Source organism: Mixophyes fleayi, chromosome 1 (genome assembly GCF_038048845.1).
Source record: "Mixophyes fleayi isolate aMixFle1 chromosome 1, aMixFle1.hap1, whole genome shotgun sequence".
NCBI classification, from domain to species: Eukaryota; Metazoa; Chordata; class Amphibia; order Anura; family Limnodynastidae; genus Mixophyes; species Mixophyes fleayi.
The window spans coordinates 228,364,813-228,436,901 of NC_134402.1; the positions used below are offsets into that span (position 1 = coordinate 228,364,813).

General features: G+C 41.6%; 2 protein-coding genes and 1 long non-coding RNA gene across 3 annotated transcripts in view; 2 read left to right on the forward strand and 1 right to left on the reverse strand.

Moving 5' to 3' along the window:
* Positions 1 to 11,325, forward strand: part of S1PR4 (sphingosine-1-phosphate receptor 4) — a 21,152-nt gene extending 9,827 nt beyond the window's left edge. The window contains exons 3-4 of the mRNA XM_075206518.1: positions 7,425 to 7,641; positions 8,846 to 11,325. Of these exons, the coding sequence (XP_075062619.1) occupies positions 7,448 to 7,641; positions 8,846 to 9,767 (1,116 nt within the window). The 5' untranslated portion in view covers positions 7,425 to 7,447 and the 3' untranslated portion in view covers positions 9,768 to 11,325. The remainder of the gene's footprint in view (positions 1 to 7,424; positions 7,642 to 8,845) is intronic.
* Positions 11,326 to 16,378: 5,053 nt separating this feature from the next.
* LOC142107322 (uncharacterized) lies at positions 16,379 to 32,689 on the reverse strand. Its single transcript, XR_012679939.1, has 4 exons — positions 32,333 to 32,689; positions 32,162 to 32,249; positions 18,711 to 18,816; positions 16,379 to 16,693 (listed from the first exon to the last, which is right to left on the reverse strand). It is a non-coding gene; the product is annotated as an uncharacterized LOC142107322 (long non-coding RNA).
* Positions 32,690 to 40,657: 7,968 nt separating this feature from the next.
* On the forward strand, positions 40,658 to 55,334 carry NCLN (nicalin). The gene is made up of 15 exons (XM_075206526.1): positions 40,658 to 40,961; positions 41,808 to 41,998; positions 44,257 to 44,401; positions 44,513 to 44,607; positions 46,115 to 46,195; positions 46,408 to 46,511; positions 48,968 to 49,056; positions 49,320 to 49,459; positions 49,592 to 49,770; positions 52,006 to 52,093; positions 52,187 to 52,225; positions 52,539 to 52,702; positions 53,094 to 53,147; positions 53,343 to 53,421; positions 54,772 to 55,334. Exons 1-15 carry the CDS (start codon positions 40,787 to 40,789, stop codon positions 54,829 to 54,831), a joined length of 1,683 nt encoding a protein of 560 aa, XP_075062627.1. The 5' UTR covers positions 40,658 to 40,786; the 3' UTR covers positions 54,832 to 55,334.
* Positions 55,335 to 72,089: the final 16,755 nt, after the last annotated feature.

Sequence of the window (72,089 nt, forward strand, 5' to 3'; positions counted from 1 at the left end):
AGTGAAAGCGCCCCCGCCCCCGACCGATCAATACTGCTGCTGAGCACTTTCAAGGGCCCCCTGGATGCCATAGGCCCCTGGGCTGTAGCCCAGTTAGCCCTATTGTTAATCCGGCCCTGGCCGCGGGCCAGCCATAGAAAAAAGAAAGAAGACAGAAACTTACCAATCCACGCGGCGCCCGGGACCCAGCAGCTTCCTCTCTCCCGCAGCTGTCACTGAATATCGATGTCAGTGACAAGCTGCTGCGGGAGAGAGGAGGCTGCTGGGTCCCGGCGCCGTGCAGATTGGTAAGTTTCTGTTTTCTTTCTATAAATGTAATTTTTTCATCAATAGGTTCTGCAGAATGTGGAACTTCCTTCTCAGATCCTTATTTCTCCAATTTCACTACTTAAATCAAGTTTGCCCGTTTCCCCAACAATATTTTTACTGCACATTATATATATCATTTGGGATTTTTTTTTCCCATCCAGGCTCATGACATTTTTTAAAATCATTAACGATATCTCTATTATTACACAATACATAAAATGTCTCCTCCTGATCTGATAACTAATAAAACTTAGTTTTAGATGATGTCTCACTGCAATCAGGACTATTTTACTGCAGATATTCCTCTGCGCTAATTACATTATTATGAATGCATTAATAGGCACCCTTCATTTAATATGCCCACTTACACCATTACTATTCACTCCACTATGTTATTACACATAGCAGAGTATTCTCTGCCTGGCGCGGGGCAGAGTGAGAGGGATCGTGGCAGAGGAGGGGGACAGCGTGACAGAGAGCAGAGGGACAGCGTGACAGAGGAGGGGGACAGCGTGACAGAGAGCAGAGGGACAGCGTGACAGAGAGCAGAAGGACAGCGTGACAGAGGGCAGAGGAGGGGGGCAGAGGGCAGAGGAGGAGGACAGCATGACAGAGGGCAGAGGAGGGGGACAGAGGGCAGAGGAGGGGGACAGCGTGACAGAGGGCAGAGGGACAGCGTGACAGAGAGCAGAGGGACAGTGTGACAGAGGGCAGAGGAGGAGGACAGCATGACAGAGGGCAGAGGAGGGGGGCAGAGAGCAGAGGAGGATGACAGCATGACAGAGAGCAGAGGAGGGGGACAGCGTGACAGAGGGCAGAGGAGAGGGACAGAGGGCAGAGGAGGGTGACAGAGGGCAGAGGAGGGGGACAGCGTGACAGGGGGCAGAGGAGGGGGACAGAGGGCAGAGGAGGGTGACAGAGGGCAGAGGAGGGGGACAGCGTGACAGAGGGCAGAGGAGGGGGACAGCGTGACAGAGGGCAGAGGAGGGGGACAGAGGGCAGAGGAGGGGGACAGCGTGACAGAGGGCAGAGGGGGCAACGTGAGAGGGCAGTGTGCCTGGTTGCAGAGGGGGCAGTGTGCCTGGTTGCAGAGGGGGCAGAGTGTCTGGATGCAGAGGGGCATTTTTGCATACAACTAAATAAGTATTTCTGTCGTGACCTAAATACTTATTACAATTTTTTGACCCAACTGCTTCTAAAACAGGACTGCTCAGTAATTATTTTGGATGGGTGCCTTGAAAAAATTTGGAGTCTCTAAGGGTGCAGCGAACTGCAAAAGTTTGGGAACCAATGGGCTAAAGCATTAACTCAAAGGGCTGCATGTAAATGACAGTTTAAAGAGATCTATTCTGCTGAACAGAAATGGTTTATTTGCATATTGGTAAATCATGTTGGGCCCTGTACAACCCAGTCTGACACTAGTTGTTGAACACCATGGGGTATATTTACTAAACTGCGGGTTTGAAAAAGTGGAGATGTTGCCTATAGCAACCAATCAGATTCTAGCTGTCATTTTGTAGAGTGCACTAAATAAATGACACCTACAATCTGATTGGTTGCTATAAGCAACATCTCCTCTTTTTCAAACCCGCAGTTTAGTAAATATAGCCCCATGTCTGTATGTGATCTTGACACCATGAATTAGATTGTAAAATGTGTTTCAAAATTTCTATATACAGTATTCAATAAAATAGTATGCACAAGTAAATTGCACTATGCACTGCATAAAATTGTAAATATTATTATCTTTTATTTATATATAAAACACTCTAGTGAGTAGTAATAATAATAATACATTATCAACCACTTCATTGCTGGGAAGTATTGATTTGCCATGCTCTGTAACACTTCACACACTCCACCCTTCCTGTGTCTCTCTCCACACCACCGTCTGTGAAAAAGGACAACGCCTAAACCACAAAACAGAAAACTTTTTTTTTGTGTACCTGTACAGCATTGAGTGCTTTGCTGCACAGCATAACATGTTAGTTGTATAACTGTAGGAACACTGTGACACCCTGTTGTTCATATAAAACTTTTTATCTTGGGTTGCTGTACATTATTTTAACTGTGAGCTCATCTTGAAGAGTGTAATATAATGTGTAGTGTAATTTTAGTGTAATTTTTTATTAGTTTATTTTTATTGCCACGCTAAGTTATATATCACCGTAATGTAACGTTATTTTATCGGCTGTGGCAGCTGAGCAGTAACTCTTATCACTCTGGAGTCCATACTCTGACTTCTGAGCATGCACAGAGGCCCAGGGCATACATTGAACTGGAAGCTAACATAACTCTAGTTCAACCGTTACAACAAAGTAAACACATAAGTGTGTGTGTGTGTGTGTGTGTGTGTGTGTGTGTGTGTGTATGTATATGTACATATATATATATATATATATATATATATATATATATATTATAAAATACAGAAGTTATATCTACCCAATCCCACCCCAGCAATCGCTTAGGTATTGTGCGATTAGAAGAATATACCAATTTTTTCTTGTCAGTAGGGCTTTCATTCTTTGATAAATCTACGCTATATACAGGGCAATTTTTTTTTTTTTTTCTATTTTTGTACATGATTACCTGTAGAGAAAGGATGGAGACAGGCCACTGTGTAGACACAACGACTTTTGTGTGTGGCACCGTACCCCATTTCTTCCATAGTGTGGAGCAGGGGGAAAATGTGTATTCTTCTGCTCCTATAATTGCTAGCACAGGACTGGCCTGTGACATCATACCCAAGTGCCATACTCCCTACGTCTCATTTAGTGTTTTAGGTGCTCCCTAAACATCGGCACCTACAAAGACCTCTCAAGTTCAGCTAGTGACGTCTGTCCTGATTGTGTGCCCTTGTACAGAGATTTGTGCATACCTACCAAGGACTATATACTGTAGTTACTATAGTTGTAATTTGTTTGCCAGAAAAAAGATTCAATTATGTCATTAAGAACTTTTCTACTGAATATACCAGTTATAGGCAACCTGATACACTTCAAGGGGTGTATATGCTGCCACTAACCTCCAAAAGGGCCAGACATTACCCGTAATCTCAGTAATAACTTCAAACACAACATTTATTCAAACAAAGAGACACCAATCTGTAATAATATATCAGCATGCAATTTAATGTAAGATATACAAGTGTTAGAAACCATAACAAACAAATATGACAATTCTGTGGGTCTTCTGTTTTCCATCAGCATTTTGGAAGATAGGTTAAAGGCTGGAAAAAGCACAACACAGAGAGGTTTCCATCAGTCAATCTGTTGCATTTGGTGTTTTTGATGTGCCCAATGACAGAGAATGTTTGTTTTCATATGCAAGTGGACACAGAAATGGACAAAACCTAGGCAATACACGGACAATTCCTTACCTTGCTTTAAATGAAGTAGAGCTCCCGCTGCTTTTACGGCTAAGAAAGGAGGGAGAACAGACTGCACGCCCCCCTCCTGTGTGCTGCATGACTTCCCTACATTGTGTGGGAAATTAGCTGTACCGGGGAAGAATAAGATTAGTTCATTCTTAGTTTCTGTTTGATGATCCCCTGAGATTCACCCACTGCTTCAGCTACTACTAAAAGCCTGAGCTGCCAGTGATGTTCATCAGGGCATGAAGCAGAGAATAAGAGCAAATGCCAATGAAGCATAAAGCAGATAAAAGGACTGATTAGACATAAGGTGTTAGAAGCTGTGAAGGACCGGCAGGTTGCATGTGGCCCTAGGGTCTGCCAGTTGCAGCCCTAGGGCCACTTCCGTTAATAGTGACTTGTGGCATCAGATAGTTTTGCAGTCTTATCATAGTACTGTACCAAGCAGAGATTTTGGACCACTGCACTATGTGTACAAATCTGTTATGGTTCATCAAGGTAGTCAGAGAATTACAGGACATCACAGGTTTCTATATTTGCAAAAATATCCCAAATAAAACAAACAGAGTCTTCTTCTTTAAAACAAAATACAACATCAAAATTGTTTTTCAATGTTCCTAATACAATCAAGAAAAATTTAAGAACACCAGTCACCAAGAATTAACATTTTCTGATAAGAACAAATATCAAAACATTCACTAAGATTCAGCTAGGAACAGTAAGAAACATAATTCTTGTTTTTGGAAGTGTCTCTGTGTAAATATTTTGTTTACAATGTCAAAGATCGCAGTCTGTCAAAAAATCGTGCATGTTAACAAAAGTAAATAATCCCTTAATTAAAGTTTTCCCTGACTCTTTAGTATAATATTAGTGTAAAATAAATGTATCCCATATTCAGAAGAGCTGCATTGTTACATGAAAGTAGCCTTGTTCACAATCTAGAAAATCTGAAAACCCTATTTGCTCTGTAATTATCTATAATATAAAAGCCTAGTGGAGTGTGTTAGTCTGTGTGTGTGTGTGTGTGTGTGTGTGTGTGTGTGTGTGTGTGTGTAAAAAAAACAACCAAGCTGCAGCGCCACCTGCTGGGCGGAGTTATACACTGACCTACTAAATTCTTAGGGGCATATTCAATTAGCTTTTGGATTCGCGGTAACGCGCGTTACCGCGAAAAGTGCGCGTTCTTGCGGGTATTACGGTACCGCATTAACGCGGATTTTCGTTCGCAACCCTATGGGCTGCGAACAAAAATCCACGTTATTGCGGTACCATGTATTACGTTTCGCGGCTGTTCCGGCGCGTTGCCGCGAATCCAAAAGCTAATTGAATATGCCCCTTAGTGTGTGTGGGGAAAAAAACTCAGAAAGTGCTGAAATTTGGTATACTAAGATGTTTTTAATTTTTTAATTTAATTTGTTAATTGTTAAAAGTGTTTATAAAGATTTTAAAAAAATATATATATATTTCTTGAAGGAGAAGTGACAGTTAGGAGTGGTTGGTGGTTGCCGGGGGTGACAGTTGGGAGTGGTTGGTGGTTGCCGGGGGTGACAATTTGGTGTGGTTGGTGGTTGCCGGGGGTGACAGTTGGGAGTGGTTGGTGGTTGCCGGGGGTGACAGAGCGAGAGGAGTGTGATACTCAGGACCGCTAAGAGATCCCTGTGTCTGGATAGACATCTGGATAGATGTGGCGATAAAGATGAAGGATGAGGTGATGGAGAAAAATGATGAGGTGGTGACATAGGAACAAAACCACGTTAAAAAAGGGCGCTTGCATCGGGAAGTAACGCTCTTCCCCTGAGGAGGCCTGGCCTAGCCCCAAATGCATGACAAGAACCTTTTTAACACCTTAAGTAGCTTGATTTGACTAGAATGCATGAGTTTCATGCACGGGTTAACTTGTAAGTATATAATTTCACTTGAGTTGTGAATTACATTCACATAAATATGTCAAATGTAAGCACCTTATCAGATGTGAAAATGTTGGAGCTAAAAGGGACTACAGAACTTTTACAGAACATGCCTAATAGAGAACAGCAGCTTGCACTCAGCACAGCAAATGTGTTTGTGTATGTGTGTGTGTGCTTCATTGGCTCTTTTAAATAAGGGAACTTGTATTTTAGTTTTAGTGGTAGTGTAGTTCAATGTAGTATAGATTCAACTTCTGCATGAAGTTTGGAGACACAGAGAAAGCTCTCATGCAGCTTACAAGTAAGTTTCAGGGGACCGCTCACCGTGTAATGGGAGAGGGTCACAAGGGAGGGAGCAGTGTACTAGCCTGGGGTGGAGTCACTTAATAAGCACAAGCTTAAATCTGGGAACCCCTGCAAAGGGTAAAAGAGCAAGTAAACAAACTACTGCATGTTAATATACTTCAGAGACTCCAAAAATAAATATCAGGCAGTGCAGTATCCTACATGTCACAATTAGAACACAATCCAACAAGAATAGGTGCTCTCGTACTAATCACAAAATAAATAATTTCAACAAAAACGAGTTACTACCAAGATGTCTATAACAATGTAGTATAACATAGTAGTACAAATGGCAATAAATTCTAGAAGAATACATTGATAATCTCTTTAATATATTGCCATTTGTACTCCATTCATATAAACATTTTGGTAATAACTAATTCTATGAAACAATTGTTTTTGTGACTAGAGTGCGAGCGCCTATTCTTCTTGGATTTTGTTCTAATTGTGCTTTGATTTGTGGTGTGCCCACCGTTCTGAGTAGGGGCAGCACTCACCATGGGAAACGCTCGAAATAAGTTATTACACATTGTTAGTTCACATCAGTGTACGTTTGAAGAAGAATAACTAAAATACTATCCTTTGTTACTGGCTTTTAAGGCAATAAGCAGCCTTTTAGATATTAGGTCACATGTGTCTTTTGCTATTTGTGTTGGGCTATTTTCTCCTGACTTCATGACATTTAACATTTAAATAAGGTTAGTGTAAGAGTAGGACTAAATTGTGATTTTAATCTACCTCTCTGCTTCTAAATATGAACATTTAATGTCATTGCCATTGGTTGGCTAAAACCTCATCTCATATAAGTGAAAATGTACATCTGAAAATGCTCCCAATTATTTATGATTCTGGGGAACATCTAACAACACATTATAATCGGCATACTGTCCATATTTGTGGAAGTAACATAATTAAGTTTTCCTTTGCAAATTTGGTCATGTTACCAGTATCTAACAGCCACATGAGGGGTTAAATTAAAAGTTAACATTAATTATTATTAAGTCAATGCCATGAGACTATCTTTACACCATCCCACTTCTTATATAATTGCTGTTTCCTATGATTCCTCTGTATGATTCAGTGATTTTCAAAAAGTGTTATTTCTGCTGTAATTAAAAAAAATCTTGTTTTTACATGATAGTGCAAAAGAAGGTGCATTTAATCACCTAATACGTACTCCGCAAGGAACACCTCCAATCTATCCAACTCACAGGCATTGCCATCCGTGCCTGCGTATCCATTTGTTTCCCCATAAAACCTGATGCAATTGCATAAAAGCAGGTGCATGTCACAAAACAGAATTTGTGCTGTGATTTTGCACTTTTCTTGTTCCTAATATGCATAGTTCATTAATCTGCTCACTGTTTAAATTGTAAATCATTCAAAAGCCCAAGTAGCTTTGTCAAAATCACAGGTTGATTTGTACTGTAAAAAGTTGCACCCATGGATATGCTTTGCACAGATTAAATCAATTATTTTATTTTCAGGACTGTGATCTGAGCTTGTCACCATGAACCTGTCAAGCAGCCTGTGCCTGGAGTTGTTGGCTAATAAAAATATTAACATTATTCTGCTACATTACAACCTAACTGGGCGTTTAAGTGGTCGATCCAGCAACAGCATCACTCCTCTCAAAGTTGTCTTCATCTTCATCAGTCTGTTTATCATTCTGGAGAACTTCTGTGTGCTGGTGGCACTTCTCAGGTGTGAAGCCATTTAAATAACATACTAATAAAGGAGGGAAGAACAATTTGCTGTAGCCAAATGTTTATAGACTATTGCAGGGTTTCCCAAACCCAGTCCTCAGGGCTCCCTAACAGTGCAGGTTTTCTGGATCACATGTGACATAATTAGGACCACCTGTGGATCTGTTACAATGTGTCAGTCAGTAATGAATACACCTGTGCTCCAGCAAGGAGATATGGAAAACCTGTACTGTTGGGGAGCCCTGAGGACTGGGTTTGGGAAACCCTGGACTATTGAATAAACTTATTTTTGCTAGCACAGAAATAGTTAGTTAACGGTGCACTAAAGCTGGTCACACAATAGCAATATATAGCCTTACATGTGGGCCAAAATTATATGATTAATACAAAATGAATCGGGTTTGGGGATGTATTTAAATGAGTTGAGAAGATGTTGTGCATGCAGTCATTTCCGTCTATAAAATAGGCCCCATGTGGTCTGGAAGTGATCCAGCCACACAACGGGAACGCTGAATTGTCGGAGCCTTAGCTAATTTGGAACAACTACTTATGCTTCAAAATTGATGTTCCCTCCTCCCCTTCTAGGTGGTAAATCTTGGTTTTGGATAACACTTTTATTGGGACAAAATGTTCACCTACCAGACGCAGTTTATACAGAAAATTGCATTTCTAGGAATATTTCTACTAAAAGCATTCAAATTTACAATAGTGAAACATTTAATAAATACAGCCCTTTATAATTAACCATATGGGTTTTGTAGGCATGACATGGGAAATGGCCGAGACAGAAACCCGCCTACAGGCAGCTTTACTGGTTCAAAAACCCAAGTTTGTTAAGCAATAACTTAAAGGTTTGTCATGCAAATGTAACATGAGCCATAACAGCACCTGAAATGTAGATGTTTACTTGCATACAGTTGCTAGGGTCACCCTTCATTTCCTATTCCTTTTTTACTTTATCATTGAGGATGTCTATAGCTGGTCACATGTTCTGCAAGAAAACACTGTTGAGCCCTATAAAGGGTAAAACAGCTGTCTGTATAAAGGTAACTGTTTTGTTTTAGTATTTGCAGTGCAATCTGATAGGTGAAAATGTAACCTGACGTTTACTAACATAGTTTATTTTAATACAATTGATACATCTTTGCCAGAGGTTATTGAAGCAATAATACTAACATATCATTAATCTGTTTGTGTTTTAGGTATGTGCGTGTGAGACGCTGGGTCCATTGCTGTTTAGCAAACATCGCATTTAGTGATCTACTGTCGGGCATTTCATACCTGCTTAACATTTGTCTATCGGGTCCTACCACGTTCCTCCTGAGCCCAGAACTATGGTTTCTAAGAGAAGGTCTTCTGTTTACCACTCTAGCTGCCTCCACTTTTAGCCTGCTGGTAACGGCAGTGGAGCGTTACACTACCATGGTGGCCCCAGTTACAGAGAGCGGCTCTATAAAAGTGATACGTGTGCAAGGTCTAATTATTTTATGCTGGGTATTGGCTGGGGCTGTTGGGTTCTTGCCTTTGCTTGGATGGAACTGTCTATGCCATATTGAAAGTTGCTCCAGCCTTCTTCCTCTCTACTCTAGGGATTACATCTTCTTTAATCTTGTACTGTTGTCTATCACCCTGGTTGGTATAATTGGCTTTTATTGCACTATTTATTTCTTAGTATGTTCTAGTGCCAGGCGTGTGGCAGTCACAAGCCAGAGTCGGCGCTCCTTCCACTTACTTCAAACAGTTCTCATCATCCTGGGCTCTTTTGTCCTCTGCTGGAGCCCACTTTTTATCTACCTTTTGTTGGATTCCCCATGCTCTCCCCCTTCCTGCCAGTCTCCACTCGGACTGGAATGGGTGCTGGCTGTAGCTGTCTTGAATTCAGCCTTTAACCCACTGATTTACTCTCTCCGGAGCTCTGAAGTACGGAAGGCAATGCTGGATTTCCTTTGCTGTGCCTGCATTTTGGCAGGAGTGAGACTACCTGCATGTTGCCAGCAAGGCACAGAGGTGACTTCTGGCTCATCAAATGAAAGTTCACTCAGGCGAGCAAGCAGTGTGCGCCTTTCACGGGCATGGAGTGTTAGAAGCCCTCTAACCAGCATTTCAAGTGTGCCCAGTCAGTAATGAGACATTTAACAAATATATTCAGTAAAGATTATTGTTGATGCTGTAGCCAGACAAGAGGTTATTTCTTACCAATATCATTAAAGTCCCTAGCAAACTAAAAATAGAGAATGGACAATATATCCTACCAGTATTTACACATGTATGGAATCATGAGAATTCAATCAATATATGTTATAATTTGGATGTTCGGGGGTAAATGTATCAAGCTAAGAGTTTCCGGCAGGTTTGAAAAATGGAGATGTAACCTATAGCAACAAGATTCTATCTTTCATTTTGTAGAATGCACTTAATAAATGATAACTAGAATCTGATTGAATGCTATATGCAACATCTCCACTTTTCAAACCTGCTGGAAACACTCAGCTTCATACATTTACCCCCAGATCTCTAAATCAAGAACATGTGATGTAATTAAAATTCTCCAAAAGCTTACATGACATTACCAATCAATTATTATGCAACATAGCTTTTCCTAGTACCATTCCATTACCTAGCAAGCAAAGATTTACAAAACGTACATTTTCAGAATAGCTAACAATTAGCTCTAGCATTTATTTATTTAAGTTTTTGTAATCTGGACCAAACTTGTGAAACTGGGAATGGAGGTAAGTTGGAAGCCACAGATTGAGTCAATCAACAATGCTAGTTAAAGCATTAAAAGAGCATAAGAAGCGATTTAACACATATCAAAGCATTCCGGAAAATAAGTATACTATGTACTTAAACAAGTGTTCCCATGAAACTCCATTTTATTTTTAGAGCATTAATGCTTCTGAATGTTACAGGGAACATCGAAACTGACATCAAGCAAAGCAAAGCCATCACTCATCAGAAAGTATTTGTGTACAGGTCCGCAAGGCTTATATTATTCTGTAGACTATCAGCATCACAGCTCATCTAATAGGCTATGTAAAAGTTTATTACATGCTTTAAAATAATAAACCGGATGTTCAAGATATTATATAGTGCATGGAGCAGGTCCCCCACAGCACAGTGTTGTGAGGCTCCTATGAATCTAGAGCAGGACAACTGTGGTTTCGAACTCATTTCTATATGAATCAAAGTCCAGACATCCAATTTGGGTTTTTTTCTATCCAGAAATTTAAGACTACTAAGCTATAGAATGTCACAAGTAAGCAATCCAGTTCCTTGTGAGCAGCAAAAACACGACTACAAGAACAAATATAACTTTCTTAGTGGACAGGTTTGTAGAAAGCTATGAAACTGACAATGGGGCTTGTCACTGTACCCAAACAAAGAAGTGTATCACACTGTTACTCTGGCAAAGAAGAGTGTTGGTTTCAGTGAATGAAGAGGATTTTCCTTGAAATGCATATTACACCAACTCAGATGGAAAAGAACTCTATATTGATACAAATTAATCAGCAAGTGGATGGATACTTCCTATAGAGCTGTGGCATATTTTTGCTGTGTATGTATATGTACAAATATGTATGTAACCTTAGTGTTAAGTGTTTTAGACATGTATATGTTATAATTTTTTTACACTTGTATATTGCACAAAATAAATCTATCACCATTTTTAAAGTTTAAATCTTCCCACAACAATCCTGAAACAAAGATTAAAGATAATTAATTGCACACAAAAACAAGATAAATCACAAAAATCTTAAAACTTCACTACATTTCTTAGCAGATTCAATTCCCTGCGTTGTCCTTTAGAACAACGCAAGGCGCACATTTTTAGCATTAGCACGGTAATCTTAACGCAAATTTTTGCTTGCGGAAAACATCAGCATGGAAATTACTGTACTAACGGTAATAATGCGCATCTATTACCGTAGTAACGGTAATAGTGCGCAACCCGTGTTGTTCTAAAGAACACTGTGGGGAATTGAATCTGCCCCTTATAGAGTGAAACAGAAGCACAATATCTAAATCTAAACAGAGTCTCCATTGTCAGCAGCAAAGATTGGTTCCTGTGTACCCTATCTAATGTAACAGATAGTATAAATCATTAATAATAATTGTACTATTTTTGCCATTATTGTGACAATATTAGAACTACATCTTCCACTGTACGTAATAGGCAAACATGGTTGATACATACTGTAATACAAGGGACCTCGTTACAGTATTTAAAGGTACATTGTCAACCTACTTAAATGAAGATCCAATGCAAATATAACATCTTTCACATGCAGCTGAGGGTAAAACTCCACAATTTAGATGTATGTATATCATATCAAAGAGGCAATCTCAAACATTAATTATTCTTGATTATCTCTACACCATTTCTGGAATGCTTTATTTATGAATGCAATCATATGAAAGAAGGGCAAAAGTAGAATACATATTTTTTTAGCAAATAAAGCTATCTAGATAGTAAATGTTTGACGTGGTACACACTACAGGGTTTTCAGGCCAATCACACTGTAAACGACCGTACGGCCTGATATCGCATTAATGTGTATGCTCCAATGATGTACAAATATCGTTCCAAAGCTCAATGTATCATTTGATTTGATTTTTAAACCACACTAAAAATCTTGTTCAACGATGGAACTGTCGTTCCAATTCTAGATCTCTATGGAGTGTCTCATAATCTTTACAGCTGATGGTTATGACAGATCAAGAGCACAGATATGAATGTAAATTTTGTAAAACGTGTATAGTGTGTACACATGAATCGGCATGCTGATCGGGACTTTTTTTTTTTTTTCATCCGTTGGTAAAATTGTTAACTGACTCGCATCGGGAAACATTTTCTGTAGTGTGTACCCAGCCTAAGATAGAAGCCACATATAAAAGTAAAATAACTTTGGTAAAATGTTAACTGGGAAGATAATTAGGATCTGCTCTATAAACATCTTGTCAAAAAAAGAAATGAAATAAAAATGAAGTCAAGCAAACGACAGTGGAGAAATCAGAGACCCAATAACTTCCAAACGTAGATAATAGATAAAGTAAAATGTCAAAGAAAGAGGCAGAGTCTGCAAAATATAACAGTACATAGCACAGTCAGATGTTCTCCTTTACACTTTCATACTTCCATCCCACATATGGACTAGTCCCTTTTCTATGGTAAAAAAAAAAAAAAATAGAGGAGGGCACACTATCAGGCCAAGTGTGCCTAAATAAAAGAAATAGATCAGAAATGATAACATATACAGGTTCAAGGTAAACTAAAACTCCATCAACCTTTTCCTTCCCCATAGCAGTGAAACCATAAATCGTGGTCATGTTAATATTTGTAGTCTTTTTCAGCCTGAATCCCAAAAGGTCAAACACAACTAAACATAAATTAGTTGCATCAAGTTGGATGGCAAAAACGCTATTTAAAATCTCTGAATCTAAATTAGAGAGACAAGGTTATTTGTCAAATATGACATTTAGGTGATCGTGAGGGACATGCTGAACAATCACATGTAGAAGTACATTGGAACCTATATGTAGGCTGTGGCAAAATTACTGCTGGTGCAAGGGGTGCAGTAGCTCGAAGTTGAGCTCAATGACGCCAGTATATCTGCTCCCAAAGCCTGCGCTCTACTCTTCTGGGTGTCTGTGGACAAATGTGCAGTGAAGCCTCGTTTAGTATTGAAGTTTTGGAACTGAAGGCCTAAAGTGGCTTCACTGTGCATGTGCCGCCCCCAAGCTGCTCTACTGAGGAAGGACCAGCATCAGCCATGCCCCCCAAAATTTTATATAGGGTAACAATTTGTGGAGGTGAAGCCAATCTAGAAAAGTGGTTCATTCTTAGAAGTATTTTATTCATGGAACTCAGGTTCATGAAATTATAGGAATGGAAACAGACAGGCTGTTGATGTGATGGGTAAGTCTATCTGAAGAAGCATGCAGAATTAAACTGAAATCTTCAACTAGTCTTAAGGGACAGCCAGAGTTGAACTTTTGGCCAGTCATTTCAATCAACTGCTGATAAAAGGGTGGAAGCACATACAACCCAAAATGATAATTAGAATAAACAAAACATTAGTATACAAAATGACAAGATTTTACATTTACATCCGCATCAGAATAGTGTACTTCTAGCATAGCTGGAATACAAAGTATACTATGTATGTAAAATATGTTTCCTATGCCTTTATCATAAGAACTACAAGACAAAATACTTTGTAGACATACATTTGTGTGACAAAAACTCAGGATATACATATATTATGAGCAGCAGGGCCACTGAGGGGAAAAGCCGGCCCCGATGAGGCGGCTTCTTTGGCCACTCATAAGCACGCAGCCTTGGTATTGTTGAATTCATTTCAGGGGGTATGACTGAGCAGACCTATAGGAACCTATTATTTAATGCAAAAACAATACAAATACTTAAGCAATTTCCCAATATGGCTGCTAATTGGCAAAATATTAAATTTTCGTTTACATTAAAATCAAGTTTAACCCTTAAACTTGTGCTAGCCCTTCTCCCATGTTGTTTAGCAATAGAACCAATTGTATTTTTTTCCCATTTAAATAACTTGTTTAATTTTCACCAACTGTCTGCAGCTACTAAAGTAAGATAACACCTTTTGTGATTTAATGTGTCACAGCATTTAACAATCACACACAGTTACAGTACATGTCAAAATAAATACTGTATATAACGTGCTTCTACAAAGGAAAGAATTAACTTTTTATTTAGTAGAAATCATAATTGGCTAATATTAACAATTATAAGAAACAAGAAATGTGAGAATTAAGTTAAAACTGCAAGCTTTCCAGTCTCACGGTGATAGATAAGCATAAACACTACACATTGGACCTGAATCATCAAGGCACGCGTACTGAGCACAACCTACATTTGGTTTGAAACGGACTTATATCGACTTTGCGCATGTCCAAATTCATCAAGGCAGGGATCTCAAGGTACCTGTGCTGCAGAATCCAGGAGTAGGTCTGCTGTACGCTACTACTGCCAAAGAACGCACAGAAACTATATATATATATATATATATATATATATATATATATATATATATATATATATATAAATAAATTGCCACCTGTTATTACGGCAGTAATGATAAAAGGGTAAAAAAATACATTGTTTTATTTTTTCTCATGCAATACATTTATTACTTTGCTGTTAATGTCTACTAAACGTAAAATACATTTTTACAATTGCTCGTGGTTGCAATCACATGTTATAGCCTGCATATAAGACTGTCATCACTACTGCTCAAGACTTAGAGTATTTCTGGAGCAAGAGATGCGGCAGAAATACAAGTAACTTTGAGACGCTCAGAGCTTGATGCGGATGTGGCTGCGTGTGCTTGAGTTTGGCACACCCCTACTGTACACTGAGCACAGAAAAACGCTTCTCCCTCGCCTCATTCCCTCCGTAGGCTGTAGTAAGTGTCCCTTGCATTTGAAGATAAAGCTGACATGGCTACATTTACTGGTGTATGTCCCAGTTCTGTTTATGCACAGAGTAATTTTGCGCATGATACGCTCAAAATCGGCAGATATGTGCCTTGATGAATCAGCCCCATTATGTACAAGTCATATCCTGCACCATATATTGAAAACGAATAATACATTGGCCAACTTTTATATCTTTCATTTACAATATTGCATGAATACTGTATAAATATAGTATATGAAACACCAGGGACACATATGAACGGAGAAGAATTTAATTTACTTGGTATACTGTATACTTGCCTCCTGGCTCCTGAATATTTTGTGTCCTTGTTTTTCTTGGTCAAAAAGGGTAAGCTGGAAAATTTTCTTTATAATTGCCTGACTTGCCTGTTTATTGTCAGGGCAATCTTACCACTAGAGCCATTGTAGTTTACCCTTTGAGTCAAACCCTTGTGCAAATCAAATCATACAAATTTTTGACAATGTAGCGGGGCAATGTGCTTTATTATGAGCATGGTGTTGTAATAAAATGAGTCTTCAATTACCTGCAAACCCACATAAACTACAGAAATTGAGTACATTTGAGTAAGCTATGTTAAAAATGTGCCGTATATTTGAAGCGTAGAGATGACAGGCATCATCATCAATTTGATTGATGTTTTTAGAAAATAAATGTTTTAAAAAAAGCATGTCTCCCCCTCCCTCCCCAAAGGCAAACCAGCTCTAGCGTTGCCAATCTAGGCTAGTATTGGCAAAATCACAGTGGCGAAAAGCGCAGAGTCTCCCGATAAAAGCAGATGCACTATGGTATGCAGCCAGGGCTGGAGGTACTATAGCAGGGAATCCGGTAGCATGAAGTCCCACGCAATAGTGCCCACCAGCTCTAAATTTGCCAGCACAACCCTGAATTCCCTAGGGAGATGGGGCCTGCAAAAAAAAATGCCCCTTTCCCTAGGAAAAACCAGGTCCATACTGAAAGCACTAGGGCTACTGCCACATCCCTGATGCATTACATGTGTACTTAATTTTAAAAATGTAAGTGATATTTTTTACATGGTGTGCTACTGATCCCAGCATGCTTTAGCCGCTTTAAAGTGTTTTTTTTGGAATGCTAACGCCTATAGAACTACAAGTGCCAGCATGCACTGGCATACAGGGCCCTTCTGGACCTCTTGTGCAACTTAAAACAATGGCTTAAAAAAAAAAAAACACAGACTGTGATAAAAATATTTTATTAAAATTAAATTAAAATAAATTAAATTAAATCACCCTTCACAAGAACCTCTTTAAACATTTTATTGTTCACCTAATTCCTGGGTGCTGGTCGTCCTCTTCTTGGTGTCCACCAGGCACTTCACGGGTTATTTAAAAAGAAACCATATTAGACAAGGAAACATTAGCTCTGCCAAAAGCTCTGTGCTCAATGACAGTTAAGTGATGTGCATTAATACATATAGAAGCATCCCACTCCCTAAACTCATTCTCAGAGGGTCCGGGTCATCTCCTATGAGCAAGAGTCAACTTAACTAATGCTGTTTCCGTGGCCTGTCTACAGCATCTGGTTAGAACCTCAGTCAACTTCATTCTACCTGTGAAAAACAACAAATCAAATATTAAAAAGAATAAAAAAGTTGTTTCACCGTGTTTGCAACCTTTTGGTGTTTTTGTCGTTTGCTTATTCTATTTCTAGTGGTGTGTACTGTCCTCATCAGTCTCCTGGAAAGGAATTTAAAATGGCATAAAGAAGTCAAACACATTTGTGGATAGTACACTGAACATGTGTAACATCTGACTAATGACATTTTAAAAAGCCACAAACCAGCTTGAACCATGGTTGAATCTTTCGTCAAATTTTTCTTCCAAAACTTTGAACATTATCCTAGATTGTTCCATCTTTTGCATAGATTAGAAAAGAACTGTTTTCAAAACAGTTCAAGAATCTCTAGTATTATTATTGCACCTCTGGTATTCACAGGTGGAACCACTGTGGGCGGGTTATTGGGGCCGATCGCACCTCCTTCCACACTGCCATCTCCAGTGCCTCACCCCCACATCCTGCTCCCTCTCCTCACTGTCGGGCATGACGTCATTATTACTCCCCAACGCTAACAGGGAGGAGTTGCACTGAGAGGAGCAGCTGACAGAAAAGAAGACAGTGTTGTACTTAAAATAAAGCAAAGAACAAACCTGACCGACTTATATCCTAAAATACATCAATTTTAGTGACACATGGCATTGTAGGGTACAGGACCTACAGGAGTCGGGTTTGAAGAGGAGGAGGAGTCGAGATTAATTGATAAACCCCATAAAAGTCTAGATCCGCCACTGTTGGTATTCATACATGCAGTATGGAAGAATGGTTCTGCTGCAATCTAGTAACTATGTTTCGCTTTCATCTGTTTACAGTCATGTAAGGAAACTGATGAGAATGATACATTTTTTATAGCCAAATAAAGACAATTTAAAAAAATTGGCATGACATATCCAAAGCATACAGAGAATGAAATGTCAGCTGAGATGGGCATTTGGTCTCACCAGGTACTGTGTACAGTAGTACAATACAATCATAAACAGTGGGAATAACGTATGAATACTTTAAATGTTTGAAACATTTGCGTTTCATAACAATACCAAATTGTCAACACTACACGTGTTTGTCACTTTTCCCCATGATATTGGATGTGAATAAAGGGAAAATGCCCAGGCCCTATCATTGTTTGACAGTGGGAATAACTCAAATATGTGATATTAAAGGATGACTTTGACTATGAGTTTAGAAATATTATTTTTATCATTCTTTATGTCGCCACAAGGTATCTGCAGCGCAGTACAAGATACAAAATTACAGTACACCAGGGTACGACAGTACAGAGTTAAACAAGTATAACCAAGACTTCAGTATCTTCAAGCGTAGCAAGTACAGTGGTGTAGGAGAGGAAGAAATGGTGGACCAATCGCAAGAGGAGACAGGGAAGTGGGAGGTGAGGCCTTGAGGAACAGATGGGTTTTAAGAGCCCGTATAAATATAAAACCAATCTTTCAAACCAAGGACAAATAAGCCCATGAAGTGTCACATATCGGGTGCATTTTCATGAGCTGATACAGAGACAATCATAATTTTTTTTTAAGTTATAGTATACTGTACTATTAAAGACATAATTTATTTTCTATCATATGAATATTTGTACAAATTGTATTTTATTATTCAATTTAATATTGCAAGTAAGAGGTCCAATTGCTATATGCCGAGATGCTATACTGAAAGTAAACAATGCATTGTATACCAAAAAATTTTGTTACAGCACTCCATGCTTCTATCATAGTGTACCTTATATGTTCAAGCTTAACTTTTAGTAAATCAATCAGATAAGTAATTTGACTTGTGTAATTTAAAGCTGTTGCTCTGTAATGCTTGTCACAGTGCTTAGAATGTGAAACTAACTCAGTCTCAAACGTGACAGCATCAGCAATTTCAACACGGGAATTGCATAAATCACATAATGATTCTAGCAGGGTTACAATGAGCACTTATCTAGAATAGAACATTTCAACACTTGTTAATGTGCAGCTGCAGTCTTGACACAGTTGTTAGTTAGTTATATTTACCAATCGACAATCTGGATGGTGATTGCAAACTTCCACAACACTATAGAATCAGTCCAAGCTAAATCTGCTATTTGCATTCCTTTGAAAAGATCATTTCTGCCGTTTTCTGAAAGCAAAGACCCAAAATGATAAAGTAGCCAATTTTCCTGGAACATGTAAATGTCCTGATGCTTTTCTCTGGCCCAAAGCCAGTTTCATCAAAGGATATCTTTAGTGACCCAGTCCATAAGGTATTTATCCTGCTACGGACCAAAGTCTGGCGATTAAATATCCACCTGGATTTTCAAGACACATTAGTGATGGGAAATCTAGTTCATTTGGAAGATTAGTTCATTCTGATCTAGTTCACACAAAAGATTAGTTCAAAAGATTAGTTAATTTCACTCATTTGACTCAGTAGTTCTTTTCACTCATTTGACTCAGTAGTTCTTTTCACTCATTTGACTCAGTAGTTCTTTTCACTCATTTCACTCAGTAGTTCTTTTCACTCAGTAGTTCTTTTCACTCATTTCACTCAGTAGTTCTTTTCACTTATTTCACTCAGTAGTTCTTTTCACTCATTTCACTCAGTAGTTCTTTTCACTCATTTCACTCAGTAGTTCATTTCACTCATTTGACTTAGTAGTTCTTTTCACTCATTTCACTCAGTAGTTCTTTTCACTCATTTCACTCAGTAGTTCTTTTCACTCATTTCACTCAGTAGTTCTTTTCACTCATTTCACTCAGTAGTTCATTTCACTCAGTAGTTCTTTTCACTCATTTCACTCAGTAGTTCTTTTCACTCATTTCACTCAGTAGTTCATTTCACTCATTTGACTTAGTAGTTCTTTTCACTCATTTTACTCAGTAGTTCTTTTCACTCATTTCACTCAGTAGTTCTTTTCACTCATTTCACTCAGTAGTTCTTTTCACTCATTTCACTCAGTAGTTCTTTTCACTCATTTCACTCAGTAGTTCTTTTCACTCATTTCACTCAGTAGTTCTTTTCACTCATTTCACTCAGTAGTTCATTTCACTCATTTGACTCAGTAGTTCTTTTTACTCATTTCACTCAGTAGTTCTTTTCACTCATTTCACTCAGTAGTTCTTTTCACTCATTTGACTCAGTAGTTCTTTTCACTCATTTCACTCAGTAGTTCATTTCACTCATTAGTTCTTTTCACTCATTTCACTCAGTAGTTCTTTTCACTCATTTCACTCAGTAGTTCTTTTCACTCATTTCACTCAGTAGTTCATTTCACTCATTTCACTCAGTAGTTATTTTCACTCAGTAGTTCTTTTCACTCATTTCACTCAGTAGTTCTTTTCACTCAGTAGTTCATTTCACTCATTTGACTCAGTAGTTCTTTTCACTCATTTCACTCAGTAGTTCTTTTCACTCAGTAGTTCATTTCACTCATTTGACTCAGTAGTTCATTTCACTCATTTCACTCAGTAGTTATTTTCACTCAGTAGTTCATTTCACTCATTTCACTCAGTAGTTCTTTTCACTCATTTTACTCAGTAGTTCTTTTCACTCATTTCACTCAGTAGTTCATTTAGCTCAGTTAGATCACTGGCTCTGGAACACTGCTTAGAGAAGTGATTGGAGACATAGATCTAGCATATCACACATACTGCAGGCATATCTAATACCTCATTAGATGAGTTATAGTCCTGTTAAAATGATCAGATAAGTTTAATATGTCAGATCATTTTTAATATTTTAAAAAGGGCAATCACTTATACAAAAACTAGTAGTGACACGTTGAGCTCTGCAAAGTTAATTACATTTTCATTATTATTTTTTACTTCCATAATATGCAAATGAAAAAGGGTCTGAGGGTCTTATAGGGTCTGAGGCATTATGGAGAGCAAAGATAAAAAATAGAGTTTTCTGATTCTGGATAAACCATGTTATAATGCAGGAGTGCAAATGTGTTTACTATTTTGCCCATAAGATAAATACTGGCTGTTTTTTTTCATCTAACACACAAATACTTGATAGCTTTATTTTTACAATGAAGTTGAAAGTTTAGCTAGGGCATGCCCTACCCCAACTAGAAAACTGTCCACATATTTTAAATATAAATCCCCTTCTAATGTAACATGGTTTTGCCAAGGTTCTAATTTACAGCTCTCCTTAATGACTCATAGTTGTTTAAATCACTACTAGGTACAAATGACAGTCCAGCAACTAATCTATTTGGTGAGAGAAAGTATAATAATATGTCACTGCAAAAGCAAGGTGGAAGTACAAACCCAAATAGGCATCACGTCACTGTGGGGCGGGGCCAAAATGGCGCAATTCATGAAGCCCCACCCCCTACACCCATACCCCTCTCCAGGAACTCCCAGATGTAACCAACATAATGTTGGCAATTATGACTAATCAGCATCTGTCATTTATCTAGCAGAGTCTATAAAATGACAGAAAATGATTGGTTGCTATGGGCAATGTTTCCACTTTATCTCTCTTGAAGGTTTAATACATCTCCCCTGTATATATGGTGCAGTAAACAGAACTACAGTATATAACATGCAGCACTCAGCAGTGCAGTGTGTCTGGAGCGGACAGGAAAGGTAATGTATCTTGTGACTCATGAGCTAAATGAACTAAATGATTGAAAAGATTTGAAGAGTGAAAAGATTTGAAGACTCATATGAGTTACTGAGTGAAATGATTTAAAAGGTTCGAAGAGTGGAATGAACTTGATGAACTATTGAACTCCTGAGTGAGGAGAATGACTCATAGTCAGTGATCAGCTCCAGAGTCTCACACAATGTCTGAGCACAGCAGTGCCACCTTTGGTAGTTTAGAGGTACTAACTCATGAGTATTAAATGAGAGAGCTGAATAGAAACAAAAGAGCCAGTGTGAATGAGACAGTGAGTGCTGCTGCTGGAGCTGCTCGGCTTTATCTCTAACTCCTCCCTCTTGTTTTAGTTCCTGGTGAACTAATCTTTGCCAGAGCTGTGAACTAAATGATTTAGTTCACTTTGAAGATTAGTTCATTTGAATTAATCATTCGTGAACTACCCATCACTAAGACACATGTGTTTAAGTAATTAACCTTATGAATGTTTGTATTATCCTTTAAAACTTGTAAGTTCATCAGTTAATCTTTATAAAACAGATCCGATTATGTAAAGAGAAATACTAAAAAATAGGTACATATCCATTTATTTTGCAGTTTTTTTTTATTATATAACTCTTCTTTCTTTTTTGTTGTTTCTTTTGCTACATGCAAATGAAATCTCTGACTAGTCAGAATGCCAAAAGCCCAACTTTTTCCTTATAGTGTTAATGTTGTTGCACCTTTCACTACTGTGGAAATGCACATATCTAAGTGCACTTCAAGCAATGCAATGACAACATTCATACATACAATAGTGACATTTAAAGAGTGCTGATGTCCCCTTACTCTCATTATTAATTCATAACATAAATGATTCTAAACAGAGAAGGATTTTAAGAAAAAAATCTGAAATAATTTTGAATGTAATAAAAGGGGGTGAAGATGAACTAGGTTGGCTTCATAGTAACATTACTCTTTTCACCATGTTCATTTTCCAGAGTATCCTCAAACAAATTTAGGCAGATTCCCCTTAATATGGTTCCAAATATTGTGAAATGCATGTGCATCCTAAATGGTGCTATGCAGACAGGTGCACCACTGGAGATCGTTGAACTTGTCATCCAGGTATAGCTCAGTCCTCTCCTTCACAGGGTACAGGTTTAGTAACAAGAAATGTAGGTGTGGAGCCGACACAGGTATTGTAGCGTAGTAGTTACAAATGACAAAATGAATGAACACCAAACCACCTCTATGATGAAATAAAGAATCACTTTTTTGCATCTTTTCTCTCCTGCACAGTTCTTAGCTGTAAAAATGACATGTAGTAAATCACAGATTTTGTCTGTGATTTACTACATTTCGCACACTTGCTGATTGGAAATGTCACTCTGTCCATCCAGGGTCACTTCACTTGCCCTGCTCTCGCCTTGCTACCTGGTATCACTTCTGCTTTTGTACCTTGCACCCCCTCTTTGGACAGCAGTACTCATGGTTCATCCCACAGCACCAGTTCTCCTTACCAAAGTGGTCCTCTCAAAGCTGACATCCACGCTTCTCTCATATCACTGACATTAGGCTGAGAGCATCTTGCTTTGCTACACCTCAGAACTCTCGCTGCGACTCACAGTCCTATCACTGAATTCTCTCTACCTCTAACTACATATTTCGCTAAAGCTATTTCCCAGAGTTTTCTTCTCAGAAATCATCCTCCCACATTAAGTACAAAATTAAGGGGCATATTCAATTACATGGGGATAACGCGGTTGTGCGGTGGCTGCAAATTAAATAAGGTAATACTGTACCGCAACAATGTGGATTTACCTTTGCTACCCTATGGGGGGCAAAGGGAAATAGGTGTTGCTGTGGTACCGCGTAGTTACCTTTGCGGGCCATTCCAGAGCGTAACCGCGATCTTCGGATCTTATTGAATATTCCCCCAAGGGTTTACACTGAAATTAAAGGTATGTCTGAAATCAGAATCAGTAAGGTTTTTCTCAAACACCAAAGTGGAAATTTAAATGCACCAATCCCGCCACTACATTACTGGCTTCACATTAAATTTCAATTAATAAACTTAGTTACCCACAGTAAACTTTCCAAAGTCAGTGTTGGATTATAATATGCATGTTTGGGATGGTAACCTAACTCCCCATGTTAAAGGAGTCCAAAATGTCTCAATGGTACTTGTGATGTCGACAACAGATTAAATATGCCTGAAAGCATTCCTATTATATATTGCAAAAAACATGTAATGCCTCTTTAGTTGCATGAGCATGGGTGATGTCCCATGGGATTTAAGGTATCACAACTGGGGTTTGACAGATAATGTGTGTCAGGATTGGGGGTCTTAAATGAGCTACTCTGGTCCCAAGGGGTTCAGTTCGGTTCAGAGCATGTGGGCATTTGAGTTTATGTCGCTCAAGTCTAAGTTTTGTGACATATACCGCAAAATCCCTTTTAACTTTTATCAGATTTTGGTTGGCAGAGTTTCTTTTTAATAGTAAAGAAACAGAAATCACACTCAGTACAAGTAGACTGATTTAAAAAGTATTTGAACAAAAAAATACAACCATTTTTGTACTGTTACATCACTTGAACAATATAAGAAAGTGCAGCGAGCGTTTTAAGGATTAAGAATGTTGAAACCAGCCTCTCATAATGGTGGTGATATTTTTTTTTATTGAAAATAAGAGGCTTTTCTCATGTACTAAAAACAATGTAACTAGGATTACCAAAGAGTTAAATCAATGTCAACATAATAGTATTGTGCAACAGACTCAAATCACTAAGGTAGAAATGTTAAAAACTGAAAGCGAAGTTTAAAAAATGAATAAAATATATAGAAATTCTCTATTTGAATTCTCCTCCTCCCCTCCCCCGCCTGCCCCCCCCACTCGTCCTCCCTCTCCCCCCAGCCACCAATCCCTCTTCTCCTTCCGCCCCACTACGGGCGAAGAAGTCCACTCTCTCATTTCATCCTCCCCCCCGTCTACCTGTCCCCTTGACCCCATCCCCTCCCACCTCCTCCGCTCCCTCTCCCCCACCACCTGCTCCCACCTCGCCCACCTCTTCAATCTGTCCCTCTCCACCGGTATCTTCCCCTCCTCCTTTAAACACGCTCTTGTTTCCCCCATTCTCAAGAAACCTAATCTTGACCCCACCTCTCTCTCCAACTATCGCCCCATCTCTCTTCTCCCCTTCGCCTCCAAAATACTTGAGAGACTCGTCTGCAGCCGCCTCTCCACCTTCCTCTCTGAGCACTCCCTCCTTGACCCTCTCCAATCTGGCTTCCGCCCTCTCCACTCCACCGAAACTGCCCTGGCCACAGTCTCCAATGATCTCCTTTCTGCTAAGGCCAGGGGCCACTTCTCCCTTCTCATTCTCTTGGATCTCTCAGCGGCCTTTGACACCGTTGACCACCCACTCCTGCTCCACACCCTTCAATCCTTTGGCCTCTCTGGCTCCGTCCTGTCCTGGTTCACCTCTTACCTTGCTGACCGTTCCTTCTCGGTCACCACCTCTGGATCTCTCTCCCCCCCCTCCTCCCTTCCAGTAGGGGTCCCCCAAGGCTCTGTTCTCGGACCCCTACTGTTCTCTCTTTACACCTCTTCCCTGGGCAAACTCATCAGCTCCTTTGGTCTCAAGTACCACCTTTATGCGGATGACACCCAACTCTACCTTTCCTCTCCTGATCTCTCTCCCTCCCTCCTCTCCAGGGTGTCCGACTGCCTCTCTGCCATCTCCTCCTGGATGTCCTCTAAATTTCTCAAACTTAATCTTGCGAAAACCGAACTAATTGTCTTTCCTCCTGCTCATTCCCCCTGCCCTTCAGACCTCTCTATCACTGTACTCAACTCCTCTCTTTCCCCTGTTCCTCAAATTCGCTGCCTCGGTGTCATCCTCGACTCCTCTCTCTCCTTTGCCCCTCACATTCTCTCACTTGCTAAATCTTGCCGCTTCCAGCTGCGCAACATCGCGCGCATTCGGCCCTTCCTTTCCCAAGATGCCACTAAAGCTCTTGTCCACTCTCTTATCATCTCCCGCTTAGACTACTGCAACCTCCTCCTCACTGGAATCCCCCGCTCTCATCTCGCCCCCCTTCGCTCCGTTCTCAATGCTGCCGCTCGGCTTATTTTCCTTTCTCGCCGCTCCTCCTCTGTCTCCCCCCTCTACCAATCCCTTCACTGGCTCCCCTTCCCCTACAGAATCGTGTTCAAGCTCCTTACACTTACCTTCAAGGCCCTCTCCAACTCCACCGCTCCCTACATCTCCAGCCTCATCTCCATCCATGCTCCATCCCGCCCTCTGCGTTCGGCCAATGACCGTCGCCTCTCTTCCCCCCTGGTCACCTCCTCCCACGCTCGCATCCAAGACTTCTCCCGTGCTGCCCCACTCCACTGGAACCAGCTCCCCCGCTCCATCAGAACTTCACCCAACTTGTCCAGCTTCAAACGGGCCTTAAAAACCCACCTCTTCCTTATAGCCCTCCAGTCCCCCACTTAACTGCCCTCCTTCCTGTCTCCCACCTACCTTCCTCCTCGTCGCTCTCCTCTCCCCCCCTCCCCTCCGTCTTTGCCTCCACTCTCCCCCTCTCCTCCTCCTACCCTTGCGTCTCTGTCCGTCCTACCCTCCCCTTAGATTGTACGCTCCTCCGAGCAGGGCCTCCTCTCCTCCTGTTCTCCACCACCTTAACTCTGCTCTCCAGCTCCTTGTCTCTTCTGTGAGGCCCTTCTACCCCTCTAGCTACCCCGCTGGGGCTCTCGCCTGTCATCTAGCTGTACTTTGAGCTTCTGAGTTACTGTGCTTTTTGTTAACTGTTCCGTGATGTCTCACCCTGTACTGTATTTCTGTCTGTCCCTGTACGGCGCTACGGATACCTAGTGGCGCCCTATAAATAAATAATAATAATAATAATAATAATAGAAAAGGAATTTAAACATTTACTATAAGAGATTAGGTTGAAAAAAGTGAGAAAGTTCTAAGAGATTGTAGATTCCAGATTATTTTGGCATAAACCAACAAATTGCTAATTGCTAATCCACATTTGTCCTGTTTACAAGCAGTTGTTTTAGACCAGTCTTTTACTGCATTCAAAACATCTCTTTGCTGTTGAATTATCAGTCTGTTTTAGCACAAAGACTCCCTCTAGCGTCAGTCTTTAGAATAGCTCTCAGCAATTGATTAACACCCAGGTAGGTTTATAGCATACTTGCCAACTTTTCCTCATTGGTTTTAGGGAGATCTCGGGGAAGGTGGGCGTGCAGGGGCGGGGTTTGATGAATCATATAATTTTGGCACCGCCCCCTAAACGATTGTCACAATTTTGGCCAATTACAGCAGAGATGACGCAATATTTGCATCATTAAGCCCCGTCTCCCACCACTTATCTATTGTGGGGGCGAGAATCGGGAGGTTGCCCTGCTCTCCCGGGAGGTCTCCCAGAGATTTGGGAGTCTCCCGGTGTAGGCAACTAAGCATTAAAGAAAAGCAGCTAATAAATCTCTAGAGACTGAAGTGTCTTTTACATTTCTGTCTCCATTACTGAAGTCATGTTGTCTTACCTGTCAGTCTTTGATTAAATCTTGGTCTCCATGAAAATGGACACCTCCATAGGCATCAATACATGGACATAGGACACAATTTCTGAACTGTGTCATCATGCCACAGAATGCGAAGCCAACCACGTCTTGTACTGGTTCAGCATCAGGGAGAATGCCAGACTCTTCAGGGAGTCTCCCTGACATTCAGGGAGAGTTGGCAAGTATGGTTTATAGCATAATATTCATTTTCTAGACTCATTTTTTCTCTCCTCAAAAGCATACCTTCTGACCTTCCAAAATATACAAAAACCTAACTCATACAGTTTCTATGTGCATAGTCAATAAAGAGTAATCATTACTACAAAGTCTATGATATTTAAATACTTCACTAGTTCATATTTTTCTCGCAAAATTCTAGCAAGAAAACTGTTGTAAGGAGGGGGTGGGCATCACTGAATTTCTGACTTAAATTGCCCTGCATTATTGTTATTGTTATGGGAAATGCTTGAGGAAAAAGAACCTTAAATATTAAAGATACAATAAAAACTATATATATATATATATATATATAATATATATATATATATATATATATATATATATATATATATATATATATATATATATATATATAGTGACAGAGTCACTGGTCCAAATGGCACGTATCTATGTCCCAGGCTGTCTGATTTGCATTTTTTTAAGCCCAGAAAGATTGCTTTGTATAGGAAGGAGATTCCAAAAGAGTATGTTTGGCTTAGGAAAAGCAGGGTGGGCTCCATGCAAAAGGCCCAGTCCGCGTCTTCTGGTCTACAGGCTCACAACAGAATAATAAGAAGTTTTAGGTGAGCGATGGCTGTAAAAGGTTGCAGCTCTGCCTCAATCTCTCTCTCTCAGACTTGGGGAGGAGGTTGGTTGCCTTCTAAGAGACTCTGCTGTGGTGAGCAATAATACGTATTTGATTTGTGTGTGGGACATAAGGTCCCTCACACTTGATAGAGGGTCTACGTGAAATGTGTAGTCAGTAGTGAGTGCCGGACACGCAAGGTTTTTAATTTAGGTTTTGTTTATTTAAACGTGCTAATAAAACTGGCTAAGATCAGTTACACCGAAAATAATGGGCTTGTATGATTTTATTGCTGCTGCTTGCTGCCATCTACTGCTGGGAGATGGTACCTATTCCTCTCACAAGGTCCAATATATATATATATATATATATATATATATATATATATATATTGTGGCAAGAGCCCGCTACTGGTGAAGCACACGCGTACAACTTCTTCCTTTTTATGATTCTTTATTGTCAGGATTGGTAATAATTGTTTGACACCGTATACTTGCACAGCAATTATGGAGACCCTAAACACTTACTATACATAGTCCAGCTCTCTGTCAAGATCAGCCAGCTATCCCAGCGTTGATCTCTCTGAACAATAAAACAAGCAGGGTTTTATACCTGACACTCCTCCCACAGGCCTAGCTTGATGGACAGGTGACACAGCCACCTTCTCTTTAAAAAGGACACGCCCATCCCTGGCTCTGTTTAGACTTTCAGATACACCCTGTCTGTTTGCTGAGAGGAAGCAGCTTTTTGAATCTTGTAAGTAAACCAACTTTTACTACACATATGTTTTTACCTGGTTTAAACTCCACCTAGGTACATAACTGTGCCAATGTTTTACTCTACTTCCCTGCTTTCTCTGCATATTGCCAGCTAAATGCCTCCTTTTGTTACGATATATATATATATATACATATATATTGTTACAATAGAGGTAATTGTTGTAATAAATAAAATAATGTAGTGTTAGAAGTATAAGGGAAACTGTTTAAAACGAAATAGTAAAGATGTATGTATGTATGTATGTATATATAGATATATATGTTGTAAGAAGTAGATGTGTTGAGATATAAGTTTTATGGATAAATGTATCAAGTAGGAGATTAAATATTAAATATATTAAATATATTAAAATGATATATCTACATATATATATATATATATATATATATATATATATATATGCACAGTCAAGTCCATAAATGTTAGGACATCAACACAATTCTCATATTTTGGGCTCTATACACCACCACAATGGATTTGAAATTAAACTAACAAGATGTGCTTTAACTGCAGACTTTCAGCTTTAATTTGAGGGTATTTACATCCAAATCAGGTGAACGGTGGGGTGTAGGAATTACAACGGTTTCTATACTTGCCTCCCACTTTTTAAGGGACCAAAAGTAATGGGACAATCAACTCAAAACCTATTTCATGGACATGTTTGGGCTATTCCCTCATTATATCATCATCAATTAAGCAGGTAAAATGTCTGGAGTTGATTCTAGGTATGACATTTGCATTTGTAATCTGTTGCTGTCGACTCTCAATATGAGATCCAAAGAGCTGCCACTATCAGTGAAGCAATCATTAGGCTGAAAAATCAAAACAAACCCATCAGAGAGATAGCAAAAACATTAGGTGTGGCCAAATTAACTGTTTGGAACATTCTTAAAAAGAAAGAACGCACCGGAGAGCTCAGCAACACCAAAACACCCGGAAGACCACGGAAAACAGCTGTGGTGGATGACAGAAGAATTTCTTCCCTGGTGAAGAAAAACCCCTTCACAACAGTTGGCCAAATCCAGAACACTCTCCAGGAGGTATGTGTATATGTGTCAAAGTCAACGATCAAGAGAAGACTTCACAGGAGTGAATATAGAGGGTTCACCACAAGATGTAAACCATTTGTGAGCCACAAAAACAGGAAGACCAGATTAGCGTTTGCCAAACAACATCTAAAAAAGTCATTACAGTTCTGGAACAACATCCTATCGACAGATGAGACAAAGATCAACTTGTACCAGAGTGATGGGAAGAGAAGAGTATAGAGAAGGAAAGGAACTGCTCATGATTCAAAACATACCACTTCATCAGTGAAGCATGGTGGTGGTAGTGTCATGGCGTGGGCATGTATGGCCGCCAATGGAACTGGTTCTCTTGTATTTATTGATGATGTGACTGCTGACAAAAGCAGCAGGATGAATTCTGAAGTGTTTCGGGCAATATTATCTGCTCATATTCAGTCAAATGCTTCAGAACTCATTGGACGGTGTTTCACAGTGCAGATGGACAATGACCCGAAGCATACTGCAACAGCAACCAAAGAGTTTTTTAAGGCTAACAAGTGGAATATTATGCAATGGCCAAGTCAATTACCTGACCTGAATCCGATTGAGCATGCATTTCACTTGATGAAGACAAAACTGAAGTAAAAATGCCCCAAGAACAAGCAGGAACTGAAGACATTTGAAGTAGAGGCCTGGCAGAGCAACACCAGGGATGAAACCCAGCGTCTGGTGATGTCTATGCCTTCCAGACTTCAGGCTGTAATTGACTGCAAAGGATTCGCAACAAAGTATTAAAAAGTGAAAGTTTGATGTAGGATTGTTTAGATTGTCCCATTACTTTTGGTCCCTTAAAAAGTGTGAGACACATATAGAAAACGTTGTAATTTCTACACCGTTGACCTGATTTGGATGTAAATACCCTCAAATTAAAGCTGAAAGTCTGCAGTTAAAGCACATCTTGTTAGTTTAATTTCAAATCCATTGTGGTGGTGTATAGAGCCCAAAATATGAGAATTGTGTCGATGTCCCAATATTTATGGACTTGACTGTATAAGGAAACAACCAAGTGGCAGCTCTTTTCCTTAGAGTGCTGCACTGGGTGGGCTTATCTGGACTTTAAAGTTCTGGCCCCAGGATTGCTTAATCTCTAAAGCAGAGGATCTCAAACTCAGTCCTCAAGAGCTACCAACAGGTCATGTTTTCATGATTTCTGTCTGTAGAAACAGGTGGGATAATTACTAACCCAGAAAAATAGATTAACTCACATGTACATGATTAAAGGAATCCTAAAAACATGAACTCTTGAGGACTGAGTTTGAGCACCTCTGCTCTAAGGGATTAATCTACTCTTGTTTTAGAAAGTATCTTCCTTAAGGCTGCTTGCAGGAGAGACTAGTTGTTGTAGTTACCAGTAGTGTTCTTATAAAGACTTTCCCTGAAAAATGTAATGTGCACAGCCATTTCTTGGACATACTATCCACTGCATAGGACACAATGGGTAATCATCTCATTATTTGAGATTATCACCACTAATTTATTGGAGTCCAAAACTGCATTCTGGTATACAGAGGACATTTGATGCACATTGCATGAGCTCCCACCAAGCAAGTTAGCAAGCTATCCTGAAGTATGTCTGTTACCCAAGTGTCAGAATAGGCTGATGTAGTGGCTGAAATGTTAGATATGTTTACTAAACTGGTAGATTAGTCTGACACTTATGGCTAGATTTACTATCAGGCGGGATGCTCGGCATGTTTAATCCGCCATGCATCGCCGTGTTTTTCCGGCGGGTTTGCATGGCAAACAGCCGGATTTACGAATGGGCAAGTTTCAGTTTCAAGTTGAAGCCGCCGGCGATGTCACGGCGGGATGTAATGCTCGAAGCCGCCCAGGGCTTAGATTGGAACATGGCGCTTTTGCTTTAAATGACGGCAAGTTTTTTGAAAAATACACCTGTCTCATGGCCTTTTACTATTGGCTACTTTCAAAGTCAGGAGATTTGACATCACAAGCCCCATATAAAGCACTGGGAGAAAAGAGATAGGAGTTTGGAGGATTGTGGATTGTTGAGAGTTGGTTTAGAGTGGTCTTGTGCAGCAATTTCTGATTGAAGTGTAAGTAGTCCTGTGTTCTTTTACAGTCTTGTGCCTTTATTTTCTGATTTAATTTCTGTCTTGTATTTATTGTATGGGGCATTTGAGGCGTGCACACCGCAGTAATAGCCAGATTCCTGCTGCGTTAAATAGAATTGCTTCAGCTATAGAGCAATCTAATGTTACGATGGTCCAAATGACTGGTGCAGTGGAGGCATTACACTCAACTGTAAGGGAGGTAAATGCTAATGTTAATCGGATGGCAGGGCAAATTCATCATGAAATTATGGCCCGTTCCCCGGCACCAATCTCATCTGCCACAACCAGTACCGCTACCACGCCTAGTAGATCAGTCCAGAGTACACCTCCAAGGAGAGGTGCTCGCACCAGGGGTGGCCGAGGGAGAGCAGAGAGTGTCTCCAGAGGTGCAGATGTACCTGCCAAAAGGCGTAGGTAGCCTAATGCTTGTGGTTTCTGTGTATATATTTTTATGCATGTGTATGCAGTATTTTCAGTTTATGCTTTCTACTGCAATAAATGCGGTTACATTTCAATGCTATCAGTCTTTCTTTTCTGGCAATTAAACAAGAGTATACTGCTTACCAAAAACAATGCACTAATTCCACTTACACATTGACATCTGACTGTAACTTACCAGGGACGTTCAAATTTACCACATGAGGAGTACACACTATCCTCTGTTTAAAGGTTCCAAACTCTAAAAAAAAATAAAAAAATATCCATTGCTCTCACATCAAACACATTTTATAGCAATAAATGTTTTTACTAGTATGCACTTACATGTAAAGTAGTTTGCAATGAGACGGTCTCTAATCTGCCTCCCCACCTCTGTACATCACCAGATGGGAAACGGACCCCTACTTGTTCACTATCTACTGCAATAATCGGTGGGGTAAGTTGATGTAAAGCTAGATTATGTAGCAGACAGCAAGCCAACACAATATCAGACACGTTATCAGGTGCATACATAAACACCCCACCAGATTTATCAAAGCACCTGAACCTGGTTTTCAAGAGTCCAAAGATACGCTCTATCACACCTCTAGTGGCTATGTGTGCCTCATTATATTTGTGCTGTGCAGGAGTCTGAGGATACAGCAGAGAAGTCATCAGCCAGGAGCAACACCCATATCCTGAATCTCCTGTAATAAAACAAAAATGTTAGCTACCATTTTAATTGAGCATGTTGTACAGCAGTTAGTACATGTGAGGCAAATTGAACAATGATAAGGGATATATAAAACATGGTAAGTACATACCCAAAAGCCATCCCTCCGGCATTTCACCACTTTCATATTTGGCATAAGGGGTAGCCTATCTCAGGATAAAGGCGTCAAGACATGAACCAGGATAGCCTGCCACAACACTCATTATACGCAGGTTAGCATCACACACAACCTGCACATTCAGGGAGTGGTAATGATGGCGATTAATGAAAACCTCTGCCCTGTGGCGAGGTGGTCTCAGTCCAATATGAGTGCAATCTATTGCTTCCATTACATTTGGGATATTATTATTATTATTATCCTTTATTTGTTAGGCGCCACAAGATTTCCGCAGCGCCGTACACCATACAAACAGTACACTATACAGGGTGAAACAGTACAAAACAATAAACAGAGATACCAGTACTTCAGGAACTCCAGGCAGGTTAAAGCAATAAACACGGAGCAGAAGAACAGGTGAGGAGAAAGGAGGAAAAAGGGCCCTGCTCAAGTGAGCTTACATCCTAAGGGAGGAAAAACAGAACAGGCACAAGGGGAGCCAGATGAGGCAAGGGAGAGAGCGAGTGGAGGAGATGAAGGGGTTATGCGGATGGTTGGTAGGCTTTAAGGAAGAGGTGGTTTTTCAGTGCACGTTTGAAGGAGCACAGAGTAGGAGAGAGGCGGATGGAACAAGGGAGATCATTCCAATGAAGGGGGGCAGCACGGGAAAAATCTTGGATTCTGGAGTGGGAAGAGGTGATAAGAGTGGAGGAGAGGCGTCGATCATTGGCTGAGCGCAGGGAGCGGGCAGGAGTGTGAATGGAGAGGAGGTTAGAGATGTAAGGGGCTGTAGAGTGGGAGAGAGCCTTGTAAGTGGTGGTGAGGAGTTTGAAAAGGATTCTGTAGGGGAAGGGAAGCCAGTGTAAGGCGAGGCAGAGAGGGTAGGCAGAGGAGGAGCGGCGTGAGAGGAAGAGGAGTCTTGCGGCCGCATTGAGTACAGAGCGGAGGGGGAGAGATGTGAGTGGGGGAGGCCAGTGAGGAGGAGGTTTCAGTAATCCAGGCGGGAGATGATGAGTGCATGGATGATAGTCTTGGCAGCATCCTGAGAAAGAAAGGGACGGATGTGGGCGATGTTGCGAAGTTGGAAGCGACAGGCTTGGGCAAGGGAGTGAATATGGAGGGCAAAATAGAGAGGGGAGTCGAGGGTGACACCCAGACAGCGGAGTTGAGTGACAGAGGAGATGGTGGTGTTGTTGACGACAAAAGAGAGGTTATGGTGGGATGGGAGTCTGGATGGAGGAAAGACAATGAGTTCCGTTTTAGAGATATTGATTTTGAGAAAACGCGCAGATATCCAGGAGGAGATGGCGGAGAGGCAGTCAGATACACGAGAGAGGAGGGAGGAAGAAAGATCAGGGGAGGAGATGTAGAGTTGAATGTCGTCAGCATAAAGGTGATACTGAAGACCGAAGGAGGAGATGAGAGCACCAAGGGAGGAAGTATAGAGCGAAAAAAGTAGAGGGCCGAGAACAGAGCCCTGCGGGACTCCTACAGGGAGAGGGTAGGGGGAGGAGGAGGAGCCGGACGTGGATACAGAGAAGGAGCGGTTAGCGAGGTATGAGGTGAACCAGGCGTGGACAGATCCAGAGAGGCCGAAGGAAAGAAGAGTTTGCAGCAGGAGGGGGTGGTCCACGGTGTCAAAGGCTGCGGAGAGGTCAAGGAGGATTAGTAGGGAGAAGTGACCCTTGGATTTAGCCGATAGGAGGTCGTTAGTAACCTTGGCCAGGGCAGTTTCGGTGAAGTGAAGAGGACGGTAGCCAGATTGGAGGGGGTCGAGGAGAGAAAAGTCCGAGAGGTGTCTGGCGAGGCGGCAGCAGACAATCCACTCCAGTAATTTGGAGGCATAGGGGAGCAGTGAGATAGGGCGATAATTAGCGAGAGAGGAGGGGTCAAGATTGGGTTTTTTAAGGATAGGAGAGATTATAGCGTGTTTAAAGGAGGAGGGGTCTACACCAGAGGAGAGTGATAAGTTGAAGAGGTGTGCGAGGTAAGAGCAGACGGTGGGAGAAAAAGAGCGAAGGAGGTGGGAGCGGATGAGATCGAGCGGGCAGGTGGAGGGAGGAGAGGAAAGAATAAGGGAGCAAACTTCTTCCCCTGTTGTGGGGCAGAAGGAGCACCAGAGTTGGTTGCTGGAGGGAGGTGAGGCGATGAGGGTGGTGGGAGAAGGGGAGGAGGAGGTGTTCAGTCTGATGGCCTCAATTTTGGATGAGAAAAAGGTGGCAAAGTCAGTAGCGGAGAGGGAGGGCGGGACAGGAGGGGGAGGGGGAGAAAGGAGGGAGTTGAAGGTGGCAAAGAGGCGGCGGGGGTTGGAGGATTGAGAAGAAATGAGGGACTTAAAGAAGGATTGTTTAGCGAGGGAGAGGGCGGAGCAGAAAGAGGAGAATGAAATTAAAGTGAAGGAAGTCAGCCAGGGAGATTTCCTCCAGAGGCGTTCAGCGGTGCGAGAGCACCTTTGGAGGAAGCGGGTGAGTTTGGAGTGCCAGGGTTGAGGAATAAGGCGGCGCCTGCGGATAGCGGAGGCCAGGGCAACAGCATCAAGGGCAGTAGTGAGGGAGAGGTTGTAGAGAGAGGACGCCTGGTCAGGGCAGACCAGGGAGAGAAGAGGTGATAGTAGAGTTTCAAGAGAGGAGAAAGAGGTGGGGTCGATAGCATCAAGGTTGCACCTAGTGAGGATGGCTTTAGGCGGGGTGGGAGTAGGGGAGGAGGACAGAGTGAAGGAGAGGAGATGGTGGTCAGAAAGTGGGAAGGGAGAGTTGGAGAAGTCAGAGAGATCACAGAGATGAGAGAAGACAAGGTCGAGGGAGTGACCAAGACAGTGGGTGGGGGAGGAGGTCCACTGAGTGAGGCCAAGAGAGGAGGAAAGGGCGAGACGTTTGATGGTGGCGGGGTCGGAACGGTTATCAATGGGGATATTAAAGTCGCCAAGTATGATGGAGGGGAGGTCAGAGGAGAAGGTAGTGGGGGAGCCAGGCAGCAAAGTTGTCGAGGAAGAGGGACGTGGGGCCCGGGGGACGGTAGATGACAGAGACACGGAGGTGGATAGGGGAGAAGAGACGGATGGAGTGAACTTCGAAGGAGGAGAAGGAGAGGGAAGGTAAAATGGGAATTACCCGAAAAGTACAGTTAGGTGACAGGAGGAGGCCCACTCCACCACCTGGGCGCTCATCCGGTCTGGTGGAAAACATGGTAAGTACATACCCAAAAGCCATCCCTCCGGCATTTCATAGCGGACCCTACGCCTGGATTACATTATACAGGCATAGGGTCCGCTATTGCCGCTTTAAATGCATAATTTTCTCCCTGGCCAATAGGAATGACGTAATTTCTTCATGTAACCTGCTGGACAGTCAGCTAAGAGGAAATAAATACTAAGGTATTAAGAGTACTTTTTTATTAAATTTTTCTTTTTTTTCCGTCAGAATTGGGTCTCCCCAGGTTCAGTGTGAACCTGGTCAACCTGGGCATTTGCCTGTCTGGGGACCTGTCCCCCAGCAATATCCCGGGTTCATATTCCCGGGATATTGCCAGGGCGACAGTATGAAAGCAATATTAGTGGAAGTTACCAGTAAGCTGGAAAATGATGTCCAAAATCTACCATCCACCAAATTACCACAATAACTAATGGGAGTAAAACAAATTCCTTTCTCCACTAGCGACCATCTTAACAACATTATGGGCCCCCGGGCAAAGCAGTGCACCGGGGCCCCTACACATATACATATATTATATATATATATATATATATAGATGTAGATGTATAGAGATATAGATGTAGATATACAGAGATAGATATATGTACTTGCTCAGTGACCCTTGAAGGTTTTTTTTTGCAGGTTTTTTCTTTTGCAGGATTATTTATTCTAATTAAGAGACCTGCCTATGGGGCCCCCTTGCCCGTGGGGCCCCCGGGCACCTGCCCATCGTGTCCAATGGAAAAGATGGCCCTGCTAGCGACTCCTGGATCCCACAATGACTTCCGAATCATTGGGTACCTTGGTGGAAACATTTCTAGCATTAACATCTCTCTGCCTAAGTCAGTATGATGACCAGGACAGGAAGATCAGAGAAGCTGTAGAGGCCACAGCAGAAGACAAACACCCTAATCACCCTAGGTGGCACAGAGTCCTTTTGAAAAATGGTTACAGCTGGGAACAGATGTAGATGCAAGGAAGACCCATGCTGGGTGAACAGAGAGGGTGGTTCCATGGCCCTCCATACAGTCAATAAACTAAATAATCTCAGGATTAAGCATGACACTGTGATCTGTGCAAATCTCTTAAAAGGATGTTAACAAGAACAGATATGGGTCCATTATTCTACTAGTGATTAGCACTGGGTAAACCAGGGCCATGAAGTATAATAGGAATTTGATATGAATTTGGAGCCAAAATGTTGCATTGCAATTGGTTGCTTCAGTCTGGATCATACATACAGATGGCATATTCTCGTCTCGTTCCAAGTGATATTCCTTGTTTTTTGATCAAACCTCTCCTATACAGCACGCAAAGATGTTATTAATTGATATATGATTCTCCTCAGCCCTCTCAGCATTTTAATCTCATGTCTCCTAATGACTCCACTCCTCCTCCTTAAAAAAAATCATACAAACCCCTGGCTCCATTGTGACACCACTACATAGAAAATCTAAGTATCTATACTACTAGATTAACGTTACCCTGTTTATAATGCATAAGCAAACCATCTCCCATCACCACTAAGTAATGTACCTGTTACTGTTGATATCAGGACAGACAGCTCAGAAGCTAAATCAGAATCCAATACAATGTCAGAGAAAAGCAGGACAGGTACAAAATTACATAACAAGGCAGAGAATCAGGGTCACATGCAAACCAATGTAGCCAGTTCAAAAGAAATGACTATAATATAAATGAATTAAGATAACTAAAAAGTACAGAGCCTGTTGCTCAGGCACTAGTCAAAAGGCCACAATGGCCTAGGAGTCCCAAGTACAACAAAAGAGCATGTGAATGTTAAATAAGAGGGAGCAGAATGTCTCAAACATGTGGACAGATAAGTGACAAAGGACACTGGCAACAAAAGTTGAGAGGAGCAAGTAGTATTGGGTTTATATATATTTTTATAGGGGAGTGGAGGGTTCAGCTTCTTTTTTCCTACAGTTCCCCGTCTCCTATTATTATTAAGTTTTATTTATAAGGTGCCACAAAGGGTCCCTAGCACCCGTTCAAGGTGGGGGAAGCAAAGAACATCAAATTACATAATGAAGAAACAGCCTACATAGTACATATTACGTACATAACACAAAGTATATGCCAGTCACATAGTAGTTTAGAACAACTATCAATAACACAATAACAACACGAAAGCAAATAACTTAGCACAGGGAGTTTACTTATGCAGGAATTGGAGAAAAAACAGAAGAATAACTGCGTAAATCAGGCATGTGCCCAGGAACGAACGGGGTCGGAGTCACTAAAAGAGGAGACAAGAATAATAGGTAGGTGGTGCTAGACAAGGGTGCAGTGTTGGATACAATAGAGGGTAAAGCCATGAAACACAAGGAAAAAGGGCCCTGCATGTGAAAGCTTACACTCTAAAGGTGTAGGCAAGACACAGGAGGATGAATGTCACAAAAAAACCTTTTTATAATTAAGGTTTAAGGGTCCTTTAGAGAACATATTATAAATAAAAGATGAATAAATCGTATAGCTAGAACTTGACAACTATAAAATTGGCACTAGCTCATGTTGGTTATATATGACATTCCCTTTAGTCCAACACACTCTTAGGCCTCCCCAAGTACACTATATTGGTTTGAAGTTTAACTAATTAAATAACTTAACAAGTTTTAAAGTTTAACCAAATACAGAAAAACAAGTACCTTAGAGATGCCCAAATCTTGAATCAGATGCTGCTACGTGCGCTCCAATTTGGCACGCTCTTACTGCAAACTGACTACGCATATACCCCCATTCCCCTGCCCATTCCTCCCATGAAACCGTAGACTGTCATAAGTGTCCTTTGTGCTTGAAGATGTGTTGTATACATTTGAGTTCTCCGGAGTATAGTTTCTGGGCATGTGCAGAATAGATTAAAGCAAAATACGGCATTTACACTCCTTAATTAATCAGGGCAACAATATCTGAGTTAACATTGTTATAGCATAAGGTGATACAGCTTATGTACACGAGGCTTCCTGTCAAAAATGCTAATATAGGACACTGCAAGGTGTGCCTTGACATCTGAAAAGGCTGATCGACAGACAATTGAGAAATGTGATTTTGCTAAGCTGACGCCATCTTGTTGCCTTTTAGCCATTTTGTTCTCTTATAGCTTAAAGACAGATTAGATACTGCTAGTTTGTAGGAGTTATTCATTGTTTGCAAGAAACTATGCCCATGACCTTGGATGTGGCAGATATGAGATAAAGCAACTCCCCCTGGGGAGAATTCCCATGTGACAATGTGAGAATGTAGCAAGATCTGTGTAGAGAAAGCATGAGTGGTTAAAACCTTTTGGGGCGTAGTTTTCTGTAATACGTGATTTTGTGCTATATAGATATGGACTTGTATTTAATAAAGCAGAGGTAATTGTACAGGCAGAACTTGCAGTGTATTTTATTCTTTCCAGCTGATGAGCTCATAAACTGACACAGGTGAACAGATTAGATTCGACACAATAAATTGCACTCAGCTGCATAGCAAATATCAAACACTTCACGTTCTGCAAAGATATTGGAATGGTTCACTTGCAAATGTTTTAACATTCCTTTTCTTATTGAATCAACTTGTATTTTTGGTTTAGTCACCCTTCAAAAGTAATATATCACATATTTCCTTGTATCTAGAATAGCACTGAAGCTAAATGAACACTGTTTTATATAAAAATAATAATAGTAGCAGCCATTAATATACAGTATGGACCTGATTCTTTAAGGAAAGTAAAGCAAAAAAAAAAGAGTAACTTTGCACTTTGGCAAAAACCAAGTTGCATTTGAGGGGAGGTAAATTTTAAATGTGGGGACAAATTTATAATTGGGATAAGGCATATCCTATATCAACTTTTCATTTCAATGTAAACATAAAGCTATAAAATATGTATGTTCTACATAAAAAAAATAGCTAATATTTTCCTTATGTGCAAAATAATACACTAATTTGCACCCATTGCATTGCAACATGGTTAGTCCAGGAGATTTACTCCTTTTTGCTATTAATTAATAAATCAGGCCCTATATGTACACTTTAGAAGATAAAACCTTACCTACAGTCTGTGTTCCTTACTAAAAAAAAGAATAAATTGTACATTTACCAACAGAAATGTGTTACATTGTTCTGCAGTTTACAATGTAGTCATGACCAAAAGTTTTGAGAATGACACAAATATTATTTTTCACAAAGTCTGCTGCCTCAGTTTTTATGATGACAATTTACATATACTCCAGAATGTCATGAAGAGTGATCAGATTAATTGCAATTAATTTCAAAATCCATCTTTGTCATGACAATAATCTTTATCTCCAAAACATTTCCAATGCATTTCAGCCCTGCCACAAAATGACCAGCTGACATCAGGTGATTGGTTGCTATATATCTACACTTTTTCAAACCCACAGATTAGTAAATAATATACCCCCACAACTTTTAGTTAGGGGAGCACAGAATGCTTGTATAGTATGCATGCTAATACTTGTAGTTGCACAACTGCTAGTGTCACAGAGTACTATGAACTCCACCCACATGTCATCTCCAGTCATTCCTCCCAAGATGTGTAGCTAGCTGTCTACAAGGACCCTGACATAGTTGTCCAGTAACCGCCTGCACGCTATTTGATTGGATGTCCTTGGTGCTCTGGAAGGCCCCATTGTTAGCTGTCTCTGCAGTGCCTGCTGGTCCCCAGTTGCTGAGGAAGCTGTAGGCATTTGCGGTTTCGCCATTGTGTTAGCTCCCACCCTCCTCACTGTCTAGCCCGATCCCCCTGTACCGGCAAGATGTTAGAAGAAGCCGGCGAGGTGTTTGATAATATGCTGAAGGCGTCTCTCCCTCTCACCTTCATTGTCTTCATCCCGGCTGTGCTGCTCCTCGTGTCCCCGCTGCAGGCCGAGGCGGCTCATGAGTTCACCGTGTACCGAATGCAGCAGTATGACCTGCAGGGCCAGAGCTACGGTCAGTGGTTCTGTGATCATATTGTTTCTTATCCATATATATTCATTGAATGAATAGTATAGGAAACCTATGTTGTTGTACTATAACAGGAGCACGTTGTTCTCGCACTGGTGTCAATATTTGACAGCTCTTGCAATTATTGTAGTTTTACTTAATATCATGTATCCCATGTGTACAATTGGAGTCCCAAATCACCTGTAGGTTGGAAAGGACTGTTTAAGTCTGGTGTTACAGAACAGCATTTTGTTCTGATGGTTTCCCCTTCAGGGACGTTGCTCTCTTATTGAAATGAATGAGTTTTGCCTAGTTGTCTTAAGGTCAGATTTTCGACATCCAACAGTTGCTCAGAATATTTTTTTAACTGTCTGTTTTTGTGAAAAAAAAAATAGTTTGTATTTAACACAAACTATGTTGCAATGAAAATGCAACTATTTATTTTGCAATCAGGGGGAAATAATGCACACACACTAGACATTTTAACACTGTTATTTAGAGTGGACCATCCTGCAGGATTTGCTCCTAACTTAAGTAAGGTTCTAAGTGGTTTTAATCCTGCAGACATTCTCTATAAACCCAAACCAGATGATTGTTTTGACTACAGATTTATTTATCTTTTTAATAAAAATTGATAAGACCTCACTATTAACTGATGAAGATGCATAGTATTTATTCTAATAAACTAATTTAATTATTGTACACAATGGGTGAATTTATGAAATTTGGGGGGAGGTGGGTTTCACTGTTCTACCCATACTCATTTTTGCATATTTTTATGTGTATGCCCGAGATTTGAATAACACACATAATACTAACTAATTGACTTCTGCCCACTTTTCTTGTGTGCAGGTACTCGGAGTGCAGTGCTAAACACAGAGGCTCGTACTGCTGAAGCAGATGTGCTGAGTCGGCGATGTGTGCTTATACGCTTAGCAGATTTCTCTTTTCAGCAGTACCAAAAAGCACTGCGTCAGACAGCAGGTGCAGTTGTGATCATTCTTCCTCGAGACATGGCAGCCCTGCCACAAGATATAGTCCAGGTTAGACACAGCCATCTGTTATATACACTTTTATTTGCAGACATTGTGGTAAAGGGTTATTTTCTGCAATATAGTCCATTGTGTGATATCTGTTTTACCAATTCAATGAATTAAGGCTGTTGTCCACTTATTAACATTACCTACTATTTATTGGATAGTAGTCACGGCCTTTCCATTCAGTTGCCACACACATTGCACACCACTGTTATAGCTAGGACAGGTTCAGTGTGTTGGGTATGAAATGTCAACAGTGAAAATGTCTACAGTCATAGGGCCTGAGTCATTAAGGGTAGAGAGGCAAGAAAAAAAAGGAGTTAATTTCATCCTGGACAAACCATGTTACAATACATGGGGTGCAAATTAGTTTATTATTTTGCACGTAAGGAAAATACTGTCTGCTTTTCATGTAGTACACAAATACTTGATAGCTTTAATTTTACATTGAAATTTATAGTTGATCTAGGACATACCCTACCTCAACTATAAATCTGTCCCCACATTTTACATTTACCTCCTCCAATACAACAAGGTGCTTTGCTCTCCTTAATGACTCAGACCCATCATGTCTACACAGTGTCTACATGTAAAATGTCTACAGGGTTGTAAAGTGGGCAGTCAAAATGTCAACATAAGACACTAGATTGAAAACGGCAATACACAAACCCCCCCCCCCCTCCCCAAAACAGCTTAATCAAACCTAGTGCTGCCAACCTAGGCTGGTATTAGCAATATTGGGGGGGCTAACAGCGTGGGGTCCCCAGAATTTTACTATAGAAGGGAAACCCGCTGCATGGGGTCCTCTTGCGATAATGCCAAAGCAGCCCCAGTCTGGCCAGCACAGGGCTGGGTTCACTGGGGAGATTGGGTTCACCAACGAAAAAAAAAATGCCCTTCCGCATTGGAGCTTACAGTCTAAATTCATTAACACACACACACACACACACACACACACTATGGTCAATTTGATAGCAGCCAATTAACCTACTATAATTTTTGTGTATGGAGGAAACCCACGCAAACATGGGGAGAGCATGCAAATTCCACACAGATAAGGCCATGGTCGGGAATCAAACTCATGACACCAGTGCTGTGAGGCAGAAGTCCTAGCCACTAAGCCACCATGCTGAATGAATATATTGCTCTGGGCTACAAATCTTCCGATCAAGTTAATGGACACAATGTACTGAGTAATGTGTTTATTGAAACTAAAGTCATAACTTGCCTTCTGTTAACTGTTGAAAGGGGAAGTTGGGTACATCTGTAAACTAGACATTATGGATGGGCATATACTTTAAGTGAGAGCTTTTGCTATTGCAGAAGACTAAAAGAGAGCATGGTTCTATACAAAACTGAAAATTAAATTTTGGATGAACATCCTTCGTAAATCCTGATCTTAGTTGTTTATATACTTGGGCTTTGGTGTTCACACTACCCAGCAGGTCCCCCAACAATTTTGTGCCTACAACTGATTCACATGTTTCCACTCCTGCCAACACAATCTTCTTTTTTTAAACCAGTGATATCTTGCAGGAGGATATAAAGTGACTTAATGCCTGACCTGAGTAAGATATCTTTTGGACTGGGGTTTACTTGGGGAATCTTCAGCCAAAACTGAACAGTGTTATCCTTCAGGAATTCACCCATACTGCTCCCCTCCTTTGGAACTCGCTGCCCTGACCAGACTCTCCCCCAATCTCCAATCTTTCAGGCGATACCGCAAAACTCGCCTTATCATGCTTGCCTGCCCTGACCAATCCTAAGACTGCTCCCTCTTCACATTCCTTCTGCCTTTTCCACTACACCCCTATCATCTCTGATTGCTCCCCAACGCTATCCTAAACAACTTTCTGTACTGGCTGTACCTACCTACCCCTTTGACTAGCACTACCTATCCCTTACACTGGCTTCTCTCCACCCCATTGTCTCCATTTGTTTCCACGCCCCTCTTGAGTGTTAGCTCTCACAAGCATGGCCATCCTTACCCCCTGACTCTTTGAAACGGTTTCCTTCGTTCTATTTGTGTCTTCTAACATAGCTGCATTTTCATCTTGTATTGAATGTTACTGACGCTATTTTTTTTCTCTTGTCCCTTATTTATTTGTACTTTGTTCTGTTTATATTTTGATGATTGTACGACCCTGCTCATTCTGTGGCATGTTATAAAATAAACTATGATGAAGCTCCAGAAACGAAAACTGAAATTTAGGTTTTGCATGAGTTTGTGAAATACCTCTAATGGACTGATTTCTCCCGTGCAGCAATTCATGGACATAGAGCCTGAGATGCTTTCCATGGAGACTCAGGTTCCAGTTTACTTTGCAGTTGAGGATGCAGAGCTTATATCCATTTATGAGCAGACACTTGCAGCTTCTGCTAGCCAGGGCACCTCCTCTGCTGCTGAAGGTGAGACATTATGCAGAGCATTGGCGGGGGAGTTGTAAGGAGATTAAGTCATTTAGAGTAACAAAGTATGATGCAACATATAAATTGACTGTATCATCTCTGCCCATATAGTACTTCTTCATACAGCTACAGCAAATGGTTTCCAGATGGTGACTAGTGGAGCTCAGAGTAAGGCAGTCAGTGATTGGCTTGTTGCCAGTGTGGAGGTAAGTCCCCGTTTTAGGAGCATGACTTAAAACAAAGGTTCACTTATTCAATTAAACTTGCCTGTTTTTACTGTACCTGTTTTTTCACTACCATAAATAATTAGAACTTTCAACACCTTTTTAAATAGTACTCGGACTCCCTTCAAAATCTTATCTTAATAATTATTCAGAGCAGCAATATATTTAAATTTGCTTAAGGCTCGCCCACACTTTGTAAATATAGCGCAGGCAAGGGCTCTACTGATCCATGTAGTGAACACTGTTGCATGGTCAGTAATGAAATATGTGGTAGAAAAGTAAGTGTGAGAGAATATTGTATTTCTTTGCTGTCTGTGTGGACAGAGTATGCATCACGTCATCTGGGTCAGTGGTACTCTTGCTGTTTGCACTTTCCTGGCTGTTTACTCACTCATGTGGCTGAGCTCTTACATTGCTCACCGTAAAAACCCTGAATGTCTAGATAGGCTTAACTGAATAGCAAATAGATAAATACAGCGACTATTTCACTTTTGCCTGTCTATATAGACCTCTTGATTTCAGTAACATAACTTCTATATGCACAAGTGGCTTATTTGTATTCATACTATTTGCGCTCGCTCTAGTTTTATATAAATGGTATTTCAGAAAATAGGGGTTTATTACACAAATGTAAGTTTACAAGTAAAAGAATATTTTTTTTCTTTTCTACGGATAAGCAGCATTACAAACAATTTGCAAACTTGCAGCCGGTTGTTGGTTCACTATTTGTTCTCTGAATTGTGTAAGTCCTATTCCAAAAGAGGACAATGGATCCTTAACGAAGTGCATAGTCTCCTAATGGTGAGGGTTTTTGCTTATTTAAGGACAGGTTTTTTTTTTGTTTTTATTTTAAACTGCAATTGTGCACCGTTTTGCTAGATTTGCTCCTAACAGACCATTTTTTGTGCATGCATGGAAAATACCAGCTGCTTTTGCATATAGTGCACAATGCAGCTTTAATTTAACGCTTTGAATTAGAATTGATATAGGACTCTGACCTCCTAATTCTTGAATTGTCTGCAATGCAAAATAATTTTGCAATATGCGAAAATTCCCCTTCAGATGGATTTACTCCAAACTAAAAATGAGGCCCTGAGTTGTGTATTCAATGTTTGAGCACAACTTTTTTTAGACAACAAGATATAATTGTTAATTATAGTATATAAAACATACTACAGGATGTATACATATACTAAAATGTAATTTTAAAAGCTTATATCCCAACAGCAAACTGCTGTCTAGTCAGCAGGTATTTTAGCAAGTAATATGGTTTATAAAATTAATCGGCATTGCTTTAAAATTACTAAATGTCTAATGCTTCAGTGTATGACATTGTATTAAAATACAATCACATTCTTGATAAAGGAGTTGCTGCAAAATGCTTCACATTTTCTTTTATGTGATTTGGTGAAAATGTTTGTGTGTTTTGCTGCTAGCACAAGACAGCTGTAAGAAACTAATATACTGCTGTTGTTTTGTATTATCTCAGGGACGTTTGGCTGGACTTGGTTCAGAAGACCTTCCCACCATTGCCATTGTTGCTCACTATGACTCTTTTGGAGTTGCTCCAGTAAGTGTAGTGCACAGAATATGTGTTGTACAAGACCCATACAATTGGTAGAACTGCATATCTTTAATACCTTGTAGCTTTTCACACACATTTTGCCAATGGCATAGATTTATTTATTTTTTTATTTAACATACGTAATGGAGGCTGACCGTTCCATCCCAAAAGGCATTTGTTGTGAAATGGATACTGATCACTGTTCTGGCTCTTTGTAGTGGTTGTCTTATGGGGCAGATTCCAATGGCAGCGGTGTAGCCATCCTTCTGGAGCTGGCGCGTCTTTTCTCTCGACTGTACACTTACAAGCGTACACATGCCAGGTAAGAGGTTCCCACACCCAGAAACTCTGGCCTTGTTATACCAGCCTCACAACATGTTTCTGTATGTGTCTGCCAGGGAGTGAAATATGGCCTTAACCTCTCTTCTAGCAAGTTGGCAGTTACAATGTTTTACTGTATGTAGGTAAAGATATATGTAGTGATATGAAAAATTAATACAACTTATTATTACTATTTTATTATCCATCTAACAGCAAGGTGAATTCTGCAGCATATTGTAATGTATAGGAGGCAAGGATTTTGTGGACATATTTTTTTCAGTAACGTGACTACTTCCTAATGAATAGGTGGAATTGTGCCTGGTATTGCTTTAGCCAACAGTAATGGCTATTTGCATTCTGTGCAAGCCATGGATCATTTTATGTGTATATATCTCTCTACTTGCTTAGCATATTTGCCTTATTCCCTTGCCACATATTCGCTAACCCCTATTGGATCTCACAATGTTTACAAAACTGCTTTTCTTATTATCCTACCATGGCATTATTGTTCACATTGAAACATTATTTACACCCCTGCTCCATATCCATTTACCTATATTGACCCTCGCAACCTATTTCTTGCTAAGTTACACTCATGCGCTTTTTTTTTAATATTCCTTAACTATAATAGCCACAATATCCTTTCCTTACCGCGTCTATTAGCTGGAGATAGATCACCAATTACAGCCCCCCACATCTTCCTTACATATCATACTGATTCAGAATGACTTTCATCTCTTTCAAAATCCTTTAAATGTGCCTTATGGAATGAATGCTCTGTGACAAATTAACCTCCATCATCCATAAGTTTTTCTAACAAACGAGCTTAACCCTCTGGCAATAACCAAACATGGCTCTCACAATCGCACTGCCTCACGTACATCCCTTTCACATGATGGCCTCCACTTCATCCACACCAGGCCTATAAGCAGAGAAGAAGGTGGGAATGGACTACTCCTTTCTCTCACTGCACATTTCCAGTTCTATAAACTGCTCAGTCGCTCGTGTTTCCATCTTTTGAAGTACATACTATCTTGATATTCATCCCTTCTCTCTGTGTGTTGCTCTGATCTATCACACAGCGGGACCAAACTAACAGTTCCTTGAACATTTCTTATCCTCTGACAACCCCACTATCCTATCCTCATGGGTGCTTTCAACATCCTTATTAATTATCCACATTCTTTTTATGCCTCCAAACTACTCTCTGTAACCTCTTTTTGTCTTCCCTAGTGAATTGACTCTTCTACTCGTTGTGATGGCCACTGTCTTGATCTTGTTCAGTTTCTGATTTTAACACCTCTTTCTCCCTCAGACCATCACCTGCAAGTTGTCCTCCAGTACCTTAACCTGTTTGCACTCTAAGAGGTAAATTTACTAAACTGCGGGATTTAAAAAGTGGAGCTGTTGCTTATAGCAACCAGTCAGATTCTAGCTGTCATTTTGTAGAATGTACTAAATAAATAACTAGAATCTGTTTGGTTGCTATAGGCATCATCTCCACTTTTCAATCATGTAGTTTAGTAAATATACCCCTAACTCTACTAAGCCTCCACTTGACTACAGAAATCTGAAATCTCTTTACATTTTCAGCAAATTTCCACCTCTCAAACAACTTATATCCACAATTTCTAAAGTCTCCGTTCCTTATCTGGCAGTCACACATTTTATTCAAACCCTAGCAACAGCAGTTGATCAAGTGGCTGCAGCTACTCTTTCCTCTTGGCTAAAGAAACGCGTTGCTTTCAAAAATACTCATGTAGAGTAGGACGTTATTATGTAAATCTCATATTCCTCTGCTCAGCCAGTCCCTACAATGGTTGCCTGTATTTTACTGTATAAAGTATCTACTAACATGCGAAAGACATTAACAAAACTACACCTACATATATCTCCTCCCTTGTCTTAAGATATCCCCCCAACTCTCTTCTCAAGACTAGTGCCTCATCCACACCTGTTACCCACTCCCATTCCTGATTTGCAGGACTTTTTTTCAGGCTGCATCCACTCTGGAATACTGTCCATTGTACAAGACTTTTTCCCTAACTCCCAAACCTTAGAGTGTTGCCTGAAAACTCATTTCTTTAGGCAAGCTTACCAAATTACTGAGCCAGCGTCTTACCATCCGTATACTACTCTACCCGATTATCACCAGAAGCGGTACTTAGCATCATATATCATACTTTTATTTCCCTACAGACTGTGAATGTGTGAGCAGGCCTTTATCTGTTTTATTACTGTTTGTCCTCTCTTGTAAAGTACTGCAGAGTACACTGGCACTATATAAATAAATGTTAATAAATAATTTGCTGTACAAAACCGACACAGTGATCAGTTATCTCACTTTACTAAAGCCTAGTTATTGTAATCCCTGGTATACTTTTTCTGATTTATTTTGATTGCTATTGTCACATGCTCTTCAATTCACATTTCTCCCATGCATTCTCCCATACACAGTTACAATCTGCTGTTTTTCGCATCAGGAGGAGGAAAGTTTAACTATCAGGGAACAAAGAGGTGGTTAGAGGATCATCTGGATCACACAGGTATTATCACATTCCAATTAAAGGGAAATTACATTAAGGAAACAAAGGGGTGATGTGGGTGGATGGGTGTGACTGGCGAGGGAGTAAGTGACATCCAGGGCAATAGTAAGTCATTGACTTTGCCATTTGCTTTATTACAGTTCATTTGCGCAGTACTAGTGAATAATGGTTGCTTCTGTGTCTATTGTAAACTATGGAAGTGGGAGGTGTTGGATATGTTTTGGTGGCCTGAACAATTTTGATGTAGTCCATACTCTTTTTAGATTCCAGCCTCCTTCAAGACAACGTGGCTTTTGTACTCTGCCTGGATACTATAGGAAGTGAAAACGACTTGTATCTTCATGTGTCCAAACCTCCTAAAGAGGGCACCTTGCAACACACATTCCTCAAAGAGATGGAAATGGTAATTATGAGAGCAGATATCCATGTTGCCTGCACAGTAAAAGAAGTAGGAAAAAAGAAAAATGTAGCATATACCAGGTTTTGTTTTTTAGTATTTTTCTGTAATTACTTTTTTTTTTCTCTCTGTATGTAGATTATCTCAAGTCAGTACCCTGAAGTAAAGTTTTCCATGGTCCATAAAAAGATAAACCTCGCGGATGATACACTGGCTTGGGAACACGAGCGCTTCGCTATCCGCCGACTGCCATCTTTTACCATTTCTCACCTGGATGGCCACCGTAGTGGTCACCGCAATAGTGTCTTGGATCTCAGGTAAGGTGACTGTGTGTGTTCTATATGAAAGCATGGAAGTACATTGATAAGTCTTTGAAGGGATATTGCTGATGTGTGTTTTTATTAAGGTTAGTGCAGTCTGTACATATGTGTGTATCTCATGAATGGAGCTGTTGCTGCTTATCAGACAGGAAGGTACTCCTTTTCCAATCCAGTTGGTAACTTGACTTGCTTATATTTGCATTAAAGTGAGAAAAAATGTGCCATTGACTAGACAATGTAAAAAGAAACCTCAGAGTCCATTACACTTGGCCAAACTAACCTCTAAAATGGTAGAAAACTTGTATTGCTTTACTATGCAATAACTTTGAAATAAAGTGATTCCAATATAGGGGTATTTTTGTTTTATTTAAGAAAGAGGAGTCAATACATGTTGTAATGTTTTAATATAGTATTCTTTCTAAAGCTGAACTACCACCTATTTGCCCCCCCTCCCCCAGCAAGAGTCTCAGGATAAACTGATGCTTTTAGAAACCCATGGTAATACACGAACGGCAAACTAGCTTTGTTAACCATTTTTAAATGGCTGCTGTGAAGAGTGTGAGATTGGGGATCAATCAAAAGCCACAAAATCTTAAGGGTTAGTGCAGCTTTTAACTCTAGCAGCTTGGTAAAACCTCTTTTTTAGGCCGCCATGATTGTTGTAAAATACACATTTTTGTCTTATCCACTTTAATGCTTTTCCATGTTATGTTAGAAGTATCATCATCATCATTTATTTATATAGCGCCACTAATTCCGCAGCGCTGTACAGAGAACTCATTCACATCAGTCCCTGCCCCATTTGAGCTTACAGTCTAAATTCCCTAATATGGACACACATACACAGACACAGAGGGAGAGACTAGGGTCACCCGGAGGAAACCCACGCAAACACAGGGAGAAAATACAAACTCCACACAGATAAGACCATGGTCGGGAATCGAACTCATGACCCCAGTGCTGTGAGGCAGAAGTGCTAACCACTAGGCCACTGTGTTGCCCCAAGCACATTGTTATTACATTTTATATAATTAATTATTTAACATACAATAACCCAATTACTGCCCATTACTTATATTATTATTTTATAAAATCAGATAAATATATGTGATATGTCTGACACTTGACCCACAGTTCGAGTCACATTGTGTTGTCCTGTATAGTCTTTGTTTGTCTCCTTTGTTGAATGGATAATTCCACCCTAAACTGAAAAAGTAAAACCCTGTCCCAAGAGATTACTAACCTGGGGTCTTGGGTTTAGGCAATCCAGCGAGTCCACTGCCATCCTACGCCAGCTGCTGCTTGTTTCTGCTGTTTCCACTGGCAGACAACTCACTGCCTGTCTGAAAAGAAAGGGTCAGCAGGAGCGTAAAAAAAAATCTTTGGATGTCTGCCGCACACTCCTTGCTCCTGCTGATCTGGGAGAGAATATACCACCAACAACACACTGCCAGTAGGAACTAGCTGAGCAGTTGCTGGTGCAATATGTTACTGGATAGCTTGGACCGCAGGTAGATATTCTTGGTGAGGGAACAACCAGATAACCTGAGCGCAGGACTTCTAGTTAATCTTTTGAGACTGTGTTTTACTTCCGTAAAATTTAAATGATATCTGGCATCTGGGAGAGGCACTGAGCCAATCAAGGGTTAGATCTGATTTTGGCCCATGAACAAGGACTTGCTCATGTGCAATTCATTTCTCACTTGGTTAGTCAAGAGAACAGACCTCTCCTCGGGGCAGGAAAGCTTTGAACAGTGCAATATTGCATAATAATAATTGCATCAGGATGTAGCTCTAAATCACAGGGGGACACTGGTTGTCTGAAGTGTTTTATCCCTGTTTACAGTATTTTCTGATTCATTAACTGCGTGACTATGCCGATATGCTTTACCATAGGATAATTTCCCATTTTAGTCTTTCCTTACACAGGTAAACCCCTCATTGTGCTTATACCAGCACTCAATCTAAAGATTGTGGTGGTCAAAGTAAAACCATCCCCTGCATGGGCTCAGACCAGGAGCGTAATTAATAAGCGCTGAGTTTTGTTTGCACCTCTTATGGGGCACGAGTAGAAAAAAAAAGAAATCAGCGTTACTTCTGTCAAAAAAATATCCGCGCAAGGATATTTGGGGAAATGTTAATATTGTTTTTAAATTAAGATATATTGTTTGAAAATAAATGTCATATGCTGCTTTGTTTCATGTTTTCTAAATTAAATTGTTTGCTCTGCAGGTGGAAAGTAGACACACAGGTTCTGACCCGTAACACCCGTATCATTGCTGAGGCACTAACCCGTGTCATTTATAATCTGACAGAGAAGGTAAATTGCTTTCTCCTTTGCCTTAACCTTCAGCTTCATATGTATTGTCCATCTAGACTACCTGTCCATATTAAAGTTCTTCTCTATTTGCAGGGGGCACCATCCGATCTACAGATCTTTACACAGCAGATGGTAAGTGGATAAAACAAAGGTCAGATTAATGAAGCGCTATTGAAAGTCTACAGAGGCCTGATAGAAATATACATGGGCTATCATTTAATTGTGCTCAAAGAAGTTTGTACTGTTCCATGAGAGGCGATACATTTTTTTTTTCTTAATACTAATTGTGCCAGCTATTTACATTCAGAAAAATTTTGCACATTGAACTGGTGAAATAAAAAAAAGTTACTGAAGATTGACTATTGTAATTATTTGAGCAGCAGGGCATGAACATTATTTGTATTGATTTGTTGTTCATATCTAAAAGTGCATTCTCTCTCTGCAGCAAGTCCATAAGGATCAGCTAGAGGCAGTAATGCAGTGGTTGACCAGCCAGCCCCGTGCTGCACAGCTGGTGGATAAGGACAGCAATGTACTAAACACTCTGGAATATTATATGAGCCGATATCTGAAAGATGTCAAAGTTTATCATGTTAAGGCTGATAAAAGGTAAGCATTAATGAATGTTTGCGTGACTTTCACATTTTATTTGGAAAATGACCCAGGATTATCAGGGGTTAGACCTGATACTGATGGTGTTGCAGTACTTTTTCTAAACTTGTCCTACAAACATCTATATATTAGTGTTTATAGATTCTTTCAGATTTTTGTATATTTAATATAGGTATGTAGTCTTTTATATTTCAAATCTTGGAATATGATTTTTATATGCAGTTTTTAAAAAAAAAATAAAAAAATTATTGTTTATAATCTCGCCTTCATTTCTGATTCATCCCAGCTCTCCATGTAAACATGTAATGCTGTCTGAAACAGACTTTGGACAAGGAACAGTGCATACCATTTTTTTTAAATGTATCTCATCATTCTGATCTCTCTGCAGAGACCCAGAGTTTGTGTTTTACGATCAGTTGAAGCAGACAATGAATGCATACCGGTGAGTAAAACATTTTTCTAGATCTGCCGAATACATTGGTATTTTTTTTTTAGAAAAAAATATGTATTTTGTAGACCTTTTTAAATTGCAAAATTACACCGACTTTCTTATTAGCCGTTGTTTAAATATTCAAGAACCATGCCTATGCTTGAGTTGGGAATGTAACCATAACTGCTGTTTTCTGCTTCTTTTCAGAGTGAAGCCAGCAATATTTGATCTCCTGTTAGCTCTTTGCATTGCAGCGTACCTCGGCCTGTCATATCTTGCTGTTCAGGTACCGAGATTACTTCTTATTTGACAGTGCGGTGTATAGTAGAGGTACACATTTTCTGTGAAAGCAAAGAAAACTCATAACTCCACATCTTGTTTTGTAGCAATATGAATATGCAAATCTAATTTTAAATATACACACACGTACAGTACACATGGGGCATGTGGTGCACAGTGTGACCGCTGCTTGATCGCACAGTTCAAAAGTATTGTGATTATATGTGTGTGTGTGTATGTATATATATATATTAGTATGTAGATAAATATAAATGTGTGCGCATGCAAAACTAGTAAAGATCACATTGAGACATTGCAGATACTATAATTTGCCATTCCCTTTACCACAGCTGAGGGTTATCTACTAATGCTGACAATACACTCTTCAGTACGGCAGGCAATGTTGGCGAACTGGCCCGAAAATTGCCTGGTGTGTTCAAATTGGAGAGTGAAAAAGGTTTTTAGTAAAAGTGAACCTAATTTTTCTAACAGTCCCGTAAACTAAAATAAAAATCTTCTCTCTCAGCTCTCACACCATGTATAGCTCAGTCAGAATTTGGCTTGCGCTATGACAACTTCTGACACCTAACACACATCCCTCACAGTTTTTCATTTTTTTTTTAAGACAATATTATGAGGAGGTGGGGGGGGGGGGGGGGCTTCCATTTTATAGCAGCACGGCTCAATGGAGGGAGGCCTGCAGCCAAAATGCTTCATCAAGCTTGTCTGGAGTGAAGCATCATGCAAGTGGAGGAGAAGCAAGGTTTGAAGCCCATAGCAACAGAAGTAAGGGGAAAAAGTATTTACTGTGTGTGTATTTGTAGCAGGTCTGTGAGAGAGAATAATTCAGACTATAAAGTATTAAAGGGTCTGGGCAACTGGGCAGCTATAGAAATACAGTTGCTGCAACCATAAATCTGGTAAATACATGTGAGAAAGCGGAAGGATGTTTATCCTTCCCAATACATAACATAAATACACTGGCTTCGCCATGACGTCTGTTCACATATCATGATGTTCTTCATTTCAGAGGTGCCTATTCTAATGCCTGTGAAAACAGGTCCTGATGCCTTTCACTTGTGCATTGTACTGCTCAATAGTAAAAGACTCTACCCCATTAGTGAATTAACACATCTTCCTTATAAGTCTATAGCATGACTAATAATTGCCTTTTATATTACAAAGTGTTGCTTTCTGTAATACTAACATTCAAGCAATAAAACAGCCAGCCTTGGGCTATTTTATGTGTCTGATTTGATACATAGTTTGTGGTGTCCTATAAATAAACCATGATGATTATTTTATTTTTTGTATCTTGCCAGATGAGACTGTTGAAGTTTGCTTTGTTTCTTTCCAGAACTTTGGAGTGCTCTACAGACTAGTCCAGAGAGTTGCCTGGAAGCCTAAACAGCTGTGAAGACACCAACAATACTCCTATTGGGAGCTTGAGGCCCCTAAAATGGCTGGGAAGAAGGGGGATTTGCTACCATGGAAACATTTTGTTTGTTTTTATAAGCACTGGAGGTTGAAGTTCAACATAGTCTATAAACTCCTTTGCATGGATCTTAACATCAACCCTTTCTTTTCTAAAGTGCATTGAACAGAATGGAATGCTAGTTCGCCATAAACATGGTGGTGCATTGTTGCAAATTGACCCTTCCACTCCTAAATAAACAGACCTCTTTCTGTGGGTACTCAGGATGAAACGATGTGGTTTAGATATTTTTTTTGAAAAAAACTTATCACACCACTTACTCCCCCACCATTTTGCCTTTAGTTTGGTTTTGTTTTAAATCATGCACTGAATTTTCCTTCCCCTTTTTTCCCCTTTGTCATTAAAATTTATTTAATTAAAAATATGGATTGATGGATAATATGAACACTGAATAATTTAGGAAATAAAGAAAATATGAAATGGTTCTCTGGTCTTAAATGGACGTTTGATTTACTTTAACGTCATACCCAGTGGTTGAAATGGTAGTATGGAAAATATAAATGAAAGGAATATGATAGTTTTGTAATGAAGGTTTTGGTGTACTATATACCGTATACACCATACTTCCACCACTGGTCATACTAGGATTCAAAAGTGAGATTTTTATTGCCTTTCTCCCATCCCTATTCACTTTGGCACTTATTCTCAGTATCTGTTCGAGGCAAAATAGCCCACAGTTTTAGATTTAGGTATAGAAACACATTGCAGATAACATTCTATATATGTGTACTGTTGAAAGAGCCTTCTTGTGGGAGGAGAATAGTATTATAAATGTAGATGAGCTATCATTTTAACAAAACAAAAAGAATAACTGCTCTATCCCTCTCAGAAAAGGGGAAAGACTATGAAATGTTTAAATTGAGGAAGTTTTATAAGTAAATTTAAGAATTGGCTGTATAAATATGTAGATTTTATTACAACATTAAAAAGGCAAAGCAATAATAACTTTCTTTGGGATTATGCACCAGTTCCTATTTGTCATAATTTTCGTATGATTTAATATGGAATTTTAAACTTCTAATGTCTGGATCATTTATACTGTTCAAAGACAATGATTTTAAAACCTTATTGATTAGGTCTGCTTGTTAATAATCATACTTCACCATTACATAGTTTTAAAGTATCCAATAAGTTATGCATGTACTGATGCAAGTATTGTGTTTAATGTAATAAAATCTTTTTTTATGCAAGCCAATTTTTATATTTACTTATGCACATCCACTGTACCTCAATGTTTTTGTTTGATCTGGCTATTTTAAGTGGAGCAGCAGCTTTCCCCTTTAATAACTGTCCCTTCTACACCTTAAGGGGTTTTGAGCACCAAAAGGCTTTTATTTATTTATATTTTTTTTTCTTGACATTGTATTTCAAACAAAACTTAGTTTCCTAAATTAATATTGTTGCTTGCATACTGTATGTATAGTTTCTTATCTCTTAGTGCAGTCTATGGTATGCATTCTGAGAAGAGGTTGGCGACCGACTAAGGTTTACAAGTTTTTGTGCCAGGTCCAAGAAAACTATGTACATTTTCTAGGTTGTGTTTTTGTTTTTAAATAATGCACTTGGAGAGAGAATAATTTGGCATGTTATTTTATTGGGCTTACAGTAATCTCTAAAACTACAAAGGAGATGGAGGCAATTTCATAAGAAAAGCGAGCAGAGTGCTTAGCTTTGTAAGCAAACCTCTTGTGGTAGAGGTTGGCTGATCTCGACATAGGAGCTACCAGATGTTTAGCCGAATATGTCCACGAGTGTGGCCAAATGTACTAGATCCTATGGTATACAACTAGGTGACTGAACATTAGCAGATTTCAGTCATAGTCCAATCATTTTCCTCATTTATATCTTCACAACATGAATCAGATTTTGTGCTATGGCCACTTACAGTGATTTGTGGTGAATGATTTAAATTGGCCTTGCTGAAAGCCTTTTGAATGGGTTACATGGTATGGTAATTATGGGTAAGCTATTCTGGTCAAATAATATTTATGTGAATATTGATCACTTAGGGGCCGATTTGACTCTGCTGAGAATAGCGCAGCGTTGGCAGTTTTACCGTTAATACGGTAAAACTGCGCATAATTACCCTTAATACGGTAATTCCAATGGTGAATTTTTACTCGCAGCTCCCTGAGCTGTGAGATGAAATCCAGGTTAAAATTACCGTATTAACGCTAATACTGTTAACGCTGCGCTATTCGCGGCAGAATTGAATCGGCCCCTTTTAAAATGTATGTACATCCTCGGTACAGGAGCATATAATTATCCTGCACAGCCTACCTCTGCATACATGTGTGAAATGTGTCTCCTATTTTACTAATGAGGTTAAAACAAATCTCTATAAATTACAACGGAACAATGCCAAATGTTCAATCTTAAATGAAAAATTAATGTTTGCAGGTTAAGCTTTGAGTATTTCCCTGTGTGCTGTTAAGAATATCCACTAAACAAAACATGGCCTGTTGATTGTACTAAAGTTGAAGTTTCTCCTACATCTTACCAGGACACTAGAGACAATGTGGTATAGATGTGGTCTGAGGAGCTCTGACACATTAAATAATTCATGAGATGGACAAGCTCCTATACCTCTACTCACTAAGAGTATTTCTTCGACATCCAATCTGGTGGACACTGCTCCATGGGGTTGTAGGATGGGCACTCGGAGTTGACACTTAAATAGTTAACTAACTGCTGCTGACTTCTCCCCTCTGCAACCCCTGCTAACCTGAGTTTAGTTTAAGTGCCCAAGGACTCGGACTGTTTTTTTTGTGCGGTTAGGTAATTTAGTTAATTTCTCTTTGTTTTTAGTTTTTATGGCGAGTAGACGGATACAGGTGCTGCAGGCTACCTGTCATCTGTTAAATCAGCGGTCCGGACAAACGGACAAAGAAATGTTCTTGTCCTGAACTGCCCATACAGACAAGCTTGGGGCTTGTTATTAGGGTGTCACTGGCGCTATTCCGGGACCGGCGCTGCTGACAGGCAGAGAGCGCACGATCAGGAGGAATCGGGACATTTTTGGAGATACCTGGATCTGGGGTCGCGGGACCAGTCCACAGCAATGTCTGCATAGGTCGGACTGCAGAAATGCTGGGCACGTTTCTATTTGTTGCTGGATCGCTCGCGGAGGCCACGGAAGGTGTGCACCACGCTGTGGTCAGCTGTCGGGAATCTGGGAGAAGGGGGCAGTGGAGGCTTCCCCCCCCCCCCCTGCCTGCCTGTTGGTATATCCCAGGAGCGCACAAGTTTCCTGTGATTGCAGTGGAGGTAGGATGTTCCTCAGGTGGCTTTGTGAGGAGAAATTGTGCTGCCGCTGACTCCTTCCTTTCTTCCTTCCTTACTCTGGGACCCAGCTAAGAGTCTATTCCTTAGTTGGTTATCTGTGTATTGCATTGAAATTAACTTGTTTAGTGTATTTTCCCCATCAGGGGAGTTAGGTTTAAGGCTACATATCTTTGAGGGTTAGTCTGTCCTGGTAGTCTTTTACGATTACTCTATTGGAAAAAAAAAAAATAATATAGGAGAAAAAAGAGTAACGTTTAATTCATCAGAAGGGGTTACTAACCCAGCTTCTGCGATTAACACGGGGTGTCTTCCCAGGGGTTTTCCCCGTCCTCACAGACTTGCCAGGGAGAGCCGGCTTGGTCTTTTTCCTTGGGGAGAAGATTAGACCATTTAAATCGCTTTCTGAATTCCCCTGGGCTGCTTCCCCCTAGGGCCAAGCGGGCTAGATTATCCCATGCTCTGTTTTCTGCTTCTGGCTCAGTGGGGTCTTTCGAGAAAAAAGGGGAGTTATTAGAGGATTCTGACTCCACTCAGAGGGGTGACTGGGAGGACAATGCCAGAACCCAGGGGATGCAGGATCTGGTGTTAGCAGTACGCCAGGCTTTGGACTTGGTGGAATCAGAGAAACAGAGCAGTTCAGTTCAGGGTCATTTTAAACGGACAAAGCCAAAGACTCTGTGCTTTCTTTCCTCTTCAGAACTGTCTGAGATTGTGTAGTCTGTATGGAAAGCTCCGGACCAGAGATTTTCCTTCCCTCGCAAGATTCCAAGGTGGTTACGCCGGTAGCTAGGTTAGCCCGTCACCACCTTGGAGTTGCCTAGCTCGGCGGTCTTACAGGACCCCACAGATAGGAAGACTGAGAGTTTCCTTAAAAGCATGTTTTCGGCAGCGGGTGCTTCATTCCAGCACATGTTCTCATCTGTGTAGGTACCTAGAGCTATGGAAACCTGGGCTGACCAATTGGCAGCAGGTTTGCAGGACTCTGAACTCCTTCCTTTAGCTTTTCATTTGAAGGAAGCTTCGGGCTATCTTTATGAAGCGGCCCAGAATGTGGCATCATTGGCTTCTTCTATTTCGGCCACGGATGTGGCGGCCAGCAGGGCCCTTTGGCTGTGATCTTGGAATGCAGACGCAGAATCAAAGAAGTTGCTGGAGGCATTACCTTACTGTGGGTCGGTCTTATTTGGTCCAGAACTGGACACTTGATTTCCCAGTCCACTGGTGGGAAGAGTAATTTTTTGCCAGTGAATGCAACTAGGGCCAAACCTCCTAGGTTCAGTTCCTTTGGACAGCCCTTTCGGGGCCACATCTCTAGCAGGTGTCAGTGAGAGGTGGACCTTTTTCATCCCAAGAACAGTCTCACAGGGGAAGGGGCTCCTTTCCCAGGGGGCGCTCCTCTTCCAAGACCCTGGACAAGGCCCCAGCACGACGGGAACATCCCTCTTTATGCGGCAGCGGGTTGGGGGGTCATCTGCAACTCTTCAGAGACCAGTGGGTGGTGTCTTCACTAGACAGATGGATTATGGGGATCATTTCCAGAGGACACATGATAGACCTTTTTGGGTCTGTCTCCCAAACTGTTCTTCTCAACTCCTCCTCTTCGCGACTATCTGAGGCGAAGGGCCTTGACTCAGGCCGTCAATTCTCTTCTTTCAGCAGAAGTCGCTTGCCGAGTGTCAGTTTCACAGAAAGGTCGGTGATTTTATTTGAATCTATTTCTGGTCCCAAAGCAGGATGGGTCATTTCGGCCGATCCTAAACCACAAGGGACTCAATCAACATTTGCTAGTGGACAAGTTCTGGATGGAATCGGTCCACTCCGTCATCAATGGACTGGAACCCCAGGAGTTTTTGGCGTCGATAGACATCAGACGCTTATCTCCATGTTCCCATCTGGGAGGGACATCAGTCTCTCCTTCAGTTCACGATAGGGAAGGACCATTTTCAATTCAGGGTGCTTCCATTTGGTCTGTCAGCAGTGCCACGTGTGTTCACAAAGATCATGTCTGTCATGGCTGCCCTCCTACTGGCCATGGGTGTGAACATAATTCCTTATTTGGACGATCTCCTTATTAAGGCTCCTACGAGGAGCATCCTGCATCAGCATATTTTGCTGACCCTTCGGAATCTGGAATAACACAGATGGGTGATAAATTACCCGAAGTCCTGGTTGGTTTCGTTCCAGAGGATGGTGTTCTTGGGTCTTCTCATGGACACCAGTCTACAGCAAGTTTTTCTTCTGGAAAACAAGGTTTCTGCAATCAGGACATCGGTGCAGAACCTTCTCTGGTCTTCTCGACCCTCCATGTTGATGGGCATGAAGCTCTTGAGTCAGATGGTCGCCTCTTTCGAGACTCTTCCTTACGGCCGGTTTCGTTCACGGGTTTTTCAGTGGGACCTCTTATGCCAATGGTCGGGATCTCCCTTTCATCTCGCGTCCCAGTATTTCCAATTGTCTGTCTCTCCCTTCGGTGGTAGGCATACCCAGAGAACTTAGTGATGGGTGGGTCGTTCGTTTCATGGTCATGGATCTTGCTGACCAAGGACGCCAGTTTGAGGGGTTGAGGGGCAGTAGTCCTCTTCGCCTACAGTGGTGAAGCAGGGAGGTCTCCCTGCTGATAAATGTTCTCAAATTAAAGGCAGTCCTCCTGGCTCTTCAGGGGGCTCAGTCTCTTCTCAAAGGAATGTTGACACAAATTCTATCTGACAACACCACGGCAGTGGCCTACGTAAACCACCTAGGCGGGACAAGAAGAACAAGTGCCATGGCAGTGGCGAACAAGATCTTGTCTTTGTTTTTTTCAGTTTGTCTCGTTTATTGGCGTTTCTCCAAGGTGATTTGGATGTTGGGCTTCGTCTCTTTTTCCTTAGGGTTCAAGTCTTGGCATTATCTGCGTTTTTTTCCAATGCTTTCTGGCTATGATTCCTGAAGTTCAAACCTTCTTCCAGGGAGTGTTTCGCATTCAGCCTCCTTACATTCAGCCAATAGCACCCTGGGATCTCAATTTGGTCTTGGCTATTCTCCAGAAGCCTCCTTTCAAACCTTTGCAATGGCTGCAAGGTCGTTTTCTTGTTAGCTATCGCTTCGGCACGCAGGGTGTCAGAACTTTGGGGCTTTATCATGCAGGGCTCCATTCATGATTTTTCATGAAGACAGAGTGGTCTTGTTGAAGACGGTGCTTTCCTTTCTTCCTAAGATTGTGTCTGGTTTCCACGTGAACTAGGATATAGTGGTTCCTGCTTTCTGAGAGAGTTCATCAATGGGTGTGGTGCGGGCTTTACGCACTTATGTGGATAGGTCCTCTACTTACCGTAAGACAGACTCTCTTTTTGTTTTGTATGACTCCCATAAGAGGGGTTGGCCGGCTTCTAAGCAATCCATAACCAGTTGGATTACATCTATGATTCGGCAGGCTTTTGTGAGTTCTAGCAGGCCGGTGTCGGAGAGGCTCACAGCTCACTTCACGCATTCGGTGGGGGCGTCCTGGGCTCCTCGTCACGGTGCCTCGGCAGACCAGCTATGCAGGGCTGCTACCTGGTCCTCTGTTCACACTTGTACCAAATTTTACTAGTTTAATGTTTTTGCTGCTTCGGTTACTACCTTTGGCCGCAGTGTTTTGCGCGTAGGGGTTCTCAAGCAAACCCTCCCTTAGGGGCTACTTTAGATTGTCCCCATGGTAGCAGTGTCCCCCAGATTGCATGACTGAGAAAAGAAGATTTTGGTACTTACATCAAATCTCTTTCTCTGAATCCATCTGGGGGACACTGCGTTCCCTCCCTTTAGCTCTACTGCTGGATGTTTGTGTGGTTCCTTCCTTGGGGCTTTTGTATTATACTGAGGCTAACAGGGGTTGCAGAGGGAGCGTAGTCAGCAGAAGTAGTTAACTATTTAAGTGCCACCTCCGAGTGCCCCTCCTACAACCCCACGGTAGCAGTGTCCCCCAGATGGATTCAGAGAAAGAGATTTGACGTAAGTACCAAAATCTTCTTTTCTGTTTAGATTACGTGCCTGTAGGAGCCTTTGATTTCTGAGGCTTCCTAAGACAGTCCCCGGTTTTTAATTTCATTTGTTTATTTTATTTTGATTCTTTCTGATGATCAGGGCTGTGACAGTATGAAAGCGCCCTGTGAGGGACTCTTCAGGGATCTCTCTAGCAGGCAGCCTACTTCCACCTCTCTACTACTTCCAAAGGGGACCTGGTCACTACCACCACAACAGTGACCGAGGATCCCAGTGCAGCTACCGATCACCTAGCAAGATGGAGTAGGCAGCTCTAATACCTCCTCCTTTGGCGGGTTTCCCTCGCTGGCAAGCCTGCCACGAACAAGGCAGATACTGCAGCAGCAACTAAAGATAAGCTTGGACTGTCTCATCTCTTACCTTGAATACATTTTTCTGTGACTTGGAAGTTGGAGTTTGCTTTCCTCTCTCACTTAAGTATATCTGGGAAGGGTAACGCCTCTAGGTCCTGGATATATCTACTACCAATGACATTGCAATCTAGGGACAATTCCACCTCAGATCTCTCAGGAGAAAGGTGAGATGTCACAGTTTTCAGACCCAGAGTCTTCCTCAGTGGTGGAGGAAGATTTCTCTTTGTCACAGTGTAGAGTCCCTGGTTAAGGCAGTATGGCAGGTTATGAATATTCAGGAAAGCAAGGAAACTGTTTCAGACCACATCCCTTTTCAAATGTCAGAAGCAGAAGTAAGTGGTCACTTTCCCATGTTCTCTCCAGATTGCAGGTTTCAGTAAACCACAGGCTTCACTCTTTACTCTCTTCTTACTGTGGACACACTGAAGTGGGAATTGCTTTCTAATTTGGATGCCCTTCTCACATGCCTATCCAGATTTACCACTATTCCAGTTCCAGAGGCAGCTATTCTTATGGATAGCACAGTCAAAAAAATGGAAGTGACCCTTAAATAAAAAAAATGTCAGCAGTAGGAGCTGTGCTCAAACCCACCCTGGCCTGTCTCGCATGGGGTCAGCAAGGCTGGGGAAAGGTGGACAGACCAGCTAGCAGTGGGCCTGCCTTCAGGCAGACCCAGGTATGAATTGTTTGTGCTCCTGTTCCTGAACAAGTGATTTGATTCAATGTTGGACACCTGGATCAGTGGCTTCTGCTTAGTGATGCTTCATAGATCACTGGTAGTCTGCCCTGAAGAGATTTTTCACTACACGTCTACCAGGTGACCAGATAAAAAAAAAGATTAGCTCAGAGTGACCATTTATCACTTCTGTCCCAGAAAAGGAAAGAGGACAGGGTTATTAGTCCATTCTTTTCTTATTCCAGAAGCCAAATGGGTTATTCAGACCAATCCTAAATTGAAAATCCTTGAACATCCAACTACATGTAGACAAGTTCAAAAATGCTGAGATCTGCAATTGACAGTATGAAGCAGGGGGGAATTCATAGTGCCCTTGGACATCAAGGACACTTACCTGCGTGTATCGATCCAGGAGGGACACCAGTGTTTCCTCCAATTTGGTATGCAGTCTCAGCATTTCCAGTTCAGGCACCTACCATTCAGCTTCTCTATGGCCTAGAGGGTCTTCACTAATGGTGGATTGCTGTAGACCAGGGTGATAATAATGATTGCCTATATAGAAGATCTTTTGATGAAAGCGAGCTCCCCAACCTTACTTCCCAGCCATGTAACAGACACAGCTAGATGCCGATCCCGTCCCAAAGAATGGTTTTCTTGGGCTTACCATTCAACATCAGGTGTATCTGCCAGAGGACAAGATCCTCTCTTCAGCTCTGCAGGAGCTCATGGCCAAGAAAAGGGTGGCTTTTCATTTTTTTGTATAAGAGATCTTGGGCAAAAAATTATCTCTTTCTTCGAGGCAGTCTAATTCCTAATCGAACTTATATTGAAGTGAAACAGGGCTCATCTACATCATCTCACTTTATTACTCTGACACAATCAGGGTAATGAACTGAGAAGGTGTTAATAAGCCCTTTTCCAAATGTAGGGCATCATCTCTCATTCTGCAGTCCTGGCCCAATACTCCCAACTGCATCTCACCGCTCCTCTACCGGGGTGATAGCTTACTTGCTTGGGATTCCAACACTTCTCAAGTTTACTCTCTCACAATGCTGCCTCTCTACATCAGCCCTTTGTCTCCTAAGCGCTCTTCCATGCAAATATTTCCCTCTCCCTCTTGGGGTTCTCCTTATTGATGTGGGTTTCTCCCCCTCACTGAGCTTGGGGACTCCTCCCCTCTACATGCAGCCACACTACTGCATGAAGCGATCCCCTCCTCTCCTTTGGGGTCCTCCTCTTTCTTTATTCTCAGGCTCTTTCTTAATATGGGTGCTCTCCCTCTAATGTGGCTCCCCTATTGTTACTAGGAGACAGTATAGTTTGTCTCCACGCGGCATTCGCTCCTAGGCTATTCCGGGGGAGCCTGTGACAACTTCCCCACTGTCCTGGGTCCCCGTCTGTCACATCACCTCTCCTCTCTGTCTCTTGCTCTCTCTCTCCTTTTTCCCACACTGTTCTCTTCCTTACTCCTCCCTGTCACAGATGCCACTCTGTCTCCTCTAGCTTTGCAACAGGCTTCTTTATCTTGCCGGCATAGCAACCAACTTGAGTGTTGAGAGATCAATACACCCTGGCTACACTCTGTTTGCGAGGCCTGTGCCTCAGCACCTTTCTTCTCTCTCTCTCTCCCCCCCCCTCCCCCCCTCCCCTGACAAAAAAAACCCCCACGCACCGCCGCGGACGCTTCTTTGACAGCGCCGCGGCTGCTGTATAGGACAGTGCAACTATGGTGGCCACTTAGTTAGCGGAGGGGGGGTTCTGGAGACCCAGAAACCCCCCCCCTGCGTGCGCCACTGCAGAGGCTAATCAAAGCATTGTTATCTTGTCTCTTGAAAGCAGCTGCCCTCTCTCAGTCCTGTTGCCAAATTAAATAGAAAAGAAAAATAAGGAAGAGGAAAAAAAGTTTTCCATTTATGTCTTTAATAATAAAATAATAAGCCCTGAGTTTGTCCTTGTAAAGTGTTGGATTCCTCACCAGTGCAAGTGCTTTTTACTTAAACCAAGAACTTAATACTGCAAGAAATGAAACTATTTCACTGCCAAGCCACCAATCTCTTATGTACGCACTGAAGGTGTCTGTGACAATATTTACTGAAAGGGGTTAAATAGGATTTCAGCTCTCAATCTTTCACTTCTCTATCATACAGGATACTGATCTAGCTGAATCACACTAGGACAAAACTTTTTACATTTTAGATAATATAACTAGGTACAGGACAGGGCATTGTATATAATAAAAACATAATATACACAATGTAAATACAATAAAGTTACAAAATAAAAGGATACAAATATAGAAATATAAAACACAGTATAATCTGTATGCCTCAGACAAGGCAGAATAGGAGAATCAGTCCTCAATTAGATTGAGTCAGCCAGAGCTGATTATTTACAAATATGGGTAGATGGATTTATAAACCTGTTTCACTGGGAGGTCTCTCAGAGTGACAGGAAATTTCCCTGGGGGTGGCTCATAGGTTGTTCTAAAATAGTCCAAAATGTTTTCCCTGACATATTTTTCCTCTGATACCTCCCAGAGACCTAATTCCCTTTTCAATAAACAGGTTATAATTTCCTGCATAATCAAATATGACATAATTGTGACACTACTAAGTCTCATTCTGGAAGATACGTGATAACTGTACTGTGTTCGCTATAACTCAGTAATTTTTAATTCACACACATTATGCATGTTTTCAGCCTTGAACTTATATTAGCACCAAAATTTCCAAAATCGTGGAATATGAAGAAAATGTGACTTGAAGACAATATTTTCTATAGAAACCATAGGTCCTGTGGCCATGGTTCATTAAAACTTGCATAGAGCCTCTTGTCTTACTTAGCATTGTCAGGCTTCAGCCGTGAACTAGAGGCCACTAACCGGTATTAGCACTACTGAACTAGCAGGTGCGGAGTCTGACGTGCCCCTGGTGTTCGCCAGGGACCCCCGCAAGGAGGTTTGGACTTCGCTGCTTGAGGCACGCAGGTCGCGGTCCTACTAGCCAGTTGCCGGTGTAGCGGTAAGGAGAGTCCGACGGTCCGGGTCGGAAGCCAATCGGGAGCGAGGTACAATAGGAAGATCCGAGCGGGTAGTCAACAGGCCAAGGTCACGAAACAATATGAGGCAGGCAGATTGGAGAATGGTCGACAAGCCGGGTCACAAAAGGAGAGCGCAGAGACGAGAGAATGGTCAGGAGAGCCGGGGCAAACAGGAGAAATCACAGGGAAATGCTGGAGTCAGATACCTGTTACTCTGGCACCCTAATGGCGCCAGAGCCAAGTTTAAATAGAGGAAGAGGGCCAGGGATTGGAGGAGGCTGGGGAGAGGCACGCTACGTGCAAAGAAGCCTATCAACAGGACGCACCGGGGGGGCTCCAGCGGAAGCCGCTGCGCACCTGTTGCTAGGCAACAGGGCTCCCCGGCCGGAATCACCAGGCGTCCTTCCCTGCATAACAGAGGAACAGCGGGGACGGCGCCTGACAAGCATATGGACACCAAAGAGCCACATTCTTTTATAAACCAACGAACCTAACATCTTTGTCTGCCCAGGACCTTCATTTGACCAGATGGCAGATGGAAGCAGATTAACAGATGGAGCAGATTTGAGACATTGCACATTTTCCTGCTAACGAGGATTGGGGTTTCATTTTCCAAACGTGTATTAATGTCAAATGTATCAATCATTCCGAGATGTTAGAAAAATGTATGCATAAAATGTGGCTTTCTGCCTCCATGTTTTGTTGGAGGGATTGCAGTGAAGCTGGAACTCATATGTAACACCCCCTAGTGGCATTTTAGTAAACTCTACAAACCACCGAATACAGGAGGGGTTACCTAGAGGTCTTGTTAGGTGTTTGTGAAAAGTGACACAAGCTGATTGCTATGGTAATAACCCAGCCTAGTCTGCTAGAGACAGAGTGAGAGGAAGGAGGGTCTGTCAGCAAGAGGAGAGAAGAGATGTAGCTGGGGACCTGGGAGGTTTCACCCAGGCTCCCCCGGCATTGCCTGGGAGTGTGAGTGCAGGGACTGCGCAAAGGCAAGTACTGTGTGTCTGAATAGGGGGAGAGTCCCCAGAGGAGAGACCCCTGGAGAGAAGTGGGGAATTGATGCAAGTGGCCGCATGCATACACTATGGGATATAAGAGCTGTGTATGTGTTGGAGGTGAGCTACACTTTGATTCTGGTTGAACTGTGAGTAGCTGTGGTACTACTGTGATCGGTATAACCTGATATACTGTGATAAAACCAGCAGTGTGGCTGCATATACAGAAGGGAGGAGTCCCTAATGCCAGCGACGGGGAAAACCCCATATCACTAAAGAGAACTCCAAGAGAGAGGGGGACATTTTGCATGGAAGAGACCCTGGAGTGAGGGTTGCTACAAGAGGCATGGTAGCTGTATTGTCAGAGCCAGGGCTTTACGTACACAGAGCGGAGTGTCAGAGCCCAAAGGTGTAATCATTCCCGCAGAGGAGGGATGAGCTGGAGTTGAGAGTTACATAGCGTGTGTCAGAACTGCGTTGAGGAGAAGTTGCCTGCCTGTTAGCATCCATGTGAGTGCCCCTGCAGTGAAGGGGTGAACTGCAGTGAAGTATGGAGTCCTGGGGTGTAAGAAACATGTGAATAATATTATATAACATCTAGATAACATTAAGAACTGTGCAGGAGGCAGAAGGAGTAAGGAGATATATTTGCAAGAATATTCATATTGCTCATTAAGAACTGTGCTGGACAGAGCTGTATATATATTTCTTTACTGATTGAACCATTATGATTATCGTGCTGGAGGAAAGGGAGTGTAAATAAAGAGTTCAGTTTGTGATAGAGATGGTCTGGTGCCCAAGTTATTGTGACTTTTATTGCACTGTGCCACAAAGTGACATCACCTGTGTCCTACTACTTACAAAGAAACACCTGCATGTGCAGGGATCCACTGATCATTTACACCCATGCCCAGGGCTTGAGAAGGAGGTGCACTATGTCCCCTTTGCACCCCACACTACACACAGTGACAGGGGGTTACACATATATACATATATTCTGAAGTTGTCCCAAAATTCCCCAAATTTTGTCCCAAAATTCAACACTTATGGGTAGAGATTTTTTTATTTAATTAACCAGATAACCAAAACTCCAACCTATTGTCAGGAACTCCTCCAGCCAGTACAAAAACACCCAGAGTCTTCTCTGACAGTCTGGTGTTCACTGGAGCCCCTAGTGGTGGGGACAGACTTGGCCGCAGACTACAGAGGGTCGTGTGATGTGTACCAGCTGTGGAGAACCCAGGAGCAGAGGGTAATGACAGACAGTGAATCCAGAAAACAGGCCGAGGTCAAAGGTCACTTGCTAGATAGAATAGTCAGAATACACGCCAGGGGTCGGGGTCACGAGCAAATCAGCAGAAACTAAGGTACAAGCCAAAAGCTCACGGACACAAGCAAGAAGACAATCCAGAGTTCAGGCGGGGGTCATACACGGCAAACAGAGGTCCAAAGGTTAACACCAAAAGTACAGCAGCAGGCAGCAACACAGGGATCTGGAAGCTATAACCGGCAGGGAAGCTAAGCCCTCCCTGCCTAAAATACTACCAGCAGCCAATCAGAGCCTGGCTCTGACAATTACACAGCCCCCTGCATAATTAAATGACATTAATTAATTAGCCCGCAGGCTAGTGGGACCGATGTGCGCACGCGCCCGGCTTTCTTTCATTGCCGGGACGCGGCGCTGAAGTGGAGGCGTCCGACCATTGCCTTGGCAACGGCCGGGTCACGGCCGGGACACCGGGGAGCCCAGGAGACGAGTCGCGGAGGCAGTGAGTACCGCCGCGGCTCGTAACAGTACCTCCTCCTTGAGGAGGGGTCAAAGGACCCCGACAACCAGGTTTTCCAGGGAATTGTCTGAAAAATTCTTCAATGAGTTTGCGGGCATGTAAGCGTCTCCACGGAATCCAGGATCTTTCTTCCGGGCCACGATCTTTCCACTGAACTAAGAAGTGGATTTGCCCTGGACCTTTTTGGAGTCCAGAATCTTCTCCACCAGGAGTTTCCTGTGGCCCTCTGGGATGACAGGCTGAGATTTGCATAAGTAACAGAGCCTAGACTTACGTGCAGGGATAGCCGGCTTCAGGAGAGAACAATGGAAAGTATTCGGCATTCTAAGTGACTGAGGAAGCTTTAGCCTGAAGGCGACAGGATTGACCTGTTTGGTGATCTGGAATGGGCCAATAAATCTAGGGCCCAGTTTTTTGCAGGGCTGTTTGAGCTTGATATTGGCGGTGGATAACCAGACTTTTTGTCCCACCTTAAATGAACAGTCCTTCCGATGACGGTCAAAATTATTTTTAGACTGGAACGAGGCCCGTACTAGTGCAGTGTGAACCTTTTTAAAAAACGGTTTTGAGGTATGAAGCTGTGGAACGGATCTCCAGAAGACCAGAATAGTTGAGGGATAATAATGAATTGGATCTTGGATGGAAACCAAAATTACAGAAAAATTGAGAGATTTGGGTGGAGGAGTGAGATGCGTTATTGTACGCAAACTCAGCCCACGGAAGCAATGATGACCAATTGTCTTGAAATTCTGTGATGCAGAAACTTAGATATTGTTCCATTGACTGGATCACTCTCTCAGTCTGTTCATTAGATTGAGGATGATAGGCTGAGGAGAGACTGATGTTAATCCCCAGAAGACTGCAGAAGGACTTCCAGAATTGGGCGGCAAATTGGGAACCCCGGTCGGAAACAATATCAATGGGTAAGCCATGAAGACGGAAAAGATGTTGTACAAATAGTACAGCCAGATCCTGAGCACTAGGGAGTTTGGTCAATGGAACAAAATGGGACATTTTACTGAAACGATCCACTATTACCCAAATTGTGTTGTTTCCTGAAGTATATGGCAGATCCACGATAAAATCCATTGACAGATGTGTCCAGGGTTTCATAGGCGGGGACAAAGGCATAAGTGGACCTGACGGAGAGATTCTGGAAGTTTTGTTTTTTGCGCAATCTTTACAGGTGCGGACAAAGCTCTCCACATCCAAGGACAAGGAAGGCCACCATACAGAACGTGCAAGAATTTCAAGGGTTTTGGAGATACCCGGGTGCCCCGCCGATTTGTTCTCATGGGCCTTAGAGAGAACCGCTCTGTGAAGATGCACTGGAACAAAAAGGCGTCCCGAAGGTGTTTCAGAAGGGGCTATTTTCTGAAATTGACGTATGGTGTTTCCTAAATCCTGGGTCAACCCAGCGTGAATGATTGAAGCCGGAATGATATGTGGTGGTTCACTAGTGGGTAATTGATGAGGTAGAAAGCTCCTGGACAAAGCATCCGCCTTGGTATTCTTAGAACCGGGTCTGTAGGTTAGGACAAAATCGAAACGGGTAAAGAATAAGGCCCATCGAGCTTGTCTGGAGGTTAACCGTTTGGCAGATTCAATGTACAACAGGTTTTTGTGATCAGTGAGGACTGAAATTGTATGAACTGCTCCCTCAAGCCAGTGGCGCCACTCCTCGAACGCCCACTTGATTGCCAGAAGTTCCCGATTGCCCACATCATAGTTGACTTCGGCAGACGAAAACTTGCGTGAGAAGAAGGCACATGGATGCACCTTACGATCACCAGGGTCCCTCTGGGATAAAAGAGCACCAGCGCCTACTTCCGAGGCATCCACTTCCAGAATAAATGGCAACTGTGGATTAGGATGCTTGAGGACCGGAGCAGTAGTGAACGCTCTTTTAAGAGCTTCAAATGATGCAATGGACTCCGGTGACCAATTAAAAGGATCCGCCCCCTTGCGGGTAAGAGCAGTGATGGGTGCCACTAGATCAGAAAAAGCCTGAATGAATCTCCGATAGTAATTTGCGAAGCCCAAGAATCTTTGGATCGCTTTCAGATTCGTGGGACGTACCCACTCCAGGATGGCTTGGACTTTATTAGAAAACCCATCGGGAGAAATTATGTATCCTAGGAATGACACTTTCTTGACATCGAATTCGCACTTTTCAAGCTTGGTGAAGAGATGATGTTCTCTGAGTTTAAGCAGAACCTGTTTGACATGATCACTGTGTTGAGGGAGAGACTGAGAATAAATCAGGATGTCATCCAGATACACCACCACAAAATGACCCAGGAACTCACGGAGTACCTCGTTAATGAGGTCCTGGAAGACTGCAGGCGCATTACACAGGCCGAAGGGCATGACCAAATACTCATAATGGCCAGATTGAGTGTTGAAGGCCGTCTTCCACTTATCGCCCTCCCTGATGCATATGAGATTATATGCGCCACGGAGATCAATCTTGGTGTATATGGTAGCATTCCTCAACTGGTCAAACAGGACAGAGATGAGCGGAAGCAGATATGTGTTTTTGATGGTGATCTTGTTCAGGCCACGATAGTCGATAGTCGATTACCATCCTTTTTGGACATGAAAAAACACCCCGCTCCTGCAGGAGACTTTGAAGGTCTGATGAACCCTTTCTGCAAGTTTTCCTCCACATAATCTTGCATTGCCTTAGTCTCAGGGCTAGAAAGGGAGTATAACCTTCCTTTGGGCAACTTGGATCCTGGAAGTAGATCAATGGCACAATCGAAGTCTCTATGTGGAGGTAGAGAATCAGCCGCCTTCTTGGAAAACACGTCCTGGAATTCACGATACGCAGAAGGCAGTTTATCCGGAAGCGGCTGCAGGAGCCGAAGAGACATGGCCAAACAATTTTGAGAACAGTGAGTACTCCAACGAGTAATTTCTCCAAGATTCCAGTCGATCACAGGATTATGGAGGTGAAGCCACGGATGACCCAGAATTAGCGGAACGGAAGGGCAATCAATGAGGAGTAGAGACA

Bases quoted from the DNA above. Each gene is read 5' to 3' on its own strand.
- NCLN (XM_075206526.1), top strand. From the start codon at position 40,787: ATGTTAGAAGAAGCCGGCGAGGTGTTTGATAATATGCTGAAGGCGTCT. The intron at 44,608-46,114 runs GTAAGTCCCCGT...GTATTATCTCAG, and splicing joins GGCTTGTTGCCAGTGTGGAG to GGACGTTTGGCTGGACTTGG. The intron at 52,094-52,186 runs GTAAATTGCTTT...CTCTATTTGCAG, and splicing joins TTTATAATCTGACAGAGAAG to GGGGCACCATCCGATCTACA.